General features: G+C 43.4%; 8 protein-coding genes and 1 pseudogene across 12 annotated transcripts in view; 2 read left to right on the top strand and 7 right to left on the bottom strand.

Moving 5' to 3' along the window:
• Positions 1–2,275: 2,275 nt before the first annotated feature.
• Positions 2,276–19,211, bottom strand: LOC120048585 (zinc finger protein 91-like). 3 transcript variants are annotated; one of them, XM_038994671.1, is made up of 2 exons: positions 18,850–19,211; positions 2,276–4,493 (listed from the first exon to the last, which is right to left on the bottom strand). In XM_038994671.1, exons 1-2 carry the CDS (start codon positions 18,980–18,982, stop codon positions 3,088–3,090), a joined length of 1,539 nt encoding a protein of 512 aa, XP_038850599.1. In that variant the 5' UTR covers positions 18,983–19,211; the 3' UTR covers positions 2,276–3,087. The 3 variants fall into 3 exon arrangements, with proteins under 3 accessions (XP_038850599.1, XP_038850597.1, XP_038850598.1); XM_038994669.1 differs by lacking the exon at positions 2,276–4,493 and adding an exon at positions 10,603–16,366; XM_038994670.1 differs by lacking the exon at positions 2,276–4,493 and adding an exon at positions 10,603–16,406 and having other exon boundaries at positions 18,850–18,935.
• Positions 19,212–19,632: 421 nt separating this feature from the next.
• On the bottom strand, positions 19,633–25,797 carry LOC120048584 (zinc finger protein 628-like). Its single transcript, XM_038994667.1, has 2 exons — positions 25,425–25,797; positions 19,633–24,960 (listed from the first exon to the last, which is right to left on the bottom strand). Exon 2 carries the CDS (start codon positions 24,944–24,946, stop codon positions 21,068–21,070), a length of 3,879 nt encoding a protein of 1,292 aa, XP_038850595.1. The 5' UTR covers positions 24,947–24,960; positions 25,425–25,797; the 3' UTR covers positions 19,633–21,067.
• Positions 25,798–26,240: 443 nt separating this feature from the next.
• On the bottom strand, positions 26,241–31,610 carry LOC120047226 (RNA polymerase II degradation factor 1-like). Its single transcript, XM_038992754.1, has 5 exons — positions 31,166–31,610; positions 30,159–30,887; positions 29,563–29,988; positions 28,609–29,436; positions 26,241–26,254 (listed from the first exon to the last, which is right to left on the bottom strand). Exons 2-5 carry the CDS (start codon positions 30,412–30,414, stop codon positions 26,241–26,243), a joined length of 1,524 nt encoding a protein of 507 aa, XP_038848682.1. The 5' UTR covers positions 30,415–30,887; positions 31,166–31,610.
• Positions 31,611–34,188: 2,578 nt separating this feature from the next.
• LOC120048578 lies at positions 34,189–38,387 on the bottom strand (annotated as a pseudogene).
• On the top strand, positions 35,953–36,781 carry LOC120047224 (C-type lectin domain family 9 member A-like). The gene is made up of 2 exons (XM_038992753.1): positions 35,953–35,962; positions 36,096–36,781. The coding sequence occupies exons 1-2, from the start codon at positions 35,953–35,955 to the stop codon at positions 36,689–36,691; spliced, it is 606 nt and encodes a 201-aa protein (XP_038848681.1). The 3' UTR covers positions 36,692–36,781.
• On the top strand, positions 37,935–39,413 carry LOC120048572 (trypsin-3-like). Its single transcript, XM_038994657.1, has 5 exons — positions 37,935–38,058; positions 38,220–38,382; positions 38,502–38,755; positions 38,893–39,029; positions 39,172–39,413. Exons 1-5 carry the CDS (start codon positions 38,019–38,021, stop codon positions 39,319–39,321), a joined length of 744 nt encoding a protein of 247 aa, XP_038850585.1. The 5' UTR covers positions 37,935–38,018; the 3' UTR covers positions 39,322–39,413.
• A 5,019-nt stretch (positions 39,414–44,432) lies between these two features.
• Positions 44,433–47,568, bottom strand: LOC120048569 (zinc finger protein 418-like). The gene is made up of 4 exons (XM_038994655.1): positions 46,804–47,568; positions 46,033–46,620; positions 45,500–45,769; positions 44,433–45,253 (listed from the first exon to the last, which is right to left on the bottom strand). Exons 2-4 carry the CDS (start codon positions 46,331–46,333, stop codon positions 44,991–44,993), a joined length of 834 nt encoding a protein of 277 aa, XP_038850583.1. The 5' UTR covers positions 46,334–46,620; positions 46,804–47,568; the 3' UTR covers positions 44,433–44,990.
• Positions 47,569–47,990: 422 nt separating this feature from the next.
• On the bottom strand, positions 47,991–62,302 carry LOC120048551 (zinc finger protein 135-like). Of its 2 annotated transcripts, none has more exons than XM_038994629.1 (6): positions 62,144–62,302; positions 59,098–61,646; positions 53,866–53,986; positions 53,314–53,488; positions 53,022–53,170; positions 47,991–52,801 (listed from the first exon to the last, which is right to left on the bottom strand). In XM_038994629.1, exon 6 carries the CDS (start codon positions 52,754–52,756, stop codon positions 48,836–48,838), a length of 3,921 nt encoding a protein of 1,306 aa, XP_038850557.1. In that variant the 5' UTR covers positions 52,757–52,801; positions 53,022–53,170; positions 53,314–53,488; positions 53,866–53,986; positions 59,098–61,646; positions 62,144–62,302; the 3' UTR covers positions 47,991–48,835. Both variants share the same exon structure in this region, with proteins under 2 accessions (XP_038850557.1, XP_038850558.1).
• Positions 62,303–65,302: 3,000 nt separating this feature from the next.
• LOC120048554 overlaps positions 65,303–66,131 on the bottom strand; it is a 12,929-nt gene continuing 12,100 nt past the window's right edge. For both annotated transcript variants that reach the window (XM_038994633.1, XM_038994634.1), the window contains one exon: positions 65,303–66,131. This exon is cut by the window's right edge and continues 3,071 nt beyond it. In XM_038994633.1, the coding sequence (XP_038850561.1) occupies positions 66,041–66,131 (91 nt within the window). In that variant the 3' untranslated portion in view covers positions 65,303–66,040.

Raw genomic sequence — 66,131 nt, 5'->3', positions numbered from 1 at the left:
CATCTTTAAAAAACAAAATCTGAGCGGTAGATCTCTGCTTGCTTTTGGACTCAGAAAGCAATATTGACTCAGAAAAGGTTGGTGACCACTGATGTAGTTGGAGCTGAATTCCACAAAGCCTGGTCTCTGCTCAACTCCATTGGAGTTCATCAAACACTTCCTTCACCATGGAGTTGAGTTTAGTCAGCTATGATTTAGTGAGTTTATAAAGCATGACAACATACTTGGTGATAAATGTATGTTTGATTGCTATAGCAATATTCATATTGTAAAATAAATAAGATGAAAACTTAGCATCTGTTCAGCCATACATCAACCAGCAATCAAACATTATTTATCAGACAGGTTCCTCAAAACCAAGAATAGACTGGAGTCATCCAGTGACTGGAGGAATGCACATAAGCCAGTAGATGTCGCCCTTTGCGCCACACAGAGCAGAAAACGTGCCTTATGCGCACACAAATGCAGGGTTGGAGCCTAAAATGGCTGAAATACTTATGGCATACAGTCATTACAATCTGAATCTAGACTATAGTGAGAAGATAATTGTGATGTAAAATCTCATCTATGTAAAGTGCACATACAAAGAGAGGACTCAAAATGCATTTAATACCACATAAGTTACAATTCTATTACAAAAACAGAAATTTAATCCAGAAAAAAAAAATCCTATGCTAAGCATAAAAAACAACAACATACAGCTGAATAGGTTATCAGACTGACAGAAGAGCGAGTGATGTGGTTGTATCGAAGACAAATTCCTGATACATACTAGATTACATGTTAATGGAATCATAGCAACTACTACAGTAGGCTGGATATACAGTACCAGTCAAACGTTCACACCTACTCATTTAAAAAAAATAATAATAATAATTCTACAATGTAGAATAATAGCGAAGACATTAAAACTATGAAATAACATATGGAATCATGTAGTAACCGAAAAAAAAGGTGTTAAACAAATCAAAATGTATTTCATATGAGATTCTTCAAAGTAGCCACCCTTTGCCTTGATGACAGCTTTGCACACTCATTGCATTCTCTCAACCAGCTTCATGAGGTAGTCACCTGGAATGCATTTCAATTAACAGGTGTGCCTTGTTAAAAGTTCATTTGTGGAATTTCTTTCCTTCTTAATGCATTTGAGCCAAATCAGTTGTGTTGTGACAAGGTAGGGGTGGCACACAGAAGATAGCCCTATTTGGTAAAAGACAAAGTCCAAATTATGGCAAGAACAGCTCAAATAAGCAATGACAAAGTACAGTCCATCATTACTTTTAGACATGAAGGTCAGTCAATACGGAAAAAGTGCAGTCGCAAAAACCATCAAGCTCTATGATGAAATTGGCTCTCATGAGGACCGCCACAGGAAAGGAAGACCCAGAGTTGCCTCTGCTGCAGAGGATAAGTTCATTGGAGTTACCAGCCTCAGAAATTGCAGCTCAAATAAATGCTTAACAGAGTTCAAGTAACAGACACATCTCAAATCAACTTTTCAGAGACTGTGTGAATCAGGCCTTCATGGTCAAATTGCTGCAAAGAAACCACTACTAAAGGACAGCAATAAGAAGAAGAGACGTGCTTGGGCCAAGAAATATGAGCAATGGACATTAGACCGGTGGAAATCTGTCCTTTGGTCTGATTAGTCCCAATTTGAGATTTTTGGTTCCAACCGCCATGTCTTTGTGAGATGCAGAGTAGGTGAACGGATGATCTCCGCATGTGTGGTTCCCACCGTGAAGCATGGAGGAGGAGGTGTGATGGTGCTTTGCTGGTGACACTGTCAGTGATTTATTTAGAATCCAAGGCACACTTAACCAACATGGCTACCACAGCATTCTGCAGCGATACGCCATCCAATCTGGTTTGTGTTTAGTGGGACTATCATGTTTTTCAACAGGACAATGACACAACATCTCCAGGCTGACCAAGAAGGAGAGTGATGGAGTGCTTCATCAGATGACCTGGCCTCCACAATCACCTGACCTCAACACAATTGAGATGTTTTGGGATGAGTTAGACCGCAGAGTGAAGGAAAAGCAGCCAACAAGTGCTCAGCATATGTGGGAACTCCAAGACTGTTGGAAAAGCATTCCAGGTGAAGCTGGTTGAGAGAAAAACAAGAGTGCGCAAAGCTGTCATCAAGGCAAAGGTTGGCTATTTTGAACAATCTCAAATATAAAATATATTTTGATTGGTTTAACACTTTTTTGATTACTACATGATTCCATATGTGTTATTTCATAGTTTTGATGTCTTCACTATTATTCTACAATGTAGAAAATAGTAAAAATAAAGAAACCTTGGAATGAGTAGATGTCAAAACTTTTGACTGGTACTATATATATATGAAATAATTCAGACAATGTCTTCCCATTACTGACAAATAAAACACCCAAGTTTACTTCAAAAGAATGCTAGATTCCATAATGAAAAACATGATAGAAATAGACATGATTGAATCAAATTGAAGAAAGCAAGCTGTTTTTAGATTACATTTCAGGGAACCCGGCAACACTAAATCTAATCACAGTTTTATCAAATTACAATTAGCTATATGGTCGGTGTAAATACAAAAATAAAAGATCTCTCGGATTGAAAATGGGTGTGAAAAACTAACCTCAATCTGCCTTGTCTTCTATCAATATTATGTATAGATAAGCACAGTTGAAGAATTTAAATTCTAGAAATCTGAGTCTACAAAAAAATTGGCAATACACCTTTCTTACCAAAAAGGCACAAAAACATTTAGATTGTTTCAAACTAATCTAAATGTAAAGACAAAGTAGCAAGAAAAAAAAAGCTAACTTCCTCATGGCCTTCAACTCATACAACTAAATTCACCCATTCAACCCACACTTCAAAACATTTAAACTCGGGGCCAGAAAAAAAACAGGGCAGAAAAAAGGACAAAAATAAGTCATACTGGTGATCAACAATTGGGAGAGGAATCATTAGGAATTGTCTTCAGTGTTCTTCAATTCAAGGGATCAGCAGTGACTCTACTCTGAAGTAGTAGAAATACATTGAACAGTGCCCAACTCACCACTCTTTTCACAGCTAATCTCACCATGTACTGGGCCGTCATTGTACTGGCAGCTCCCCACTGGCGTGTTTCATATAGTGCAGGTGCAACGCTGACTCTTGATCAAACCCTTCACCACATTCAAAACACTCCCATTCTTTAGGTCTTTTCTGTTGCACCGCCACATGTGCTTCCAATGCTGTCTCTTCTTTCCCCTCTTGCTCCTCCTCCTCCACTCCCGATCCAGAGGAATCAGAGTCGTCAGAGGAATCAGATCCAGAAGAGTCTGATGAATCTGATTTAGACGATCCCGACGACGACTCCTCAGCGCCAGAATCTTCAGAACTAGACTCAGACCCCGACTCTACTGATCCAGATTCCTCCTCACCCACCTCAATATCCTCCTCCTCCTCCTCTTGATGTTCCTGAAGCATATCTATCACCTCCGCCTCCTCTGTGCTACCCATCCCTGTGAACACCAGCCTCTTCATCTCTGTCACCCTTCTCCTCCCAGCAAACAGGTGGTTCCTGGGTCCCAGTGGCGTCTTGCTGGCCCCGAGGTAGACCCCTACGTGCTTCTTCCGATGCGTGATGAGGTTGCCCAGCTGGGAGAAGTTCTTCTTGCAGAGCGTGCATTTGTAGGGCTTGGCGCCGGTGTGAGTATTGTAGTGGTAGCGGAGCTCAGCGGGCACGCGGAAAGACTTTTCACAGAGGTCACACTTGTGGCGCCTCAGGTTGTGGCCCTGCAGGTGTTTGTCCAGAGAGAGCTCATCCCTAAAGCCCTTAGCACAGGCCAGGCACCAGAAGGGCTTCTGCTTGTGCAGGTCCATGTGGATCAAATACGTCTGCAGGGAATTGAAGTTTTTTACACACTGATCGCACTTCAGAGTGGAGGGTTCCATCGACACGGGAGGCCTGTGCACTTTCAAGTGAGTCACCAGAAGGGATGGGCGAGCAAAGACCTTCCCACAGTCCGGGCACTTGTTCTCTGTGGGTTGTTTTTTTTCTTCTTTTTCATGCGTCTTCTGGTGATTTCTAAACGACTCGAGGTAGGAGTAGACCTTCCCACAGATGGAGCATGCGTAGACCCTGTGGGAGCTGCTGAAGACTGGCTTCTCCTCCTCAGACAGCATGGCGACGCGCGGACGAACTGTGACGATCTCTGATGGTCTGACCTGCCAGGAACTGTCAAAGAACTCTTCGTCTTCTTCATCACCTTCCACGTCTACATCACTGTTCTCTTCGTAATCACAATCGTCATAATTTTTCTGCTTTTTCTCAGGTGCTGCCGACTCCACATTGCCATTGCTCCCGTTCATCTCCAGAGATCTCTTAATGCCCTGCCTTCGTTCCTCCTCCTCTGCCATCGCCTCCTCCAGGACATGCTTGCGCAGGTGAGTCTTGAAGGCCTCCCAGCGAGTGAACTGCTGTCCACAGTCCTGACACCTCATACTGGCTAGTTTCACTGTGGAGGAGAGAAAGGGAGCATAAATTAGGACAATATAGTCCCATGATATTCCTGTAATTTTGCTAAACTTTCAACAATTTATTTGAACTTGTTTAAATCCTTTTGTGAAGATAGTTTATCTCAGATTGAATTGCCAAACTATCAGCAGCATCACCGTGGAATTTAGGATGAAGGGGCATATTTTTCACAACCAAGATGTTTACACCTATTGACACATTTTAGCATAGGCACAGCACAACCATATAGTGTTTTAAAAAGGTGCAACATGCAGAAATCGCTCTGCCATTTCCTGGTTGCTAAAATTCTAATAGTTTGTCTAATTTCAGTGTGTGGCAAAATAAGCTATGTATAGTGTATAGAATCATTGTAACATCTAAACCACTGTGAAATACCTTTTCAAGAACCAGAAATATTGTATTTTCAGCTGTTTGAAGCTGGTATACAAAGCCGAAAGTAAGACGCAAAAACAAAGCTTAAGAACAGGAAGCATAGAAATAGCACACAGAACATATCTACCGCCTCTTAGACTTGCTTTCAATGAGAATGACAGCTCTTTAACTCACATTTCTATGTGATTTCGGTCGGGTCTCCCAAAAAGGTGCATATTGCAACTTTAAGTGCACCAGTAAAATTCAAAAACGTACAGTATGTAGTTGTTCTCTCCACTGCTAGGATCAATACGCTCAATCACACTCCTTGTCACCTCAAAATATTCTATATTTAGGCTGATTAATAACTAACATGATTGGATATATACTTAATTAGAATACACTGCAAGACTGATTACATAATACAAACACACACCACTTGGGGGTGTACCCCAACATATAGAGTGAGCTACAAAAGTATTGGGAGTGTGACGCGTTGTTTTGGCTCTCCACTCCAGCACTTTGGACTTGAAATGATAAAGTTTGGAGACACCTTTTCAAATGAGTGGATTTGGCTATTTCAGCCACACCCGTTGCTGACAGGTGTATACAATTGAGCACACAGCCATGCAATCTCCATAGAGTAGACAAACAAACATCGGCAGTAGAATGGCCTTACAGAAGAGCTCAGTGACTTTCAACGTGGCACCGTCATAGGATGCCATCTTTCCAACAAGTCAGTTTGTCAAATTTCTGCCCTGGTCAACTAAGTGCTGTTATTGTGAAGTGCAAACATCTAGGAACCACAACGGCTCAGCTGCGAAGTGGTAGGCCACACAAAATCACAGAAGGGAACCGCAGAGTGCTGAAGCGGGTAAAAATCGTCTGTCGTTGGTTGCGAAACTCACTACCGAGTTCCAAATGGTTCTAAAAGCAACGTCAGCACAATAACTGTTCGCCGGGAGCTTCATGAAATGGGTTTCCATAGCCGAGCAGCTGCACACAAGCCTAAGATCACCATACGCAATGCCAAGCGTCGGCTGGAGTGGTGTAAAGCTTGCCTCCATTGGACTCTGGAGCAGTGGAAACGCGTTCTCTGGAGTGATGAATCCCGCTTCACCATCTGGCAGTCCGACAGACGAATCTGGGTTTGGTGGATGCCAGGCGATTGCTACGTGCCCCAATGCATAGTGCAAACTGTAAAGTTTGGTGGAGGAGGAATAATGGTCTGGGGCTGTTTTTCATGGTTCGGGCTAGGCCCCTTGGTTCCAGTGAAGGGAAATCAACGCTACAGCACACAATGACATTCTAGATAATTCTGTGCTTCCAACTTTGTGGCAACAGTTTGGGGGAAGCCCATTTCCTGTTTCAGCATGACAATTCCCCTGTGCACAAAGCGAGGTCTACACATAGTTTGTTGAGATCGGTGTGGAAGAACTTGACTGGCCTGCACAGAGCCTTGACCTCAACCCCATCGAACACCTTTGGGATGAATTGGAACGTGGACTGCAAGCCAGGCTTAATCGCCCAAAATCAGTGTCTGACCTCACTAATGCTTGTGGCTGAATGGAAGCATGTCCCAACATCTAGTGAAAATCCTTCCCATTAGAGTGGAGGCTGTTATGAATACCCATGATTTTGGAATGAGATGTTCTACGAGCAGGTGTCCACAAGCATTTCACTACACCGGCAATAACATCTGCTAAATATATGTGTATGTGACCAATACAATTTGATGTAGTGTGCAATGCCTGAGGTTAAAGTGCAGACTGCTTTAATTTGAGGGTATTTTCATCCATATCTGGTGAACCATTTAGAAATAACAGCACTTTTTGTACATGGTACCCTAAAATGGGGGGACCAAAAGTATGGAGACACATACAGTACCAGTCAAAAGTTTGGACACACCTACTCATTCAAGGGTTTTTCTTTATTTTTACTATTTTGTAGAATAATAGCAAAGACAACAAAACTATGAAATAACATATGGAATCATGTAGAACCCAAAAAAGTATTAAACAAATCAAAATGTTTTATATTCTTCAAAGTAGCCACCCTTTGCCTTGACAGCTTTGTACACTCTTGGCATTCCCTCAACCAGCTTCATGAGGTAGTTAACCTGGAATGCATTTCAATTAACAGGTGTGCCTTGTTAAAAGTTCATTTGTGGAATTTCTTTCATTCTTTAATGCGTTTGAGCCAATCAGTTGTGTTGTGACAGGGTGGGGGTGGTATACAGAAGATAGCCCTATTTGGTAAAAGACCAAGTCCATATTATGGCAAGAACAGCTCAAATAAGCAAAGAGAAAGGAAAGTCCATAATTACTTTAAGACATGAAGGTCAGTCAAAGCAGAACATTTCAAGAAATGTAAAAGTTTCTTCAAGTGCAGTCGCAAAAACCATCAAGCGCTATGATGAAACTGGCTCTCATGAGGACCGCCACAGGAAAGGGAGACCCAGAGTTACCTTTAATGAACTTATCCTCTGCAGCAGAGTTACCAGTCTCAGAAATTGCAGCCCAAATAAATGCACATCTCAACATCAATTGTTCAGAGGAGACTGCGTGACTCGTTCATGGTCAAATTGCTGCAAGGAAACTACTAAAGGACAGCAATAAGAATTAGAGACTTGCTTGGGCCAAGAAATATGAGCAATGGACATTAGACCGGTGGAAATCTGTCCTTTGGTCTGATTAGTCCCAATTTGAGATTTTTGGTTCCAACCGCCGTGTCTTTGTGAGACGCAGAGTAGGTGAACGGATGATCTCCGCATGTGTGGTTCCCACCGTGAAGCATGGAGGAGGAGGTGTGATGGTGCTTTGCTGGTGACACTGTCAGTGATTTATTTAGAATCCAAGGCACACTTAACCAACATGGCTACCACAGCATTCTGCAGCGAAACGCCATCCCATCTGGTTTGCTCTTAGTGAGAATATAATGTTTTTCAACAGGTCAATGACCCAACACATCTCCAGGTTGTGAAAGGGCTATTTGACCAAGGAGGAGAGTGATGGAGTGCTGCATCAGATGACCTGGCCTCCACAATTACCCAACCTCAACCCAATTGAGATGTTTTGGGATGAGTTGGACTGCAGAGTGAAGGAAACGCAGCCAACAAGTGCTGCATAAGTGGGAACTCCTTCAAGACTGTTGGAAAAGCATTCCAGGTGAAGCTGGTTTAGAGAATGCCAAGAGTGTGCAAAGCTGTCATCAAGGCAAAGGTTGGCTACTTGAATTATCTTATATATAAAGTATATTTGGATTTGTTTAACACTTTTTTGCTTAGTTAATGATTCCATGTGTTATTTCATAGTTTTGATATCTTCCCTATTATTCTACAATGTAGAAAATAGTCTAAATAAAGAAAAACCCTTGAATGAGTAGGTGTCCAAACCTTTGACTGGCACTGTAGGTGTATAACAAAATGTAAGTACTTGGTCCCATATTCCCTTTCACGCAATGACTACATCAAGTTTGTGACTCTACAAATTTGTTGGATGCATTTGCTGTTTGTTTTGGTTGTTTCAGATCATTTTGTGCCCAATAGAAATTAAATGATAAATAATGCATTGTGTCATTTTGGATTCACGTTTACTGTAAATAAGAATGTTTCGAAACACTTCTACATTAACGTGGATTCTTCCATGATTACAGATAATCCTGAATGAATTGTGAATATAGATGAGTGATAAAGTTAGACGCACAAATATCATGCCCCCCAAAACATTCTAACCTCCCCTGTTACTGTAATGGTGAGAGGTTAGCATGTCTTGGGGGTATTACATTTTTTATTTAACTTGGAAAGTCAGTTAAAAACAAATTCTTATTTACAATGACGGCCTACCCCGGCCAAAACCAGACGATGCTGGGACAATTGTGCGCCGCCCTATGGGACTCCCAATCACAGCCGGGTGATATGCGAGTCTAGCTTTCTCGCTCATTACTCATGATTCATTCAGGATTATCCCCCCCAAAAAATTCCTGTCCCAATACTTTTGTAACTGTATGAAAGAAGTGTACCTACTACTGCGTAGGTTATCATTTGAAAGTGTGAAACAATTTAAAAGATGCACTACGCAGAAATCCCCCAGCCATTTCCTGGTTTCTAAACTAGTTCAACTAATTTCAGTTTGTGACAAAACAAGCAAGTTTAGTGTAGAGAATCATTGTAACATCTAAACTGCTGTGAAATATCTTTGCCATAACCAAAAATACTGTATTTTCAGCTGGTGTACAAAACTGAAAGTAAAAGACAAAAACTAAACTTAACGGAAAGCATAGAAATAGCGCACATTAACGTATCTACCGCTTCTTAGACGTGCAAAAATAAAAAATAAATAAAACAGAAATACCTTATTTACATAAGTATTCAGACACTTTGCTATGAGACTTGAAATTGAGCTCAGGTGCATCCTGTCTCCATTGATAATCCTTGAGTCCACCTGTGGTAAATTCAATTGATTGGATATAATTTGGAAAGGCACACACACACACCTGTCTATGTAAGGTCTCACAGTTGACAATGCATGTCAGAGCAAAAAACAGGTAGAGGTCGAAGGAATTCTTCGTAGAGCTCCGAGACAAGATTGTGTTGAGGCACTGATCTGGGGAAGGGTACAAAAAAAGAAAAAACGGCCTTGGTCAGGGAGGTCACCAAGAACCCGATTGTTACTCTAGAGTTCCTCTGTGGAGATGGGAGAATCTTCCAGGACAACCATCTCTGCAGCCCTCCACCAATCAGGCCTTTATGGTAGAGGCCAGATGGAAGCCACGCCTTAGCAAAAACACACATGACAGCCTGCTTGGAGTTTGCCAAAAGGCACCTAAAGGACTCTGTCCATGAGAAACAAGATTCTCTGGTCTGATGAAACCAAGATTGAACTCTTTGGCCTGAATGCCAAGCGACACATGGAGGAAACCTAGCACCATCCCTACGGTGAAACATGGTGGTGGCAGCATCATGCTGTGGGGATGTTTTTCAGCAGCAGGGACTGAGAGAATAGTCAGGATCAAGGGAAAGATGAACAAAGAAAAATACAGAGATCATTGTTGAAAACCTGCTCCAGACCTCAGACTGGAGCGAAGGTTCACCTTCCAACAGGACAATGACCCTAAGCACACAGCCAAGACAATGCAGGAGTGGCTTCGGGACAAGTCTCTGAATGTTCTTGAGAGGCCCAGCCAGAGCCCGGACTTGAACATCTCTGGAGAGACCTAAATATAGCGACGCTCCCCATCCAACCTGAGAGCTTGAGAGGATCTGCAGAGAAGAATGGGAGAAACTCCCCAAATAGAGATGTGCCAAGCTTGTAGCGTCATACCCAAGAAGCCTTGAGGCTGTAATCGCTGCCAAAAGGTGCTTCAACAAAGTACTTAGTAAAGGGTCTGAATACTTATGTAAATGTGATTTCTGTTTTTTATTTTATTTATTATTAATTAGCATTATTATTATGGGGTATTGTGTGTAGATTAATGAGGGAAAAAATGATTTAGTCAATTTTAGGACATGGCTGTAATGTAACAAAATGTGGAAAAAGGGGTCTGAATATTTTCAGAATGCACTATACATATTGCAGCTTTAAGTTTTAACATCTATAATATGTTTCTCAACCATTTCCAATCAACGGTAAACATGACGCGTCATGACTGAAAACCCACTAGAATCTTTTGAGTTAAGCTTCAAGGTCCATTAACACCAGTAACTCAGTCAACACAATGAACCACACAGGAAACTTAACTAGTTTTAACCATTTACTAAAACTCTTCATGTCTGCATTAATAAGACACCAGTAGTAGTTTAAAGGTACAAGGAAAAGGTTACATTGAAATTAGTTATCATAAAGGCAATGACTTCAAAAGATTAGCAATAGTCTAAAAACTTTAAGGTTTCATTTAAATCAACAAGGAACATAACTCCATGAACAAATGCTAAATCTGTTTGTTAAATCAAACTCATTACGATAGATAAATGTTTACACAACACAGGAAAGTAAAAGAAAAGTAACAATCAACTGTTAGTATTTGGGAACTTTGGTAGTGAAATCCAGGAAAACATTCAATTTTCTAATTATAAATTATACAATGTTAGTGTGGTAATATTTTGCAAAAGAAAACAGACAAAAATAGGTACTAATAATACTATAAACATCCATCTTATATAGACAGGTTAAAGCCAGAACTTGGTTAATTTCTCAAAAGAAAGTCAAGTGCATGTTACTGAAAGTGGGTGACTCACGTTCTCCCCTTGCATACTAAGTCAAGCAAAACAAACTTAAATTAGTGCCTACCTTGACAGACAAATCGCTGTACTTTACAGGATGTAATCATTTCTCGGCATGGAGAAACAGCACCATTTTCTAAATGAAACCGCAGTTACCTAACTTTCTCTTTCTCTATAACTACACCAAGAGGACACATTTCAAATCAGTGGAACTGATAAAATGAGTTTTTCTTTAGACATTTTTACATTTATGTACAGATCCAGTGTGAAATAAAGCCTGAGAACGATAAAATAATGATGTCAAGAGCTAAAGAAGCACTTAGTGGATATATTTGAAATAATGTTAACAGCATTCTATAGATATAATTAGAATAGTCAAATTTACCAAGTCTCTTAGACACTTAGTCCTTGAAAATACCCTGGAGAAAAAAAAATGTCCACCTTGGAAATTGAACTTTAGTAGAAAGAGGTGCATAAGTGCATGAAAAAGTACAATTCCACTTCTATTATCTCCTGACTTGTATTAGTTCCATTGTTAATCTAATATGCTCCACGAGCATGTTCAATGTAGTGCTGGTGCAACTCCAACTCTCGACTGAAACGCATTCCACATTCTATGCAAGTAAGGCCATCGGTGTCTCTTGAGGAGACAGCAGTGTAGGGATCTCTCTGCCCTTTGTCATCACCCATACATTCCTGGTGATGATCAATGAGGTCCCGAATCTCACTGAAGGTCTGGGGACAAAGGGAGCAACGGTAGGAGCCATCGCTGTCGTGTTGAGCCTCGTGTTTATGCAGAGCACCTGGAGATAAAAACGCTTTTCCACAGTGCTGGCACTTGTGGCTATTCTGTGGCCGGGAGGGGGGTGTAGGTAGTGGCTTGAGGGATGACTTCGCCTTCAAATCAGGCAGAGGGACATTGAGTTTAGCGGGCCCTGTGCTTACAGAAGCACTGAGTCTGTAACGAAGCTCTGTTGGTAGTCGCCGGCGGACATCGTCGTGCCAGGCCAGGTGCTGTTGCAACTGAGTCTCAGTCCAATATCCACGGCAGCACAGGGCGCAAGAGTGAGGTCGGCTCTTTTCCAAGTCCTTGTGGGCTCTTAATTGCTCTTCAGTTGGGAAAGCTTTTCCACACTTGTCACATTTGAAGAGGCATTTGATTGTCTGCTCATAGAGGCGGGTTGGTGGAGAGGGTTCCTCTTCCACTACTTCTGCCATTCCTGGATTAACTTCCTGCTTGAGCACTCCACAGATCTTCTTGTGATTATAGAGTGCCCCAGAAGAACTGTATCTCTTCCCACAGTCAACGCAAGGGATGGATTTGAAACCCGGTCGACTTTTCTTCCTTCTGCCAACAGCATTCTTACTCTTTGTAACAAAGTGTTCGGTTTTGAGAACAGTGCCTTTGTTTTCTGTAACTAAGTCCTTACTCTCATTAACCAGTTCATTTTCCTTGGTAGCCAAGGTGTTAATGGCAACAGAGTCCCTGCTCTCAGCCAAAGTGCCCTTGCTCTTAACCTTCTTGCCCTGGGAGTGGGCCTGCCATTTGTGGGCACGCAAGCCTCGAACCTTCAAGAAGCTCATATCACAATGAGGACAATGGTGAAGATTTGATTTAAGCTTTGGCTTCTTTAATGGAATGACTTCAGACTGGCTGTGTGACGTGGCAGGTTGCTCCGGGACCTCTTCAATGGACATGGTCATGGACTGGTCCCCCTGAAGATCTGCAGTCTCAATGGGTTTGTTATGCTCACTTTCATAGTGAGCTGCTAAAAGTGAGCCCTTGACAAAAGTTTTGTTACATTCTGGACATGCAAATTCAGCGTGTGAGGGTTTGCGGTTGCCTTCCATGCTGGTGTCAGCTGCAGGCTCTGGTTCGGCTTTGGTCTGACATGGCGGATAATACAACTGGTGTCGACGGAGAACACACAGGTAAAAGAAGCCCTTACCACACTTGTTGCACTGAAAAGGTCCCTCATCCACTGACTTGTGCCCAACAGAATTTGTATTGTCATCTTTTATCAGTGACCCAGCAAACTTCTTATCTGTGTGCCATCGTCTGTGAGTGCCAAGGGCTGCATTGGAGATAAAACGTCTTCCGCATTCTGGACAACAGAATTGGCCTTTAGTTGTTTGCTCTGCCTTTTTGGATTGCTTGGGTTCTTCAGGGCTTGCGGCCACTTTAAATTTCAGCTTTGGTTTTACTTTAGACTTGTGACCCAGAACATGAATCCTTTTATGGAAATTCAGTGCTCCTACAACAGCAAAGCTTCTCTCACACTCTTTACATTTGTATTTCAAATCAGTTGTGTTGATTGTGGCAGCTTTCAAGGTTTGGGACTCACTGTTCTCCTTTTGTTCACCACGTTCCTTCTCAGTAACAGATTTAGTAATTTTCTCAGTGCCCGAGTTGTTTGACCGAGTTGTTTTCACAAGGTCTTTGACAATGCACGTTGTCACCTTCTCTAAACCTCCTTTCACTTTGGCATCCAAGCCTCCAATTGCCCTCGGCTTGCCACATTCTTTTCGATGATACTGCAATGACAGTAAATTGTTGAAAAGAGAAGGGCAGGAGGGACATTTGAGCTTCTTCGCTTTAGGAACTGTGTCATGTTGGGCAACATCCTCCTTGTAGCTTTTACTGACCGTCTTTATCTTGCCACACTGTTTTTGGTGGGTGTGCAATGAGGATTTGTTGCTGAAATGGGAAAGGCATGTTGAACACTTCAGCCCCTCTAGCTCAAGAGCAGATTTAGGCGATGAGGCAGAGTAGTCGGTCTCATAACCATGGCTCTTCATGTGGAATTTAAGTGCCTTGGCTCGTGAAAACAGTTTTCCACAATCAGGGCAGCTGTATGCATTCTTCGTCACTTGTTCTACCTGATGTTGAAAAGACTTGATAGGAGGCGGGACGATTTGAGCATTATGTACAACCTGGTGCCTGAGGAGGCTTGAGAACATGCGAAAAGACTTGCTACAAAGTTCACATCTATGATTCCCATTCTCGTGCTTCCTCATATGAGATTTCATAATGCCTTGGTGACGAAATTTCTTTCCGCATACAGGGCAGGCAACTTTACCACGAACATGTGGAGGGCCATTGACAGAATGTGAAGACACTGTTGGCTCATTCTTCTCCTTTAAATGTGCACACTGAGCTTGATTCTGCTTGTGGTGAGCGTAAGCACCCAAAGACCAGAAGCCCTTCCCACATCGCTCGCAATAATAAACCTTTGGGCCTAATAAAGTCTTTGGATTAAACACTTCACTTTTAGTGTCTGATACTTCATCTTGGGTGGGGGTTTGAGCGTGGCAGCTTTTGCAGTGGTTGTACAAACTACTGGCATTAGAGTAAGTCTTCTCACAATCTGGACATGGATGAGCTTTGCTTTTTGGATGCTGTTGCTGATGAGAGTGTAGAGCAGACATGCGTGAGAAACACTTTCCACACACCTCACATTTGAAGCTATTCTTCTGTAGTCCGGCAAGCTGGTAAAATACACTCTTGTGGGGTTTTCGGCCATCGTGTTTTCGCATGTGATTGTGGTACGTTTTGCGATGTGTCGTGTCAAACCCACAAACATCGCACTTGAAAATATCATTTTCAGGATTCCATAGTTTTTTGCCATCTACTCTGTGCCACAGTTTGTGAGAGCGCAAAGATGCAACACTGGTAAACCAGCGGTAACACTCAGGACAGTTAAATCTTTTAGGTGGGTCTTGTCCCTGAACCTTCTCCGTTTGAGCTCCTTCACCTGCAAATGGCGGAAAGTCAATTTGTATAATTTTCAGATCAATCTCTGGTTTAGACTTAAGTGTACTAGAGATGTACTCCGTTGGACACAACACAGCATCCATCTCCTCTTTTCCATCCTGGTCTGATTCACACAGTAATTCAAGATCAGGGTTGAGTTCTTGTAGTGACTCTTCTTCATCCCTTACAGAGCCATCTGAGGCACTTATACTGATCACCTCTACATTGACATCATCAGTTCCATCAGCCTCTGCATCCCCATCAGTTTCACAGAAACAGGGGTCTCTCTCAGTCACAAGGGTCTGAGAGGTGTCCTGTGGGTAGACAATGGCCCCTAAAGCAAATGTTTCAGTTTCTGTCTTGTTATCTAGTAATAGCTTATGTTGAGGTAGTGGGGGTGTTTGTGTCTGGGATTCTTTCTCAGTCTGTCCAAAAACATCGTTGTGGCAAAGCCGATGGGACTGGAGAGCCGAGGCCCTGGAAAACCGGAGCCCACACTCCTGACACTCAAACGCTTTCTTCTGGAGCTGGCAAACCTGATGAAGGAAAGACTTTGCTGGAGTCTCTTCAGTATGAGCCAAGCGCTGGTGCTTGTAGTAGAATGTGAGCGTTGTGAAGACTTTGCCACACTCCTCACATGGAAACCTTTTGCCACCACTACCACCTCGTTTCATATGATAGCGTTGATGGCAGAGCATGCCGGCGTAAGAACTGAAGGTCTTCTCACACTCACTGCAGTCAAATTTTTTGGGTTTTCTCTTAAGCTTTTCAGGAGAACATTTTTCATTGTGGCTAAATCGTTGGTGTGTTTTCAGGCCAGACTGGGCGCGAAATGTTTTGCCACATGAACACCCAAACATATTTTCCTGTGCCCTATCTGTCTGTTCAGAAGCTTTGTTGCTGTCCTCTGTTGCACTGGCAGGCTCCTCTGCGGGTGGTTGCTTCTCTGCACCCCTTTTGCGGGACTTTGGGATTAGTTTGACCTCATGACAACGGCGGTGAGCATCAAGAGCTGATGAACGGGAGTAACAGCGACCACAAGTTTGACACTCAAAGGACTTCTTTTTCAGGTGTGCCAGCTCATGGAAAACTGATTTGGAAGCTTGCTTGTGTGAGCGTGTATGACTGATGAAAGAGCCCATCGAAGTATAGGATTTACCACAGTCTTCACATTCATAGACATACTGCTTAGCCACCACCAAGCTCTGATCATGAGTTGACTGGGGCCCAGCTGTTGACTGGGCCACAGGAGTTGATTGCAAAACAGGAGTTGACTGCTTGAGGGCTTCATTACGGTGTTTGACCTGGTGTGAGTAAAAACCCCTTGAGTCTGCAAATTTGCGCCCACAAAGAGCGCAACATAGTGTCCGTTGGCCCCCACTCTCTGAAACAAGCAAGCCATCCAACTGGGAGTCAGAGTCCAGGCAGACTATTGGGCCATCATGGGTGTGCTCATGTTGATGCTCCTGGTAGGCCGCCTCCTCCCCAAAGGCTTCTCCACAATCCAGACAGCGGAAAAGCCCATCCCCTAAAAATAGAAAGGGGAAAATGGGAGGTCAGGGCGACTCCTGTTGCCAAAGAAAAGAGAAAAGAAAACCAAACAATAACACAAACAGCACAAATGAATATTTATGTCAGATAATGACTATGTGCCTCCATGTACAATTAGGGCTTGCACAATTATCGTATAATCGTGTAACCAACAATTATGGATGAAGACAGTCATGAAAATTAAAATAACCGTTATAACCATTATTTTTGGTGTGGAAAGAACAGCTGACAGAAGACAGGACAGCTGGCATTTTGTCCATTTCTGCGGTAACATGGACTAGTCACAACGTAATGAAACTTTGTTGCTCCTTGCTGATAAAGCAAGGTGTTGTAGTAATCAAGTCTTGGGTTGCCTAGGCAACACCCCCGCAGCAGCACAGCTCAGGAGTAGAGGAGAAAATGTTTGTCTTAAATTCAAACGATTATAAACGGTTACCATCATCCAAAATTCCATTACTGTCAAAAAGAAACAAGACTTAAGCATATTTTATTACAATGATACATATTATCGGCAAGATACATTTTTTGCAACGGATACAACTTTTGTTTGGATGGACGTATATTTTGACAGAGACATTTTACTTGACAATTATAAACATATTTGCTAAAGTGCATATCACCCTAATGATGGAGAGTCAACTCATTGTGGATAATATACTTTTGAAATGTAATTGTTATAAAAAGACACATGAATGTGTGAAGCAGCCTAATTTAAAAATGTTTTCAACCTAACTTCTGTATTGGGAAAGTTTGATTTAACCTAAATGTTCATCACGCTTTTCAGATCAGTCAAGTTATCCTATTCACTACTGACCTGTGGACAGAGAAAGAATTGGGATCGTATGACTTCCCTTGAGGTGAATGGAGCCAAATTCAGGTCTACTCTATTGAAAACCCATAAAGTTACCTATATCAAACATTTCATCAGGTCTCAAATAGGAGAATCTCACCCAAATATATTGAATAAAATGATCAAAGATTCACCTATTCAGCTCCTAGGACAGAGCCCTTTAAGCCTTATTAATCTTAAACAGTAAACATGTCACCCCCCATGAATGACGCAGCACTTGGGCCAATTAGTGACAATTCAAGCTCAAACAGGACATATGCTTGTTCAAAGTTTGGAATTTCAGCTGATTACTATAGTGCCCCCTTTGGGCCAATCATTTTAATTGTGTAAATGCCACATCTATGGCAAGATGCATCATACACCCAAGTTAAGACAAAATCGTGTGTGACTAAATTAAGTACAAACGCAGACATATCCATAGTCCCCCCTTCCAATTGAAAGGTGGGTAGATGTAGCTCAATATGGCGACCTGAGTATGGGCGAGTGGGTGTGCCGAAAGGAAAGGAGTGGGTGTGTAAAGGAGTGGGTGTGTCGAAAGCACTCTGCTAATAGGTTAGACGGTTTTGATTGAGCGGTGTTTATTCCCTTCCATTTCTTACCACAACTACCATGCATTGATTGAGCTACCATACCGTGAGTACTTCTGTTTTGAAGACAGAGGATTAGTATGAGTCTCATTTCACTGTTTTACACAAATTGTACAGTTTCAGTTATAAAACTGACGATTGTCTTTTTTATTAAAATGACTGATGGCGGGTGTACTGTTTCTTCATGCGTTAGCTACCGCAGGCGACCGGACCATGATATCCAGTAGGACGCTTCCTGAGTATCACGGTCAGGTATCAGGTCGGCAGGCATGTCCATACAACACAGGTGCACTGGTCGCGGGCTTATCGACTCGTCATGCAGCCCAATCAGCAACGCAAAACGGTCTTGAGTTGCAACATACAGTATCTTCCCTATTGGGCAGCAGCTACCCAATATTTAATCGTGGGGGACAATTAGATGGCTCTGGCCTACGGGGAAGTTCCAAAACATTGGGGAGGTGATCACGCTAGTCCAGGGGCGACATCATTAGCCAAACGTTTCATTTTGCAACTAAAACGAGTTTCTAATAGACAAATTGCGGTAGGTCCCGTTTCGTTCGATTCCGCTTAAGGAACGTTTTGCAACAGAATAGGCGTAATAAATATGCCCCAGTATTATTTATCACAATATGACAGCCTATTGGATTTCACGTAACATTGAAGAAACCGTAAGATCAAAGAGTAGACGTTTAACTATTACAGTATTAATGTAATTCGGATGATCGACTATTTACCCGTGCTAGCTAGCAACCCTAAGTAACGTCACCGACTACACGCACAGCTTCTTAGTCACCACTAGTTAGCTACTTTGCTAGCTAAGAAATGTGAACAAGATAAAATGGGACAAATTGACTTATCTGGTCAATGGCTACCTAACTAACTGCACCCGTAGCTATAATCATGTTAGAATAGTTCGCTTACGTTAATTAGCTAACTAGCAAACATGGATTTGAGCATGATGTAGCAATAGTTAACGTTACGTTAGCTATGTTTAGATGATTGTGAAAGGATGGGGTCACTTACCATCGGTACTGTCATCTTTGGCAGACTTGTGGGCGCTGTTTTCGGTCTTCTTGGTTAAATGTTCACTGACATCTTCCGACTCCTGTTCATCTCCTCCCTCGTCTTTGATAGTTACAGCTGAGACATCCTCCATAGCTAACACCCAGCGTGGTGCTTGGTTTGCTGTTACTAGGCCACTGCAACTTGGATCTTCGTTCTTAGTGTTTACCGCCTCTATTACTTAAATTCCCCTGAGTTTTCTCAGAGGGGGGGGCTCGTCTAATGCATGCAAAAATAAAACTCCTTTCACGGAATAAACAATGACATGGAGGCCTCGAATGCTGTTCGGAGCGCCTCTTACTCTTCACCTCCGAACTGTTGCTGCAGTGGTTCCGTCCTAGGAAATTACGACAAATGACAACTTCCTTGCCACAGATCTGGCGCGAGAACATCAGCTAATCATGACGCGTTCAAAACAACTGAGAACTGGGTTCAACAACACAAATGGGAACTCGGAGAAAAACGGTTTTGAACGGTCATCCAACTCGAAATTACAAAACGGGAACTCGGGCCTCTTTCTAGAGCTCCGACTTTCCGACCACTGACGTCATGATTTAACCTCGTTTTCCCAAGTTCTCATTCGTCTTGAAAGCACCATTAGACCCAACCGTTAGTTCTCTACATGCAATGTAACGGATATTAACGCTTTTTTGTTGAAAACATAAATTTGGTAGACTGTTTTAATTATTGCAGGATAATGTCATTATGTTTTATTGAATACAGACGACAATATAAAACATTTTTCCCAATGGTTTTTATTACCAGGTATTTACATATTTAAAACTACTGCTAATGCACAGATGTAGTAAAACGTAAAATATGTTACATTATGTTTTGCCAGAAGATAACGACCCTACCATTACGTTGATTTACACTGAGCAGCACTGGGGTCTGAACACAAGCATGGTTACATTAAGACACCGTGGAGCCGGCGCAAGATATGTACAATGTGGATAAAGGTAACATTTGGAGTATAGTGGCTTATCCCATCCTTGCATAGAGGTACGTTTTCCGACCCATATCTCGCGTCTGCTCCACGGCTTCTTAATATAACCATGATTGCTTTCTGATCCCAGTGCAGCTCAGTGTAAACAAGCGTATCTTCTGGCAACATTGTCATGTTCCTGATACAATATCACAAACCCAACAGGTAAAGTGAGTTATTAGTTTTTCATTTGAATACAATACATTAATTTGTATACTAACCCATGCCACACTGTTTGGATAAAAATGTGTGCTCCTCCCAATAACCCTAATTTCATAACTCTAGCACCAAAACAAGATAAACGTTAACCCAAATGAAGACAGAATAAGAAATGACTCATTATTCCGACCTGACAACTTGAATAACACCCACTACAACATTAAGAGAGAGCAGAAAGAACATGCAGAGTGTTTTGAAACAATAAAAGGCACAAATATGCAGTGCAACACAGGTGAAATCCACTTGTTTGAGGAATACATTTAAATGGTGTAACGAAGACAGAGTGTATGTACACAGAAAGAAAAACTAACAAAGATCCATAAGTTGACATACACACTCAGCGGCCAGTTTAAGGTACACCCATCTAGTACCGCTGACTGTTTTTTGTTTTTCACACCATTCTCAATAAACCCTAGACACGCATCTCTGAAAAACCCAGGAGGCCTGCCATTTCTGAGATACTGTAGCCAGTGCGACTGGCACCAACGATCATACCACGCTCAAAGTCGCTGAGGTCACTTGTTTTGCCCATTCTAACGTTCATTTGAGTAGTAACTGAATGCCTCGATGCCTGCTTTATTTAGCAAGCCACGGCCACGTGACTCACTGTCTATAGGTGCAAAATATTTTTGTGAACGGGCTGGTGTACCTAATAAACTGGGTAAATCCATGGTATGTTTACAACACAGTAAATATGATGGTACTGGCCAAGAAATCCATTACACAGTCATATTTCTAAGTTCTTTGCAGTTTAAGGTAAAGCTGTGAACTCAGAAAACTGACAACTGTGCTTGATAAAGTTAACAAACTATACACTTTGAGAGTATCTGACCCTTTCTTATAGAGTGACAGATCAACAACATGGAGAATGTCCAAAAAGGACACAAAACACAGCTAAATTGCTATAGTTATACAATAAATGTACATTTAAAAACATTTGGAAAAACAGAGTGGTAGATGCACTCTTTGCCAGTGTCAAATCTCTCCCTGTGCATGCTGCATGTAGTGCATTTGCAAGTCTAACTCCCGGGGTAGAGAGCACCCACAGATCATGCACTGGAGAAGGCGGTCTGGGGCATAAGGCAAACGGCCCAGTTTGTGAGGAACAGGCCGTGGGGCTAGCTGAGGTAGCGACAGGGTCTGTGTCATGTGTGGCCTCTCACTCATGACCGCCTGTGGCGTGAAGAAAATGTTTGGGTGTGGAGGCCTTGGTAGAGAGCCGACTGCTACAGAGTGAAGAGGGTGTGAGCCAGGCAAACTAAGTGGAGGGAGCGGAGGGAGAGGAGAGAAGAAAGGAGAGGTCTGATTTATGATGATTTGAGTGCCTGTTACCATTGGCTGCTGCTGCGGGCCAGCTGGAGTGGTTTGGAAACCCCACACAGTGGGTCCCACCCCGTGAGTGAAACGTTGTGGGTCATATTGAATGGAGATGGGAACATTCTGGGTGGATGTGGGTACATTGGTCCAGCTGGAGGATAGATGTTTTTGCTGCTGCTGCTCTAACTCCTGGCTAAGGCCTGATTTGTTTGAGGGGGATCCTTTGAAATCCCATGGACTACCTCCAATCCCATGAGATGGAGGGCTTGAAATTGACATGACAGAGCTGTGGCCCATCTGAGCTGAGGAGGATGTACTGAGTAGAGCTGGAGACCACTGTTTCTGCTGCTCACGCCCACTCCCAGCTTTCTCTGATGAACTAACAGTTGGGGACATTACCAGAGGTGCATTAAAGTCCCAAACTCTAGTGTCCTCTTTTCTAGGAGGTGTGGGTGATTCATTAACAGCTTTCTGCATTGGCACTGAGACGCTCGACCATCTTGGTAGCTTAAGCTCTTGGCCCAGCTTGTTTGATGCGCTCTGGGATGGTGGCACTGATGGAGAGGACCTCAGCCCACCCCACAAAGCAGCCCCATCCATGTAAATGGGGGACCCAGGGAAGTCAAGCTGAACAGAGCTCAGTGTGGGGACTGGTGGTGTAGTGGGTGTGTTACCCCAGCTCATGGGCTTCGGCTGTTGCCTGTGTTGCTCCTGCTCACTCACAGCTAATGGGCTGGGGTTCTGTGGCCCGGCCACTGGGGGTGTTTTGTTACCCAAGGGCATGGTCCCTCCACTTTCTCCTGGAGGAGGGGGTTCTAGGCTCTGAGATGCACTAAGACCAGGCTGTGACGTTGTAGGTGCCTCTGCCCTGCCTGAATTCCTCTGCTGTTGTTGTGGGGGTGGCCGAGGCAGGCCATCTGAGTGCCACTGCTGGGGTTGCTGTGGTGGGGTGGGCCGGGGCTGAGCATCTGGTAACCAGGGCAGCTTTTGCTGGAGTTGGAGCAAGTGTCTGGCAGGCTGCCACTGCTGCTGTGGTACTGGCTGGGGCTGGAGCTGTCCACCTGGTTGCTGCCACTGTAATTGCTGTTGGATCAGCGGAGACTGTAGATGATGCTGAACCTGCTGTTGGCGCAGCTGCGGATGTAGATGTGGCTGTAGCTGTAATTGCACTTGTTGTTGTATCAGTGGAGACTGTGGTACCTGCTGTGGCTGTGTTTGTGGAGATGGCTGCTGTTGGACAGGCGCTGGTTGTCTTTCAGGATCCTGAGACGGTTGAGACTGGTTAGGCAGTGGGACAGGCCTCAGTTCTCCACCTTCCACCCGCCACTGTTGGTGGACTGGTGGAGGCCTTCTCGCAGACGTCTCCCCTGGCTGCTGCATATCCATCTGGGATGAAAACATGGGAGGCTGTGGCTGGGCCGGCCTCCTCTGCCACTCAGGACTCCTAGATATTGGGACTTGATATGGAGGTGTTTGTTGGGGCGTGTCCATACCTGATCGCCCCATTCCACCCGGCCTGGGCCAGCCTGATGCCAGCCTGCCTCCGCTCCGGCCCCTGCTACCCTTGCCTCTTATCCTCATTGCCATTGGAAAAGAGTAAGGCTGACTCGACCCCTGGCGCTTTCGAGCGTGGATTTTCTGATGCACCAGCAGGCTGCCGAGCCAGGGGAATGTCTTGTGGCACTCCTGACAGCGATGGGGCCTTTCGCCTGTGTGGGTGTTCAGATGGTCCCGCAGCAGGTAGGCCAGCCCAAAGCTCTTTTCACAGAGGTGGCACTTGTGGGGCTTTTCGCCGTTGTGTGACAGCAAATGGCGCTGAAGCTGATTCTCGTCGCTGTATCCCTTACGGCACTTTGTGCAGCGGAACGGTTTCTGTGTGTGCAGCCTCTGATGGGTTCTCATGTTCTGCAGGAAAGCAAAGTCCTTGCTGCAGTCTGGGCACTTGTATGGTTTCTCCCCGGTGTGAATGATCATGTGCTGCTGCAGATAGCTGTTGAATCTGAAGGACTTGTTGCACACCCTGCACTGGTAAGGCTTGTCCTTGGAATGAATACGCATGTGCAGCGTTAACACAGAGCGGTGACGGAACAACTTGCCACAGTCTGGACACTTTAAAGGCTTACTACTCATCTCCTCCCTATGCCACCTCCCTGGAACATTGGCAGTGTTAAGTGGAGCAGATCTCCCTACTTCAAGTCCATTACCCTGCCTCTCTACACTGACCCGGGCAGACGCGTGAGTTGTCAGGTGGGCCATCATATTAGACTGGTCAGAGTAGGTGGCAGGGCAGTGGGGACAGGTGTAACGGTTTGTTTCCCAGTCTTTACACGCCCCGTTCTCCATCCTCTCATGCTCCGCTTCATGGATCAGCATGTGAGCCCTCAGGTCAGCTGGTGAAGGAAAGTTCTGAGGACAGAGGGGACAGTTGAATATACGTTTTGGCTCCACCCCGTGGTTTGTGTTCTCCTTGTCTAGTCCCCCGACTGTCTCGTGGCATGACACGTGAGCCTGCAGACTGCCCTGGTCGGGGAAAGTGAGGGGGCAGATAGAGCAGGTGTGAGGGTGCCGTCTATGCTGGCGGCAGTGCGCCTTCATGTTCTGGGCTAAGGCAAACGTTTTGCCACAGTCTGGGCAGCGGAATGGTTTCTGGCCTGTGTGAAGGTATTGGTGCTGTTGCAGGAGGCTGGAATACTTGAAGTGCTTCCCACAGATGTTGCACCGGTGGGGGCCTTGTGTGTCCTCTGTGTGCTTACGACGGTGGTCCTCCATGACAGAGCGGTGCCTGAACACCATGCCACACTCTGGGCATGCGTAGGGCTTGAGGGAGGCATGGGAGCCCTGGTGGTCACGCAGGGAAAATATGTCAGAGAAGCTCTTGTGGCACTCCTGGCAGCGGAAAGGGTGGGAGCTCAGGGAGTGGTTCTGCATGTGGCTGGTGATGGAGATCTTCATGCGGAACTCTTTGCGGCACAGGGGGCAGCGGTACGCCTTATCCGGGGCACAGTTGCAGGTGTGGAGCCTCAGTTTGCTCAGTGATGGGAAAGTCTCTTCACAGTGGTCACACTGGAAGCCTGACCTCTCCTCCTTGTGGACTCCCTGTGGGCTCCTTCTCTTCTTCCGCTCCACAGGCTGTTCAACCTTCTGTTGGTGCTCACTGCGGTGCTTGATGAGGCTGCTGCGGTGATGGAAGGTAAGGCCGCACTCCTTACAGGTGAGTGAGGCCAGTTCATCCTGGTGAGCGTGGAAGTGACGATGGAGGTTGAATGTCTCCCGACGGGTGAACCTCTTCCCACAGTCTTTGCACTCCAAACTACATTTCCTCCGTTTCACTGTTTGGTCCTCTTCTCCTCCTTCTTCTTCTTCCTCCTCCTCTTCTTCCTCCTCCACCCCCTTTCCTCCATTACAATCTTGTTCTTCACCTGTGTCTTTTGATACATCCATCTCCTCGTCAGAATGTGATTTTTCTTTTCCCACATCCTCTGCATCTGAGATATCTTCAGTAATCTTATCCTGATGCACCTCAGGAGTCATCCCCATATCACCATTACGAACTGTAAATACAAAAGAAATACAACATTGCCATTGTGAAGCGTTCATGAGTAAGCATGGATACAAACGTTTTGAGACTAAATATGAAAACAGGCCTACTACACAAATCAATCTCCACACAAATATTATGAATAAAGGAATTTGACGTCGAAGGGTAAGGTCAGTGTACTATTTTGAGTCGCATGTATGATCAATATCCTATTGGATAAACGGTTGGCCAATAACAAAGCTAGCTCACTAAGCGCATGAGACAACTAGCTAGCATCTTGGCAATTAAAGTGAGCAAGAGCACATTTACAGTCAATGCTGCATCCTGCATGTTTCCAGGGATACCCCGTACATTTCAGTCTGTTTTTGCACACGACTGTTTTCCTAAATAGATAGAGGTGAGCTTAGATAGCTCATATTGATAAGGCAGGCTATTCGAAGAAACATAGTCAACGCTAGCTAGCAAACATAAACTTACCGTCGTTTCCATTCTCTTTTGCATCCGTGCCGTCTTCCTCGTCCTCCGTCTCAGACCAATCGAAATGCCGCTGCTTGTTGAAGGAAACATCGGTGTTGTGGGTCTTTTCTTCAGAAGATGTTAAATCTACCAACTCGTTACATATCTCTGATCTATCATTAGCTCGAAGCGCAATGCTGCTTTCAGTCTGGCTAGCAAGCCCATCGGTAACAATACCAGATTCTCTATTTTCATTTGAGTCCTTGGGAATTCTGTCTATTTCAACAGCAAAAGTGTTATCGGGGTCTGTCGATTTATAGTCAAATGATTCACATTTCTGTGCTACGTCCCCCAGCTCATCGTTGGGGTCGCCCTGGCGTCTCTCTGACGAATTCACAGCAGCCATGTTTTACCCATGCAGCACTCTTCCAAAGATGGTTCTCTATGACCCCTCTTCCTCAACGCGAAGGCGAAACGAATTGTATAGTATGTTACTGGCCGCTAGAGTGTGATGGTGTGAAGGCCTGCACTGCATTCTGCAGGTGATATGTTTATCCACTTCAGATTGTCATGAGTATTGAAACGAAAGCAATGCATTTTACATTTCTCCATGAGCATTCACTCACATCAGTCACCAGGTTGCACCATCAGCACTTGTCTGAATAAAGAGCTATTGAAGAGCTGTGATGAGATATAGTTCAGGGTTGCCTTTATTAATCTTTAGTCAATACATGTCTCAGAACAGAGTCAGACCCTAAAACTATATTTAGATATATAAATTGTGCAAAATGGTACACAAATGATTAATTTGTTTACAGATCCCTTGCATTTTATTGTCTACACATCAGACACTGCATGCAAGATAACACATACATCATACTTGTAGATAATGCTTAATAAATTGATAACATCACGAGAAACAAATAATGAAAATCTGAAGCAAAATACATACTGATGCAGATTTTCCTTTAAGAGCTATGCAGGGAAACATTTCCATATCTTAAACATTATAGCCCAATTATAATGATTTATCATCACATGTTAAATACACATTGTATAATACTTTTTTCTAAGATTTGCATGTGTATGTCCAGCCTGTCACACATTGCATGTTTAATATGTATCATAAAATTGGAAGAGCATTGGTATATTACATTTCAATGGTCATTTACTAATATGCTCTAATGATAGATTGCTGCAGACTCCAAAGTGCTTTCTGTCACTGTAATGCTGATTGTCTATCTACAAGATTTGGACAAAACAGAAATTGCTGACATTTCTTGGTTCTATTGCAGCAACTTCCAACCAATACATTATGCTAATATATGTGGATGAGGGCTGAACCTTCAATTAGCCTACTGTGTTTAGTTTGAATAATATATACAGTGCATTCGTAAAGTATTCAGGCCCCTTGACTTTTTGCACATTTTTGTTACGTTACAGCCTTATTCTAAAATGTATTAAATTGTTTTTTTCTTCCATCAATCTACACACAATACCCCATAATGACAAAGCAAAAAAGTTTTTTTTAGAAATGTTTGTAAAAGTATTAAAAATAAAATACAGAAATATCACACTTACATAAGTATTCAGACCATTTACTCAGTACAGAGCACCCTCTACTTACTTTGTTGAAATACCATTGGTCGCGATTACAGCCTCGAGTATTTTTGCGTATGACGCTACAAGCTTGGCACACCTATATTTGGGGAGCTTCTCCCATTGGATGGGGAGCATCACTGCACAGCTATTTTCAGGTCTCTCCAGAGATGTTCGATCAGGTTCAAGTCCAGGCTCTGGCTGGGCCACTCAAGGACATTCAGAGACTTGTCCCAAAGCCACTCCTGCATTGTTTTGGCTGAGTGCTTAGGGTTATTGTCCCTTTGGAAGGTAAACCTTCACCTCAATCGGAGGTCCTGAGTGCTCTGGAGCAGGTTTTCATCAAGGATCTCTCTGTACTTTGATTTGTTAATCTTTCCCTCGATCCTTACTCTCCCAGTCCATGCAGCTGAAAAACATCCCCACAGCATGATGCAGCCACCACCATGCTTCACCTTAGGGATGGTGCCAGGTTTCCTCCAGACGTGACGTTCAGCATTCATACCAAAGAGCTCAATCTTGGTTTCATCAGACCAGAGAATCTTGTTTCTCATGGTCAGAGTCCTTTTAGGTGCCTTTTGGCAAACTCCAAGCAGGCTGTTATGTGCCTTTTACTGAGGAGTGGCTTCCATCTGGTCACTCTACCATAAAGGCCTGATTGGTAGAGGGCTGCAGAGATGGGAGAACCTTCCAGAAGGACAACCATCTCCACAGAAGAACTCTATCAGTGACCATCGGGTTCTTGGTCACCTCCCTGACCAAGGCCCTTCTCCTCCAATAGCCCAGTTTGGCCGGGAGGCCGGCTCTAGGAAGATTTTGGTGGTTCCAAATTTCTTCCATTTAAGAATGATAGAGGCCACTGTGTTCTTAGGGACCTTCAATGCTGCAGAAATGTTTTGGTACCCTTCCCCAGATCTGTGCCTCGACACAGTCCTGTCTCGGAGCTCTACAGACAATTCCTTTGACCTCATGGCTTGGTTTTTGCTCTGACATGCACTGTCAACTGTGGGACCTTAATTTACCACAGTGGACTCCAATCAAGTTGTAGAAACATCTCAAGGATGATCAATGGAAAAAGGATGCACCTGATATCAATTTCAAGTCTCATAGCAAAGAGTCTGAATACTTATGTAAATAAGTTATTTCAGTTTATAAAAATTAAAAATGCAAACATTTCTAAAAACCTGTTTTCGCTTTGTCATTGTGGTGTATTGTGTGTAGATTGATGAGGAAAAACATTAATTGAATACATTTTAGAATAAGGCTGTAACGTAACAAAATGTGGAAAAAGTCAAGGGGTCTGAATACTTTCCACACTCTACATAAGAAATGTACTAAAGAAACATAACTTTTTCAACTTTGGTTGAAATTGGAGGGACACAATTATTTCAAATCAGATTGTATAAGAGAAAATAAATAAAGTACATCAAAGCTTATTTACATCTCTTTATCTAACGCCTTCTTCTTCGTCTATGGTCAACAATTCTCCCCTGCCTTGGCCGTTGGACGGGTCCATTAATGACTGCGGGTGGATCTGGACGGGTGGTACCATCAAGAATATCTGGGGGTGGTGGTACAGGGGCAACTGCTAAAATTGGTTGATTACTTGGACTCTGGGGGTGTTGCTGCTGTGGTTGCTGTGGTAGCAGTTGTAGCTGTTGTTGCTGCTGCACCAGTTGGGGTTGCTGTAGTAACAGTTGTTGCTGTTGTGGTTGTATCTGTTGTTGTTGCTGCTGCTGCACCAGTTGGGGTTGCTGTAGTAACAGTTGTTGCTGTTGTGGTTGTATCTGTTGTTGTTGCTGCTGCGGCTGCTGCTGCTGAATTGGTTGTTGAGGCTGTGGTTGCTGCTGCTGTAACTGTTGTGGTTGCTGCATTATTGATTGTTGTGGCTGTTGTTTTTGGGAATGATGTGGCTGCTGCTGTGGTGGTTGTTGCTGCTGCTGTGCCTCTAGGACTCCCAGCAGCCTTTGCAGGAGAACATTGTTTTGCTGTAGGCTGGTTGCCAGTGCCTCTTGAGAGGCCACTAATGTTCTCATATCACATCTGAATCCCTCCCCAAACTCCCGAAGACTCTGCTCCACCCGATCCCCCAGCTGCAGAGCTGCCTCCCCCACGCCGCGTAGCTCGTCCTCCAGCCATAAGCCGCGAGGAGGGGCCTCCAATGGTCCCTGCTGGGCCCCTAGTGAGGGCTGGGGACTAGGCTGAGGAGTCCCATTGAGGAAAGGGGCGCTGTAGAGGGGAGAGGGAGGCAGCCAGCGTTCCGAGTTAGGGGGAGGTCCTATCCCCAGTCCCAGTCCTAAACCCAGCTTTTCCTCCATACTGCTCTCTGCCCCCTCGCATTCCGCCTCTCCCGCCTCTCCCACCTCCCCTTCCCGCGCTCCACTATCCTCATCCTTCTCAAAGCCATCCCTCTCCGACCCTTCACCTCCACCCACTGCAATAAACAAGAGGATATAGTAGAAAGCAGTGGTTAAAAAGTGCAGTTTTTACATGTATTATCTGAATGTTCCTACAAGGCTTGAATCTAAGGCTTTACCTCATTGTTAGTGTTCAGATTTACCTGGTTCTGTATCAGTTAAGCACGTGAAACTGGCCTTCCCTCTGGTGCTTTGCTTCTGTCTGGCCTGGTGAAGCCTGGGGCTTGCCTGAGCTGACCGTCCCAGCATGGAAGCCCCTCTGTTGGATGGCAGGTAACAAGTGCGGTGCCTAGCGTCTGCCAGCCTGCCTCCATTGCGTCTCTTCAGGTCGTCCCAGCGCTTCTTGACCTCGCGGAGGGTACGAGGGACTCTGGACACAGCGTTGACCCGCTCCAGGATCCCTGCCCAGATCCTCTCTCTCTCCCTGCGCCGGAGCCTCCCAGCAGGACCAAAAAGCTCTCCCTCACACCGCGTCACCTCAGAAACCAGCACCTCCAGCTCTGCACCGCTAAAACGACTCTTCCTCTTTCCTGCACCCCCTGCTGCCAACATAGAGGACATACCTCTGTCTACAGAAAGACAGAGTTGATCTATAGGTGTTTACTATGTGTCATATGAGGTGAAACATAAAAATGTAATAGTTATAACATATTTATCATAACAGTACAGAGCACCACTGCAAGCATTAATATTGAACAGTAGACATGCATTTAATAGCTAAACGTTGGTTAAAGCTTACGCTGTTCCATGGATAGGAGGTCATCTGAGGACATGCCAGGGGTCATGATGTTAGGATGCACCACCACCACGTTGAAGGGGAGTCCACCAGGCAGCCCACTGCTTTGGTCACAGCTGCCTTCCGAGTCCTCATCCTCCCTGGGAAAGCCGTCCTCTGAGACGCCCCCTCCGAAGGGTCCCTCCGGAGACTCCACTTTGATGTGCATGGGAGGCGAGTGCTCGTACAGCAGCCCCCCCTCCTCGTAGTACTCAGTCATGAGTCAAGCCTGGTTTACAGACGGACCAACTGACAGTTCCATTCACACTGCGACAGATGGCCGGCCGTACCACAGCATTGTTGGAGACTTGAGCAATATCTACCTGACAACTAACTAATCTTTCAGTGGGGGCAGCATAAGGCATATGTTCACAGGATACAACTAAGTGGCACACAAAAAAATAGGGGCGCTAGGAGAGCATCTTGTGCAGGGACATACTGAGATCAACATTCACTATAATGTGCATTCGTTTGCATAAGATATTATTCATTCATACCAGGTAGCCTACAGCTAAAGTCCTGGAGCAGACGTTCATCAACTGTAAAATATGGCCAAGAGAGACATGCACTCTCTCTGAAAACTAGAATTTAAATTCCTTTATATTAGTGCAAAAACAACTATATGACAGTACCCATCAACAGAGATATGCAAAAGTGCAGATACACTTGAGTAAATAGAGGATCGAGGGAATTCTACAAAAGAGAGAAATATAATACATGTTACCAAATAGTTTCACAAATTACAAATGATTTACAACATAAGTTTCAACTTGATGATTTCTAGCACCTTTATAATTGCGTTTGTCGCAGCGATGCGCATTTTTTCTGCACCACATCCGCAATGGTTGCGCATTCCGCATATATTACGGGTGATGCTGATATAGTAATGAAGGGCACTGCGCTTCAAATTAGCTAGCTTTAATCTCGAAAATGTCAATACACTTAGTGGGATAAAATCTTATTTTACTCACCTCACGATTATAAGACAAAACAAAGACACATTTGATGCAGTTGTCCTAAACGTAACCCTCCCATCAAGCTTGAAATTGTACACAAACCGTAGAGCGTCGCTGAATATCGACGTCACCATTCCACTGTCACATGTTCCCAGCGCTAGATAAAGGGAATAGGAATATGTGAGGCATTTGCCATAAGGCAAGGGCAAGATGTATGTCAGGAGAAGTGCAGTATAATCATAAGGATACGTATACAGTACTTTGAATGCGGAGGAGGAATGGCGGGCAGAGGAGGTCTAAGAGAGAGAGAGAGGGAGGAAGGGGGTGAGCTTGAGTCGGTTAAAAATGGCGGAAAAGGGGAGATGGTTTGTTAAATAAGAATGTTAGAAAGTGTAAGCAGAGCCAGTTTAAGACCGGAGGAGAAAGGGAAGTTAATGAGGTCGAAGCATCGGAGGTGGTAGGTGTGAAGTTCTCAGAGCCGAGGGTCAGATTAAAGATGAGTCTGTGACTGTAGGAGTGACGTGTTTGTTAAAAGTGGACCCTTGCCTTTTGGGGATCCATTTGTGGTTTCAGGGTGGGTGAAAACAGAGTTTGGTGCTGTGGAATTGGTGAGGGTAACCAGAAGTGGTCTGTGATAATTGTTCTCCACATTAAGTGAATGGAGGCAAGAAATGTGAATTGTTTTGCTCTCAAGGAAGGGGTGCCATTGAAAGGAGTGATTACTGGGGTAGCAGTGAATGTAAAAGTTGACCAACTGAAGGGGAAGATTCCCAGTATTTGTGATGGTTGTCGTTTGGTGCGACGCAGACAGGGTGGAGGGAGTAGTGAAACATTAGTCATTGTCTGTTCTTTTGAGTTTTGATGCTGTCTTTGCCCGACAAAGTGATGTTAGGATACATTATCCTGTACGAGCTTTTGTGCCGAATACATTACTTTATTACAGGTGTCAAGCTCATGTGGCAGCAGTGTGTAGGAGGAAGGTTCCTAGGTGTGTGGGGTTTTGCTAAGCTTAGCGTGCTAAAATAACTATAAACTAGAAGGATTTTGCATTAATTAAAGTTTATGCTACTGACTCATGTAGGCCTGACATTTGTCTTTGTTCTCAGGAGAAACAGTTCTCATAGCCTAACCATGAGGCCACAGCCTGAAATGTGTGTGTATGCAACAATGTACAAGATAACAATGTACTAAGATATGAACAATAATGTGTGTGTGTGTGTGTGGCAAGAAGGGCTCTGTTCTGTGTGACCGAAACTGTGCTAATCTTAGAGAGGCACAGGAGGGGTGTAGAGGGAGGGGGGTGAATCAGGAGACTGCTGACTGTGGTGTACAATAGACAATAACAGATAAACTATACACACGAAGAACATCTGTGAGGTTCTGAGTTATGCACTATAACCCCATACTATAACACACGTGATTGAATATTAGCAACTGTATATGTGATTGAATACTCAACGTGATTGAATATTAGCAAACTGTTGGCCTGGGCGCCTGGGTGTCTGTGTGTGTGTGCTGGAAGTAACAGTTAGCCCCAGATAAGAGTGCTGGGAAGCTGTAGTTAGCCTTGAGTGAGAACAGTGGGCATTGTATACAGGTGCAAATAGCTCAGACAATGTTGCAGAACTGTCTGACCTCAGTCTCTGGGGTGAGGGAGCGTAATCTACACAGCAACAGCGACGGGACACCAGAGAGCGCAAAGGGGCTGGGACCAGCTTATGCGCCAACACCAACGATAGGCTGGGTGAGTCTAAACCACGCCCAGTCTCTACTCTGACAGGCCGGCTCGGAAGTGGGAACTATCTCTGTCATGAGTATAATATACTATCTTTGTCAGGAACAAATCAGTTCTCTGTCTTATCCTGCGTGATGAAACATTGAACCCGTATATACGGAAATTGCATTTGCCATTTATTAACTTTTGAATTAAACAATTATTTTAACCAAGTTCAGGTGTGCTATTGTTCCTATCTCAGTTGAACCTTCGCAGCCTTAACAGGTGTGAGAAGTGTGCAGAAGGGCATGTGACAAAGGAATGTGTAGTATTGTGTAAAGTAGTGGTGTCTATGGGGCTGGGGATTAGAAATGTCCCATGCGAGAGAGGCAGGTTGAGGTTTCCAGGGTTAGAGTAGTGCAGAAGTTGTCATGCTGAGGCAGGGAAGAAAGTAGAGGAAGATGGGTCAAGGGGAGGGATCCTGAGAGGAGTGGTGTCAGTAGTAGATCTGTACCAGTACAGAGGGATAAACCAACAAGTGATGTTTCAGTAAGATTGGATTTATAGCAATGGTTATTAACTGTACTGCAGGGATTGAACGTAAATCACAGAATTGAGGTTGTGGTGGCAACTGCAGAGAGGTATTTGGGATTGTGAGACTTGACACCAGAGTTACAGGGTGTGTTAAGTGGTGGTGTCCCATCCTTTCAGGTTGTTGGCCTGAGGTAGGACTAAATAGATTTAAATTGTGGAGTATGGTGGTGTTATTTGAGTGTAGCGTTATCTGGTAGGGTATTTTATTTTTTCAAGCAAAGTATAAGGGAGTTGTACTCCAGTCTAGTAAGTGGCGGTAATGCAACATTTTTTTGGATGCCAACCGCGTTAAACCTCATCGAAGAGGCATTTGCCATTTGAAGTTCACCAATTTAAGTCAGCAGACAAACGAACAGAAACCTTTATTAATTAACTGTCTTAGCTGAATAGCTACACATTTAGGTTAATTGTATGCATATTGTCAAAATATTCTACTTCATTTAAAATGTTTTCTGCACTTTATTGAACCAGGTAGGCCAGTTGAGAACAAGTTCTCATTTACAACTGCGACCTGGCCAAGATAAAGCAAAGCAGTGTGACAAAAACACAGAGTTACACATGGAATAAACAAACGTACAGTCAATAACACAATAGAAAAATCTATATACAGTGTGTGCAAATGTAGTTAGGCAATACATAGGCCATAGTGGCAGCTGAAAGACTACATTTGTGTAAGTTCCATTAATTAACCTATGAAGAGATGAACAAAAGTATGTTCTACTCATGTCTATTGCAGTTGCAAGTTCAAATTTTATTTGAAGTCATATTTCCACAGACAGAAGTTCATTCTCATGTCATCGAGTTTCCAGGAAACGGCTTACCAGCGCATTTTAGCATGGAGAGGAAACTGATAGGACAGTGCACAATCAGCATTGAACAGATTTAGCTGTTGTCTGCAACTCTTGCTTTACAAGTTACACATAATAAGCACTAGCCAGATACCTGTTTCATACCTTCCTAAAAGCATATATTGCACTTTAAAAGAATGGTTATTTTCTCATACCAGTTATCATGGGTTTCTGTCTTAGAGAACATGTCTCTTCCAGTCTAAATCAATTAGTTGGAAGACATGGTGCTGCTGATCCAGGAGTTGTAGACACCAGGCTTGTTCCTCTGGGCACAGCTGTAACCTCAGGACACAGCACCCTGCAGCTGCCAACCACGGGGCCACTGGAGTCTCCCTGACAGAATGAAGATGGGGCATCTTTCAATATTGGTTGAAGCTGGTTAATCACAACAGATGAGCGCTTTTAACAAATCAAATGAAAAGGACAACAGTAGTAAGGTGTGCTATGAATTCAACTCTGCTTACCTGGCAAGAGTCCTTGCCTCCCTCCATGAATCCAGCGCAGAACATGTTGGAGGTGATCTGTCCAGGGTAGGTGCTGTTGCAGCTGCTGCTGCTCAGGATGGGGAGATCCAGGCAGAACAGTGGGTTGGGGTAGAAGGCTAGTATATCAAACATTCTCCCTTTGGTTCTGAGTGGTCAGTGATATAACTTGTCATTTGTTTTGATAAACAACAAATACCAAAAGTATTTATGGGCATATTGTTGATGCTACTCACAGCCCCTGCTGGGTAGGTTGCCCCAGCCAGCGGGTGCCAGAGCTGGCACAGCTGCAGGGCATGATCACGGTGCACATGTAGCTGTTCAGGGAGGCGGGCTTTCTCAGCTTGACGTCGTTGTCCAGGTTGCGGCTGTTGTAACTGGGGTGCATGATGAACTGCTCAGTGCCCTCGTTGACGACAATGTTGTGTGGTCACCTAGACACACCTGAATGTGGCTGGGGAGAGAGGGTTAATCAGATATACAGTTATGTCGAACATACTGTAGATGGCTTTGGTAAATGTTTTTGAAGAAAGTTTCATCAGTCACGACTTGTAGCAGTGAGCAGCAGACACCACCCATGTGCTGGAGATCAGGGAGCCACCACAGAAGTGGTACCCAGACTGCAGAGATGCCTGGTAGGATGCAGAGTTCTTTCTGCACATACCCTCCAACAATCTTGTCATCCTTATCGTCAAATGGGGGCAGCGACTGAAATACAGAAAGAATCAGTGTGAAATTGCATGGAAATACAACTCATGCAAACAGAACGGTACACGTGTTCAGTAAATATTCAGAGTATTATCACAGGATGGACACCAATGCGAACTTAAACAATTTCTCTCAACGAGTAAAGCAAGGACTTACATGCAACAGCAAACAGAGCCAGGAGAATACCGTACTTCATGATTGTGTTTTTTAGCTGCAACACAGGACTCAATCATGAAGACAAACTGTTATATACCCACTTCACCGGCCACATTATCTGATCTTCTCAAGGATTTGCACTTCTGTGAACAGTAGGCCTATATCTGACGCTCAGACATTACTCTACCTGGGAAAGAATTATGTCCACCTGAAGTGACACAAGCATCTCCATTTTTCTTATTCTTATTTTCATACACACAACTTAGGTGGCAGCTTAGTTGTATATTTTCTAACACTTGCATGGTGGGTGGTTCCGTTGTCGTTTCCTTTCTCGCGGGTGTCTTCCTGTTCCCTAGGGTCTTAACACCAGTACAGTGCAGTCACAGAGCAGCACAGAGACACATTAGAATACAGTGTATGTTATAGTTGAATTGGAACGACAGAGGAAAATAACATGATGTCTGAGTGTATCATTGACAGCAAAAAATGCATTAAAAAGGAGGAACAAGACTGTGGTGATTCTGATGAGTGGACTACGGTCATATTTGTCAGTGCAGAGACCCTGAAAGGGCATGATTCTGGTACCAAGATAGAAGACACCACACCAAAGAGTAGACCTGGAGAAAGTAACTACGGCTCTGAGGGCTCGATGGGGAGACGCTCCAGAGTTGCTGCAGCGTGTCTGGGCCTGCTGTGCCTTCTCCTACTGGCTGGGATCATGGTGCTGTTTGTCTACTATAATGTAGTCACTGTCAGTTTGGAGGAGAGGTTGTTAGTTTATAGAACCAGCAACAACAACCTGACTGAACAAAGAGACGAGCTACAGGTCCAAAACAAAAACCTGGATAAAGAAAAGGCCGATCTAAAGAGAAGGTACAATATGTTGAATCAAACCTGCCTTGAAGAATGGAAGAAGTTTGGTTCCAGCTTGTACTACATCTCTGACAGGACTGAATCCTGGGATGAGAGCAGACAGAACTGTCTAAAGAGAGGAGCAGACCTGGTGATCATAAACAACAGAGCAGACAGAACTGTCTAAAGAGAGGAGCAGACCTGGTGATCATAAACAACAGAGCAGAACAGGAATTCATCTGTACATTTAAAAGGTTTTTCTGGATTGGTCTGACTGACAGAGAGACAAAGGGGACTTGGAAATGGGTGGACGGGACACTAATGACCACAGGGTTCTGGTCTCCTGGTGAGCCAAATGGTGCCTCTATCGACTCTACTGAGGACTGTGCTGAGGTTAACACCTTCAATGACCAAGAGAAAAACTGGAATGATCTCAGGTGTCGTGAACAGCGGCGCTGGATTTGCGAGAAATTGGCTGATCAGTAGCTCAACCTGGTACATGCCTCAGATAAACACGCACAAACACACCTACATCTCACACACCACCTGTAAGACCGAAACAATTCCCCATGACATCATCTCAATGAGCAAACAGTACCAACTGTTCTTGTCCAGACTAAACATCTATTCTATGTGTTAACATTGTACCAAACATATCAACTTTGTTATGTTTCTTTTTGTCATATCTGCCATGTTTTTCCTGTAATATACCAAGAAAAATTCCTAATGTATAATAGAGCATTACATTATTCTATTTCAATTAAATACATTCTAAAAAATGATTTCCTGCCTTTCATGAATTTATATGCAATCAAATACATTCTGAAAATGTACAAATGATGAGTGACATTCTGCTGTATTTCTAACACCATCTATGATACTGTACAGCATCTATAGGTATTTCTGAGGTCAATAAAACATATCACTAGATTACAACAATTGGATATCATGATCATATGATGAATGTTGTTATACAATCCATGTTGTTATACTGTTTGTTTTATAGCTATTTTTATATCAAAGAAACAGGATCAGTAACAAACAGCCTATATTGATAAATTAAGCCGAGGAACCCTTAGAGACACTCTCCTTTCTGACCAATACTCAAACCAGTTGCAAAATGCCAGGCTTACTTCAAATGCAAGGTCATGGAACTCCACCTTGTGGCCTCATAGTGAATCTATTTTGGAGAAAGTATGTGACACAAAACCAAGCACTGTGTATGAATACACATTTCTATATTCCTTCAATGAGTCAAAAAATGGGGCAAATGTCTATTCATTTTAACAGTATAGGAATTTACATAGGGATGTAAGGTAATGCCGTTAAGCACACATCCTCAGTTGAGGAGCCTCGTTAGCCATATGTCCGTTCACACGCAAGTTACTGTTTGACAGGTACCAATGGAAATGTATACATGTATGCCCTTGAGACTGACCAATGGCAGAGGACAGAGTGGGTTTATAAGAGGGCTCTGACAGTGGCTCAGTACCGAGGCAAAAACGGACACAACCATGAAGGTCATTATTCTTCTCGCTCTGTTCGCTGTGGCATGTGAGTACCGGTTTATTCAACAGGAAATAATATGTGGGCCAAAAGATTGGAGACTGCATGAAAATACAACTCTGGATGAAGCTATAACTATACACTGCTTGAAACGTTTGGTACATTTGACCTTTTTCTTTACAACGATTTCTCCTTTACATCCCACTCAGTCGCTGCCCCCATTGACGATGAGGATGACAAGATTGTTGGAGGGTATGAGTGCAGAAAGAACTCTGCATCCTACCAGGCATCACTGCAGTCTGGCTACCACTTCTGTGGTGGCTCCCTGATCTCCAGCACATGGGTGGTGTCTGCTGCTCACTGCTACAAGTCGTAAGTGACTGGTGAAACGTTCTTCAAAAACATTTACCAAAGCCATCTACAGTATGTTCGACATGAAACTGTATTTGTCTGAGTACATCTGATTAACCCTCCCCTCACTCTCTCCCCAGCCGCATCCAGGTGCGTCTGGGTGAGCACAACATTGCCGTCAACGAGGGCACTGAGCAGTTCATCGACTCAGTGAAGGTCATCATACACCCCAGTTACAACAGCCGCAGCCTGGACAACGACATCATGCTGATCAAGCTGAGCAAGCCCGCCTCCCTGAACAGCTATGTGAGCACTGTGGCTCTGCCCTCCAGCTGTGCCAGCTCTGGCACTCGCTGTCTGGTCTCTGGCTGGGGCAACCTATCCGGCAGCAGCAGTGAGTAGCATTAACAATATGCCCACAAAGACTTTTGGTATTCATTGTTTCTCAAACTGATGATAAATTATATCACTGACCACTCAGAACCAAAGAGAGAATGACTGAGAGACTAATCCTCTTCTGCCCGTCTCTAGTCAACTACCCCGACACTCTGAGGTGCCTGGATCTCCCCATCCTGAGCAGCAGCAGCTGCAACAGCGCCTATCCTGGACAGATCACCTCCAACATGTTCTGTGCTGGCTTCATGGAGGGAGGCAAGGACTCTTGCCAGGTAAGCAGAGTTGAAGCACTTCCACTGAATTAATGAAAATACGATTCCAGAATTTCCAAAAACCATCCTTCAACCTAGATTGACTGATACCCTGAAACAAATCTGCTCACCTTTCATTTCTGTCTCCCCATCGCTCTATTAGGGAGACTCCGGTGGCCCCGTGGTGTGCAATGGTCAGCTGCAGGGTGTTGTGTCCTGGGGTTACGGCTGTGCCCAGAAGAACAAGCCTGGTGTCTACACCAAGGTCTGCAACTACAAATCCTGGATCAGCAGCACCATGTCCTCCAACTAATTGATCTAGACTGGAGGAGACATCTTCTCTAAGACAGAAATCCATGATAACAACAACTGTCATGAGAAAATAAATTATATTTTACTTTTAAACACTGTCTTCGGTTATTTTTTCACTAACTGGTTGGATTCTGCATGTTCTACAGGAACATACACTATATATGCAAAAGTATGTGGACACCCCTTCAAATTAGTGGATTTGGGCTATTTCAGCCACGCCTGTTGCCGAGAGGTGTATAAAATCGAGCACACAGCCATGCAATCTCCATAGACAAACATTGGCAGTAGAATGGCCTTGCTGAAGAGCACAGTGACTTTTAAGGTGGCACCGTCATAGGATGCCACCTTTCCAACAAGGCAGTTCATCAAATTTCTAGGAGCAACAACCGATCAGCCACGAAGTGGTAGGCCACACAAGCTCGGGACAGCCGAGTGCTGAAGTGCGTAGCGTGTAACAATTGTCTGTCCTCGGTTGCAACTAGGGCTGTGGGGTTCATGAAATTGTGATTCTCAAGCAAATATCTGTCGGTCTCACAGTAATTGACCGTTAATTAACATAAATACATTGAGCATCTCCTGGCTTCCACACATGGCCTACAAGCCACTGATGCAGACCTTTGGAACATCTACATTTTAAAAAGTCTAATAAATCCATTTAATATAGCCTACACCATCATAATAAATCCATTATTTATTTTAGACAGGTATAAAGAAACATGATATGAAGAAAATGTAGTCTATTTCAGAAGAACAGAATAGCATTTTTCTTATGTTAGGCCCTGATCTGGCTGTGGGCTACACTAGTTCATTTAGCAGACAAGATTTGCTTCGAATTCCGTAGCATTATTTATAGTATGAAGAATACAATTGGACATAGCTGAATAAAATAGAAAATATATTTTCTCCAAACAATGAGGGACTGCGCACATGCAGCTATTCTGTGTTGAGCGGTTAACAAAGAAACAGGTACTCCTATATGCTTAATTTAAAGTGATATAAATAACTTTAGTTGTGATACAAATGTTGGGCTATATATTTAGATTTTAACATATTCTAAGGCTGCGTGATGCAACTCTAATGATGATTTGAAAAAAGTTGCACGAAAGGCATGAGCTCTGCTTTGTTTTTTGCATAGGCTATACACACTTCATCAGTCTCTGATTCACAATTTGAAGAGCCTTGAATTTCCCGGCTGCATCCCCTTTGTATGGCCGTAATGCCCTCTAAAAAATCCATGCTTTTTGCGGCCAGTGACTGTTGTTCCCTTGGGCTGAATACAATAATTATAATTCCCTTCCCCGGCTGCGTGCCGAAGCACCTCTCACTCACGTGATTGGGTCTTTGTCACATGCTACAAGTGAAGACAAACACAATTGCACGCATCCTTATCCAATTCCGAGGCGTATATTGAAGATATTGGAAGAACTGTCCACATTTACTTTTCGTCAGCCAACAAGATGAGTAGGCCTAACGAACTACTATCCGCCATAGTACAAAAGTTGACCTATTCTATTCTGTGCGAGAAATAAATATTCCAAACAGTCTGGGACAGTTGTGGGATGCGATAGATCCCAAATTAATACAACCACTAGCATAAAAAAAACTGTTTCAAGCAATGAGCCTGACGAAACAGATTAGAACATTTAGCTTAAAAAGGTTGATAAATTGTTAGGCTATTCTTCACATTATAAGCCCAGCAATGAGCAAATGGCAAAAGGCAATAAGCACAAATGTTCCATTAGCAGGAAAACACCAATTCTCAAAAGTGACCACAAATGAAAATATGCATTTAATGCTTTTATTTATGAAGGTGCATTTTTTATGGTGAAAATTACCTTCCCCAAACTTGAAACTCACGCGCTGCATATGTATGCCAGTTAGGCTCTACACCTGTAGTAAAGCGGATTAATGTGCTTCATTTTAAGAAGTTACTTGGCCACTTTAGTTGTGATACAAACCTTATCAAAGCATATAGGCCAGGCTACATGAGGTGTGCAACTATGATTTGAAAAAGTTGCAAAATAAACATGTGCTGTTTGCGTTAAAATGGGCATCATTAAGTGATAGGCTGATATTGTCACCAATCACACTATTCTTGATTTAATCTTGTCTTTACATACAGTGCCTTCGGAAAGTATTCAGACCCCTTGACTTTTTCCACATTTTGTTAAGTTACAGCCTTATTCTAAAAATGATTAAATATTTTTTTCCCCTCATCCACACACAATACCCCATAATGACAAAGCAAAAACAGGTTTTTAGAAATGTTTGCTAATTTATACAAAATAAAAAAACTGAAATATCACATTGACATAAGTATTCCGACCCTTTACTCAGTACTTTGTTGAAGCACCTTTGGCAGCGATTACAGCATTGAGTCTTCTTGGGTATGATGCTACAAAAGCTTGGCACACCTGTATTTGGGGAGTTTCTCCCATTCTTCTCTGCAGATCCTCTTAAGCTCTGTCAGGTTGGATGGGTAGGGTTGCGGCACAGCTATTTTCAGGTCTCTCCAAAGATGTTTGATCGGGTTCAAGTCCGGGCTCTGGCTGGGCCACTCAAGGACATTCAGAGACTTGACCCGAAGCCACTCCTGTGTTGTCTTGCCTGTGTGCTTAGGGTCGTTGTCCTGTTGGAAGGTGAACCTTTGCCCCAGTCTGAGGTCCTGAGCGCTCTGGAGCAGGTTTTCATCAAGGATCTCTCTGTACTTTGCTCCGTTCATCTTTGCCTCGATCCTGACTAGTCTCCCAGTCCCTGCCACTGAAAAACATCCCCACAGCATGATGCAGCCACCACCATGCTTCACAGTAGGGATGGTGCCAGGTTTCCTCCAGACATGGCGCTCGGCATTCATACCAAAGAGCTCAATCTTGGTTTCATCAGACCAGAGAATCTTGTTTCTCATGGTCTGAGAGTCTTTAGCTGCCTTTTGGCAAACTCCAAGCGGGCTCTCATGTGCATTTTACTGAGGAGTGGCTTCTGTCTGGCCACTCTACCATAAAGGCCTGATTGGTGGAGTGCTGCAGAGATGGTTGTCCTTCTGGAAGATTCTCCCATCTCCACAGAGGAACTCTACAGCTCTGTCAGAGTTCTTGGTCACCTCCCTGACCAAGGCCCTTCTCCACCAATTGCTCAGTTTGGCCAGGTGGCCAGCTTTAGGAAGTCTTGGTGGTTCCAAACATCTTCCTTTTAAGAATAATGGAGGCCACTGTGTTCTTGGGGACCTTCAATGCTGCAGACATTTTTTGGTACCCTTCCCCATGTCTGTGCCTCGACACAAACCTGTCTCAATTCCTTCGACCTCATGTCTTGGTTTTTGCTCTGACATGCACTGTCAACTGTGGGACATTATAAAGACAGGTGTGTGCCTTTCAAAATCATGTCCAATCAACTGAATTTACCACAGGTGGATTCCAAACAAGTTGTAGAAACATCTCAAGGATGATCAATGGAAACAGGATGCACTCAAGCTCAATTTCGAATGTCATAGCAAAGGGTCTGAATACTTATGTAAATAAGTATTTTTATATTTTGCAAAAACTCTAAAAACCTGTTTTCACTTTGTCATTTTGGGGTATTCTGTGTAGATTGATGAGGAGCATTTTAAAAAATCCATTATAGAATAAGTCTGTAATGTTACAAAATGTGGAAAAAGTCAAGGGGTCTGAATACTTTCCTGTATACTAAATAACATATGTGTGAAATGTATTTTGATTTATAATACACCATTATCATGCAACTGTCTCGAAACAGGGTTCGCAGAAAAAAATACATGTAATCTATGCACTTAAATAGTGAATGGAGGACGCTTTTCTCGTGGTTCATTTTCATTCCAGCCAGATAGGCTATACTCCTGTTTTAAAGAGAAGCAATGTGCTTAATATTAGGAAAGTTGAGAAATAGTTAGTAAACCTAGCCTATTGAAAGCTGATGGGATCCTCCTATTTTTAATAGAGGCCATCATTCTGTTTTCTCAATTGCATAGCCTATAGAAATGTTGCACAACATGAGCTCATGGGCTCTCATTAAGTGTTTGATTAGATTTTTGATTACATTTGCATTAATGTCAGAGTGATAGAAGGTCAATAGAGTGCCAGGCAGTTAGCAAGTTTGGTATGCTACTAATGACCATCAGCAGCATCAGAGCTTGGAGAAGCCTAATTACCGTGACTAAATGGTCACGTGGAATTTGACTGCCCTCATGACACGTGACCTCCAGTGTGCCGGTAAAACACTACCGAGTTCCAAACTGCCTCTGGAAGCAACGTCAGCACAAGAACTGTTCATTGAGAGCTTCATGACATGGGTTTCCATGGCCGAGCAGCCTAAGATCACCATGTACAATGCCAAGCTTCAGTTGGAGAGGTGTAAAGCTTGCCGCCATTGGATTTGGAGCAGTGGAAACCCGTTCTCTGGAGTGATGAGTCACGCTTCACCATCTGGCAGTCCGATGAATGAATCTGGGTTTGGCGGATGCCAGGAGAACGCTACCTGCCCCAATGCATAGTGCCAAAGGTAAAGTTTGGTGGAGGAGAAATAATGGTTGTTCATGGTTTGTGCTAAGCCCCTTAGTTCAAGTGAAGGGAAATCCTACAGCATACAATGACATTCTTGACGATTCAGTGCTTCCAACTTTGTGGCAACAGTTTGGGGAAGGCCCTTTCCTGTTTCAGCATTACAATGCCACCGTCCACAAAGCGAGGTCCATACAGAAATGGTTTGTTGAGATCGGTGTGGAAGAACTTGACAGGCCTGCATAGAGCCTTGACCTCAACCCCATCGAACACTTTTAGGATGAATTGGAACTCAGACTGCGAGCCAGGCCTAATCGCTCAACATCAGTGCCCGACCTCACTAATGCTCGTGGCTGAATGGAAGCAAGTACCCACAGCAATGTTCAAACATCTAATGGAAAGCCTTCCCAAAAGAGTGGAGGCTGTTATAGCAGCAAAGGGGGGACCAATTCCATATTAGCAGGTGTTCACATACTTTTGTTAATGTAGTTTACATGACGTAGTACAGACATTATTGCTATCAAAATTATCAAAAGCTGGTTAGGTCTGTTTTCATCTTTAATCATGGTACAGGATAAAACATTTTTTTTATGTGAATCTCTAATAAATATGGTCAGGCTTTTATTTTGAAAACTACTCCATTTTGACACGGTGCTTTTCAAGTTGTTAGGGCCGGGACGATACCAGTATCGTGACAAGGAAACAAAACACGAAGTGGATTTAACTTCTTTGGGGAAACAGCCTTGAAGTTGGAAACAAACATCATTATGTTTTTATCCAGAATCACATGTATTTATTTTCAAAGCTATAGCTTGGAAAATAAAAGGACCAAAGTGTCTGGTCTGCTTCATGTTTTAATTTTTGCCATGGAAAAAATATTGCGATACTGGTATCATCACAGCCCTAGAAGAGATATTAATTCAAAATATATTTTGTGAGGATTCTGTTGGTGTTGGAGAAAGTTGACATAAGGGTTGACACTAAGGCCTACAATGAAATGATATTTGATTTATCCTAAGTGACACGTCATTTCTTCATTAAACAACTTGGTAAATAGTTAGTCAAGGCCCTCCTGGAAAACACTCCTATATATATCACTCCAACTTGCCTCTTGTCCTCTTCATCTTGGTATCTATGCTCCCAGAACCATCCTCTCTCAGCTGGCGTGTGCCTCGGTGCAGTGTTTGGTCAGGGTGCTTTCCTGTATGAATCTCTCTCCACAGGAGGAGCAGCGATAGGGTCGTAGTTGACCCCTGGCAGGTCTAGAAGTCAGGTAGGCATTCCCTGGTGAAGTAGGTGTCGACAGGGATGGGGGGTGCTTGGCCGTCATGTGACGTTCCCAGGTTCGAGGGTCATTGAAGATGATATGACAGTGCTCACAGCTCATTGGACCAGCTCTGTTTTTTTCATTGTCCATACCTGAAATACCAAGCCGACACAGTGAAAGATCTGTCGATGTGTCCTTGAGCAAGACAGTTGACCCTTATTTGCTCCAGGGGCACCGTACTACTATGGCTGACCCTGTAAAATAACTGCACCTATTCGGTGTGTGACAATAGAAACATTGTAATATTTTTTATAAAACACAGAAAATAAAGAATTATAAAATGTGAAAACTGAAAGAAATAATAAGTACATAGACTGTATTAATAAAATTCTATATACCCTCAGCCTCTCCTCCGTCTGTGCTTTCTTGGACAGAGTCTTCTGGTCCAGTGGGGGGCAGACTCCACTTGCTGTGGGTGCGTTGGTGAGCTGAGAGCAGACAGGAGGAGGGGAATGTACGGTCGCAGACACAGCAGGCAAACACTGTGCGACCTCTGAGATGTCTCTCATACTCTACTGGGTGCTTGAAGCGTAAATGCCTCTCTTCTGTCTCTGCATCCTGAAAGGTCATGAAACACTGGTGGCACTGAGTAGACTGGGGAGGCTGGGCTACAGGAAGAGAAAGCAATTAGACAGGGTCAGGAGAATCAGTGGATACACAAGTGATGTGGTAATTTGCTGCAAAGAGGAAAGATTGTCAAATACAGGTAAAAACTGATTCATTGAAAAGAGAAAATAACAAGATGCATATCATATCTAGAACAGAATAATCGGATTCAAGACACAAGTTCACAGAATTCCAAGTACCTTGCAAATGAGAGGTGAATCCATAGCCTAAACAAGAGGAAATATTAATAAAGAACCAGCCTTACCTGAAACTCTGGTTGAATCATTAGAGATTACTGCAGTGCTTCCCTCCTCTTCCTCTCTCACTGCCCTGTCCTCATCTTTCCAATTCCTCTCCTCTCCGTGCTGTCTCTCCCGGTGTTTTCTGAGTGCCATCAGGTTTCGGAAGCTCTGGCTGCAGTCATGGCACTGCTGTCGTTCAGCCACAGTCCTGCGGCGGCGGGAGTGTGAGCGCTTGTGGGAGACCAGCTTGCGCAGGCTCTTGAGCGTCCGTCCACAGACCCCACAGACGTACTGGGACTGGCCCATGTGACTGCGCTTGTGCATGATGAAGGCTGTGGGGCGGAGGAAGCGGTCGCCACACACTGGGCACTGGAACTCCAGTTTGACCTTGTGGCCGTGGGCGACCCCGTCCTCCCCCGCGATGCCAGTACAAGTGTCCCGTTAGCTGCCAGGAGGAACTGAAGCAGCGCTGACACAGTCTGCAGCACCAACTGGAGTCTGACCCAGAGACATCCTCAGTCTCAACAGTAGACCAGCACCTCTCTTCAGTCTTTCCCTTCCTCCTCCTTCTTCCAGGGTGTCTGTTTCCTCAGGGAGTTGGTCGCCTGGAGCTGGAGTTGAAGCGCGACCGTGATTTAGTGGGATAGCAGGAGCGAAGGAAGAAAATGTGTTGAGAATCAAGGTTGAAAATAAGAGACTAATATATTGTATCGTGTTGTAAAATTATCAATACTACAATTCTGTTTCTGTGCAAGTGTTGGCTTGCAGGCTCCTAAACACTTATTTGGACCCACCTGTAGTGCCTTGTTCTAGGCCCTCTTCTTGCTCCTGTTTGATGAGCGTGTCAGATGACAGTGGACCATTGGACATCTGCTCCATATGGTCTTCTTCCTCTTGTTTAACGATGACCATCAGCATGTCACCATCCAATGTCCCTCCTTTACCACATACTGTCTCCATCCTATTGTATTCTTTGAGATTAGTAGGCACATCAATAGGGTATGATCAAAAAGAAATGGCTTGAACATTTGGTCCGTATTATAAACAGTCTGTCAGCTGTAGAACCATACTCTGGTCACCGATCAGACTACTTTTCCAGCATGGTTAAATAACATATGTGTAATTTCTTCAGTTTATAGCCTTCGCAGTAAAGATAACATATTTTGGTCAAAACAGAACACCTTCACGCAGGATAACTCGGTGACTAATTGGTGCAAGATTTCATGGATAGAATAGGGCTATGACCGTCAATAACCTCAAATTCTGTCGCCTACCTTGCTTGCTCCTCAATATTCAATGGATCCTCTGTCCCTTGCGGTTTATTGCAAGGGTGTAAAATATTTCAAAGATACCGGTAAACTACATCTCTTGCTTGCAGTAGAATACACATATTTGCATTATAACTAAATGATATGCATCTTTTTCATGTTTGATGTCAACCGGTGCGCATCCGATGATAGGATTGTGAAGAACATTTTTTTCACCCCAATGTTTTGACCGTGGCGTGACTGATTTACTGCCGCCCATTTGGATCACACCCCATTGTCGTCTGTAACCGTAATAAACTATTAGCGGCGCCTCCCCATTATAATAACGCTTTGTTACAATTTTACACTATACATAAGGGCGCAAAAAAAGTGGAATTCCTAAATAGTAATTACATTTAGTAACAATTGAAATTAGCCTCACACATGTTCTTAAAATTAAAATGTAGTCCATAAAACATCAATCTGAATTCAAAGTTAGTCTTGCAAAATGTTGAACCTTTCATTGACTCCCTAATCATTTGGGGAAAATTAGTTTGTTCTCCACAGTGAGCAAACTACAAAACCATTCAATAGTTCCATGAGAGCAGTGCCTTCAAAAGGGCATTCGACAACAAAATCATTTGAACCAGCAAGTGAATCCCACATGACGTGTCCTGTATGCCTACATATGTACTTGTGCGAGGCTATATGTCTGCAATTAAATAAGCACAACATTAGAAAGGTGGCTTTTATTTTTGTCTGACACATTAATAACTGAGTGAAACTAGAAAGTAAAATATACAGTATGTAAACAGCTGTCAGTTCATCAGCAACAGAACAGGAACTGCTTTTCTAAACAAAATAACTTTCTGTAAACATGAGGGAATGTAGGCCTATTAGGTAAAACGACTAGAGTACTGGCAGTGAAAATATTATTTTTTGCATAAGTTACAAATTAACACAACCACAGAATAAATGACTAACATGCAAAACATGAGGTTTATAATTTTCTTTTAAATAAATGGACAGAATTAAAATAGATGTTAATCACTTGTATTGGTAGACTAAATTACATAAATCATCAGCTGAGAATCAGAGTCTGACAGGAAGAGGTTAACAATGACATTAGGAGGTATGACAATGTTCCATGATCAAGCATTGCAATTTACACTCAAACTACCATTGAAAAATAGATTGCAGGCCATGATCTGTCCTCGTCTCAAAACCTGCTAAAATTACTGAAGTGTATAAAAGCACTGACCATCTTTTCAGATTAAGGGACACCCGCCAATGAAAAATAAAATACTGTCAATTTAAAATTGATCATAGTGTAAGTAATTCAAATAACAACCAAAAGTAATCAGCTTCCTTCATGTCCAACAAGCAACCAGAGTAACATCTCCATTCAACAGAATATTCACTCAAACACATCAATACAACAACTTCTTATGTGTTAAAAATGCCACTTTTGTTGGTTGACGTACGAGTCATTTCTAAACTGATAGAGGTAAACCTCTGAGAAAGAGATGGGGGGGATAACGTGCCTTTGTGATAGAAAAAGGTTCCTCATTTTCACTTCTTACACCTCTCCCCTGGCATGCTGCAAATAATGCTCATAGAGTTGTGAGACAGCAGGAAACTGAACACCACACTCCGCACAATCCAAACCCCCCATTGTCGCCTTGTCCTCCTTGGATCTAGCAGCACGTTTAGTCGCATTCCCATAAATTCTACTCCGCTTCCTGTTTACATTCCCATCTTTTCTGTCAGGGTATGGAATGGTCTCTACCTGTGAGTACAGTGGTGATAGAGGGCTTGTGAGCGGCTGGGTGGAGTCATATGACCGGAGGCCTGGTTGGAAACCTGGGTGTTGCATTGGGGGAGGCACGGGTATAAGGGGTGACAATGAATGTAGTAGGTCTGAATGATTGGAAAAGTAATGAAGGAGATGTGAACCTCGTGGGTGGTTTGCTTGAAGAGGCGGAGAAGGGTAGTAGGTATGGTGGAGTTCCTGGGAGTGTGTTACGCCACTGTTCATGTGAGGGTCAAATCCATTCATGTTGGAAGGTACATCATGTTCATGTGTCGAGGGAGAGTAATCATAGCAGTCGTCCTGTATCCACATACTGTGGTCAGCTGGTGAGGAATGGCAAAGCTGATGATTGAAAAGCAAATCTAGTGTCCTGAAGCTGGCGTTACACTCCTCACATTGATAAGGCAGGCACTGCTGCTTGTCAAGTCCTTGGAGGGTTTTGTTTGGTCTCTCATCGATCCACTGGTACTCCGGGTGTTCTCGCAGCATGTGCTGCTTGTAGGGCCCAACGAAGCGGAAACCTTGGCGACACTTTGGACATGAGAACCGTCCTAGTTTCTGTCTGTGGACTCGCTGGTGAAGCCAAAGCTTTTTCCAGCTTTCCAGGGTCTTTCCACAGCAGTCACAGGTGTAGCTCTGACTGTGGGCATGAGTTAGCATGTGGGCTCGGAGTCTCCCTGTGTGTCTGAAAAGTCTTCCACAACGTGGGCATAAGTACTTCCTCGGGTCAGATTTACGATCTAGACTATTCAACTTTGATACAAGGGGGGTGAGATTATTTGTGGGTATAATGCATGTTTGGAAGGGGCGCAGAGTTGTAGCAATAGCTTTATTGGCATGTGTTTGTGAAGACTGATGATCACTTGATTTTTGCTGTGGGGTAGGTTCACAGTTCAGCAACGAGACAGAGGAAGCTGAACTCTGTCCAGGGTTCTGAAATGGTTGACTATCAGCAGCTGCAGGAAATACTAATTGGGTGACTGGTGAATGACTCTTGACTGGTGAATGACTCTTGACACTTGGTTGCTGCGATCTTTGCTGATTAGGGGCTCTAGGTTTCCAAATCCTAAATTCAGATTTGGATGTCATCTTCTCCCCCCTAACTTTGGTGCAATATTGGTGGTGCTCTTCAAATTCTGACATCACACTAAACAGCTGGTCACAGAATAAACAGCGAAAGAGCTTCACACCAGCATGGGTTTTCAGGTGGGTTTTGTACTGACGCCTCTGAACAAATCTCTCTTCGCAGATGTGGCATGTAAAAGATATGAAAGGCTTTTTCCGGCCATCTCTGTCATTACTCTCCCTCAGACCCTTGCAGGGATGTTTTTTTGCAGACGACAACTGAGTGAAACTCTTCCCACACCGTGTGCAGTTGTAAGGCTTAATGGACCAGTGGGTCACCTCATGAATACGAATTGATGAGCGATTACTAAAGGCTTTCCCACATACTTTACAGATATATGGTTTTTCCCCAGTGTGCATACGTATATGAACCTGCAGACCAGACCAAAAGGGAAATACTTTCCCACAAATGTGGCATTTGAGTATCCCCCCCTTACCCCTTTTTCTCCTTTCTTTCAGAGAAACAAGGGGTGTATGAATGGCCTCATTTCTGTTATCCTTCGTTTTACTCCCAGACTCAGAGTCCTGGTTCGGGTTCTGCGAGTGCCACTTGCAATGAGCAAGCAATTCCTTTGAATTACTGAACTTCATTTTGCAATAAGGACACTTCAGAGGCCGACAGCGCTTGTTATGTTTCTTGATATGACTTTTTAAGTTAGATAGCTGGGCAAAGTCTTGGTCACAATCAATGCACTTAAAAGGCCTTTCGCCTGTATGAGTGCGTAGATGGACGGTATATACAGACACAAAATCAAAATGGCGACCGCAGTACTCACATGTTTTCCCTGTGCCTTTTGGTCTCCCTTTTGGTCTCCCCCTAGCCTTCAGGTCACAACTGCTTGTTGGGTTATATTCAGTTTCATCACCTACACCATCTTTCTCTTCCTTGATTTTTTCCCTTGTGAATTCTTCACCTTGTACGACATTTGATTTTAAAAAGGACTCATGCGACATAGTTTCTAATATGTTTACATCAGTGATGATAGGATTTTGGTGACTCTCAGGCAAATCTTTAAATCCTTCATCTGTTGACTTACTTCCATTTGAAAAGCTGTCATTTGTGTTACCCTCATACTCCCAAGCTAACTCGCCACAGTCCATCTCCTCTCCAACATCACCATTGCCTTCATCGGCCTGCTTTGACATGGTGTCTGGATCTCCCTGTGAGGTCACACGTTGGAGTCTACCTCTATCATCAATGCACCTTTTCCTCTTTCCTTTTTTGTATTTAGTTTTTCCAAAAACAAACCGGGATCGCTTTCTGGGAGCAGTGCCAGCAGTTTCTCTGCGTTTGTCGACTTTGAGTGGCTTTTTGAACTCAGTGCCATCACAACTAGTATTACAGGGCTCAACCTTCACACTGGTGTCAGTGTGGCATTGAAAAGACATGAGACAATTTGACTGTGCCAGGGAATTAAAATCACCCAGCTCTATTTCAATATCCTCACACTTCACATTAGAGATCATGTCAGCAGTCCCACCTCTCTGAGAATCAACGCGACTAAGTGACACAGACACATGCCTTGCAATATAATCTAGTGAACGCTCAGTCTCAATCTTCTGATGTTGTGGTGGAATATCCTGGGAATTCACAGATGCTGTAATAGAACATGATTTTCTCTGTGATTTTCTCTGTGCTAACGCAAACTGCCTCACGAGTGTTGTTTTCTTTGGTGGCCGTCCTACTCTGTGTTTAGGCTCAACAGGAGCTTCCTCAGGCTGAGCACCAATGTTTCCTCTCTTTTCCTCTTCAAATAGCATCTCATCAGGTTCCTTTTTAATTGCCATTTTTTCTTCTGTTACATGGGATTGTTGCACTGAAATAGTGTTCATGGTTTTTCCTGGTCGTTTCTTAGTCGACCCCTTTGGTCGTCCCCTTTTCCTTTTTGGTTCCAAGGGTGAGATAGCCACAGGGCTGGATTCAGCTGGTTGATGGTTTTGGGGGGACGAGTCAAGAACAGACACCGCTGTATTGCTTGGTTCACGGTTTAGAGGTATTGCTTTTGTTTCAATAACTCTGAGAGACGTGTCATCCCTGTTTTCTACACAGTTTGTAGTAAAAGAAATGTCATTCGCTCTGTCAAACATTGTTTCACTCCAATCCTTTGATTCTGCAGTGCTCAGATGAGAAGAACTCTCCTCTGTTTGTAGCACAGTATGCCGCATCTTTGCCTTCTTGTGAGGGCGACCACGTTTCCTAACAACGTCTACCGCTGCTGGCCTTGTTACACCCACCAGCTCTTTTGTGATACAGTTCAATGTTTGCTCACTCCCAGTAAGTGATAAATGCACTTCAGGATTGGCACTTTCACATTGAGTTTTAGCATGACCAGTAGCATGTGAATTAACATGCATTTTCTCCATGTTTGCCTGCATCTTTGTGCTCTTTCTTCTGTGATTAATGCCACCAGAGTTTACCTCTCCGGGATTAGGAAGGACAGCCAAAACAGGGGTACCTGGTAGTGACCGTGTGTCAGAGGGTTCAGCTACCACTTTGTTCTGTTGGCTTCTACTTTCTCTCTGTAGTTGGGGTCTTTGTAAGGGCTCCTTCATAGGTGGCATGTTATGGCAGTTGTCTACCTCCTTGCTGATCTTCTCTTCAGATGGCTGTAAAAAAAATGAATATATATATATATATAAAAAAAAGAGGATATAACACGTTAATGGTTTCCTTTTGCGCCGGTCTTAGTTTTCATAATCAAATATAGAGAAACAGACAAACGCAGCACATATCGCACAAATATATGGGTATATTGTATCAGATACACAGTTCAGGACATGAAAATACTCTGAGGGGGACACATTAGAACAGTAGCGTCTCCATTACCAGTATCAGCAGTTACCGGTTTCTCGTTAGTCAGGGCAGACAAAGGTTCAGGAAGGTTGCTATGGGCAGCAGATAAGGCTGACTGTTTCCTCATCATTGACTCCTCTACTGAAGGAAATTGTACTTCCCATGTCAGTCAGTCTCTTGCTCTGTGTTTTCACATAGGGAAGAGGTGAATTCTCATTAAAACTAGATTCAGGGTGGAGTTTTTCTAGCCTCTGTGATACTAGTAACACGATGCTACTATTTCCAACATACATGAGTGACTTTCTTATGCTATTTTAATACTTACTGTCTTTACTTTTAGGCAGGCTCTCTGGCAGGACTGATGAGGAAAATGTAAATGTTCAACGTAGATCCTCCAATAGCAGCCCAGGCAAAAACGATCATCCAGCTTTTGTTCAAACCACGCGTCTCCTCTTCCACCACAATCTAGCCAGGGAACCCCCACTACCGTCTCCAGGTAACTTAACAAAAGAAACAGCGCTTTGAGCCACGTGATTCTACATCATAACATCGAAAACTGTCTTGGTTTATCGAACAGTCATTTTATATTTTGAGTTAACTTCCCCTTTGCACGCAGAAATGTTAGTCAGTCTTTCTGGGGCCCCTGGCAACAATGGCCAAGAAAACCCCTTCTATAGATTGGACAAGACAGGGATGGGGCTGTGCTACTGACTTGAAATCATAAAATAAACAATGTAACAACCATACCACTGGTATCACTACATTTTGCATCTGTATTTTTCACACCAGATTTAGCAGCCTGTGCAACATTTTATCCCCATGCTGTCATTCAAATTGTCTCACCAAAAAACAGCCCACATGCATCTCACATACTCACACACTGATGAAGTGTTGTTCTGTTGGGTTTGAATGTTCCAACTTGTGTCTTCCATGCCTTGAATCAAATTGATAGGTTGTAGGCACCACAACCCATAGAGGCTGTCTGACATCCAGATGATCTAATCAAAGTGAAAAGAACAAGCTACAGGAATTCCCAAATCAAATCTATTCCTCTTGTCACTGTAGGCAGCTAGCTACAGTGCCCTCAGAAAGTATTTATACCCCTTGACTTTAACATTTTGTTCCATTACAGCCGGAATTCAAAATATATATTTTTCTCACCCTTCTACACACAATACCCCATAATGACAAAGTGAAAACATGTTTATAAAAATGTTTTCACATTTATTGAAAATGAAATACTGAAATATCTAATAATTTACTTAAGTATTCACACGCCTGAGTCAATACATATTAGAATCACATTTGGAAGCGATTACAGCTGTGAGTCTTTCTGGGTAAGTCTCTGAGACATGTGACAAACTCATTTTATGGAGGGCCAAGCGTCTGCAGGTTCACACTCTTTCCTTGATTGATGAATTAAGGTCACAGATTTGTAAGGAGCTCCCCTCACCTGGATGTCTAGGTCTTAATTGAAAGTAAAAAACAAAAACCAGCAGGCACTTGGACTGCCATGTGAATGAGCTTGACTCACCTGCTCGAAGAACTTTGCACAGCTGGATTGTACAATATTTACACATTCTTTAAAAAAAATATTCAAGCTCTGACAAGTTGACTGTTGATCATTGTTAGACAGTCATTTAAAAAAGTCTTGCCATAAATGTTGAAGCTGATTTAAGTCAAAACTGTAACTAGGCCAATCAGGAACATTCAATGTCATCTTAGTAAGCAACTCCTGTGTATATTTTGCCTTGTGTTTTAGGTTATTGTCCTGCTGAAAGATTAATTTGTCTCCCAGTGTCTGTTGGAAAGCAGAGTGAACCAGGTTTTCCTCTAGAATTTTGCCTGTGCTTAGCTCTATTCTGTTTATTTTTATTAACAAAAAAAACTATAGTCCTTGCCGGTGACAAGCATTCACATAACATGATGCAGTTACCGCCATGTTTGAAAATATGAAGAGTGGTACTCTGTGATGTGTTGGATTTGCCCCAAACATAACGCATTGTTCAGGACATAAAGTTAATTTCTTATCCAAATTTTTTGCAGTTTTACTTTAGTGTCTTATTACAAACAAGATGCATGTTTGGAATATATTCTGTACAAGCTTCCTTCTTTTCACTATCATATATGTTAGTATTGTGGAGTAATTTACAATGTTGATCGATCCTCAGATTTCTCCAATCACAGCCATTATACTCTAACCGTTTTAATGTCACCATTGGCCTCGTGTTGAAATCTCTGAGCAGTTTCCTTCCTCTCTGGCAACTGAGTTAGGAAGAACGCCTGTATCTTTGTAGTGACTAGGTGTATTGATACACCATCCAGTGTAATTTGTTCTGAAAGAACTGCAAAATCTGGACCCCTACAAATCAGCTGGGCTACACAATCTGGACCCTCTCTTTCAAAAATTATCCGCCGCAATTGTTGCAACCCCTATTACTAGCCCGTACAACCTCTTTCGTATCATCTGAGATCCCTAAAGATTGGAAAGCTGCCACGGTCATCCCCCTCTTCAAAGAGGGAGACACTAGACCCAAACTGTTACCGACCTATATATATCCTGCCCTGCTTTTCTAAAGTCATCGAAAGTCAAGTTAAACAGATCATCGACCATTTCGAATCCCCCCCGTACCTTCTCTGCTATGCAATCTGGTTTCCGAGCGGGTCATAGATGCACCTCAGCCACACTCAAGGTCCTAAACGATATCATAACCGCCATCGATAAAAGACAATACTGTCCAGCAGTCTTCATCGACCTGGCCAAGGCTTTCGACTGTCAATCACCGCATTCTTATCAGCAGACTCAATAGCCTTGGTTTCTCAAATGACTGGCTCGCCTGGTTCACCAACTACTTCTCAGATAGGGTTCAGTGTGTCAAATCAGAGGGCCTGTTGTCCGGACCTCTGGCAGTCTCTATGGAAGTGCCACAGGGTTCAATTCTCGGGCCGACTCTTTTCTCTGTATACATCAATGATGTCGCTCTTGCTGCTGGTGATTCTCTTATCCACCTCTACGCAGACGACACCATTCTGTATACTTCTGGCCTTTCTTTGGACACTGTTAAGAAACCTCCAGACAAGCTTCAATGCCATACAACACTCCTTCCGTGGCCTCCAACTGCTCTTAAATGCAAGTAAAACTAAATGCATGCTCTTCAACCAATCGCTGCCCGCACCTGCCCGCCCGTCTAGCATCACTACTCTGGACGGTTCTGACTTAGAATATGTGGACAACTACAAATACCTAGGTGTCTGGTTAGACTGCAAACTCTCTTTCCAGACTCACATTCAGCACCTCCAATCCAAAATTAAATCTAGAATCGGCTTCCTATTCCGCAACAAAGCATCCTTCACCTACAGTGGGGCAAAAAAGTATTTAGTCAGCCACCAATTGTGCAAGTTCTCCCACTTAAAAAGATGAGAGGCCTGTAATTTTCATCATAGGTACACTTCAACTATGACAGACAAAATGAGACAAAAAAATCCACAAAATCACATTGTAGGATGTTTAATGCAATTATTAGGAAATGGAAGACATACAAGACCACTGATAATCTCCCTCGATCTGGGGCTCCACGCAAGATCTCACCCCGTGGGGTCAAAATTATCACAAGAACGGTGAGCAAAAATCCCAGAACCACACGGGGGGACCTAGTGAATGACCTGCAGAGAGCTGGGACCAAAGTAACAAAGCCTACCATCAGTAACACACTACGCCGCCAGGGACTCAAATCCTGCAGTGCCAGACGTGTCCCCCTGCTTAAGCCAGTACATGTCCAGGCCCGTCTGAAGTTTGCTAGAGAGCATTTGGATGATCCAGAAGAAGATTGGGAGAATGTCAGATGAAACCAAAATAGAACTTTTTGGTAAAAACTCAACTCGTCGTGTTTGGAGGACAAAGAATGCTGAGTTGCATCCAAAGAACACCATACCTACTGTGAAGCATGGGGGTGGAAACATCATGCTTTGGGGCTGTTTTTCTGCAAAGGGACCAGGACGACTGATCCGTGTAAAGGAAAGAATGAATGGGGCCATGTATCGTGAGATTTTGAGTGAAAACCTCCTTCCATCAGCAAGGGCATTGAAGATGAAACGTGGCTGGGTCTTTCAGCATGACAATGATCCCAAACACACCGCCAGGGCAACGAAGGAGTGGCTTCGTAAGAAGCATTTCAAGGTCCTGGAGTGGCCTAGCCAGTCTCCAGATCTCAACCCCATAGAAAATCTTTGGAGGGAGTTGAAAGTCCGTGTTGCCCAGCAACAGCCCCAAAACATCACTGCTCTAGAGGAGATCTGCATGGAGGAATGGGCCAAAATACCAGCAACAGCGTGTGAAAACCTTGTGAAGACTTACAGAAAACGTTTGACCTCTGTCATTGCCAGCAAAGGGTATATAACAAAGTATTGAGAAACTTTTGTTATTGCCCAAATACCTATTTTCCACCATAATTTGCAAATAAATTCATTAAAAATCCTACAATGTGATTTTCTGGATTTTTTTCCCTCATTTTGTCTGTCATAGTTGAAGTGTGATGATGAAAATTACAGGCCTCTCTCATCTTTTTAAGTGGGAGAACTTGCACAATTGGTGGCTGACTAAATACTTTTTTGCCCCACTGTATGCTGCCAAACATACCCTCATAAAACTGACTATCCTACCGATCCTTGATGTCATTTACAAAATAGCCTCCAACACTCTACTCAGCAAACTGGATGTAGTCTATCACAGTGCCATCTGTTTTGTCACCAAAGCCCCATATACTAACCACCACTGCGACCTGTATGCTCTCGTTGGCTGGCCCCTCGCTTCATATTCGTCACCAAACCCACTGGCTCCAGGTCATCTATAAAGTCTTTGCTAGGTAACGCCCCGCCTTTTCTCAGCTCACTGGTCACCATAGCAACATGCGCTCTAGAAGTTATAGATCACTGGTCATCCCCAAAGCCAAGTCCTACTTTGGCCGCCTAACCTTCCAGTTCTCTGCTGCCAATCACTGGAACGAATTGCAAGTCACTGAAGCTGGAGACTTATATTTCCCTCTCTAACTTTAAGCATCAGCTGTCAGAGCAGCTTACCGATCATTGCACCTGTACACAGCCCATCTGTAAATAGCCCACCCAACTACCTCATCCCCATATTGTTATTTATCTTTTTGCTCCTTTGCACCCCAGTATCTCTACTTACATCTTCTTCTGCACTATCCATCACTCCAGTGTTTAATTGCTAAATTGTAATTATTTTGCCACTATGGCCTGTTTATTGCCTTACCTCCCTAATCTTACATTTGCACACACTGTATATAGAGTTTTCTATTGTGTTATTGACTGTAAGTTAGTTTAACCCATGTGTAACTCTGTGTTGTTTGTGTTGTACTGCTTTGCTTTATCTTGGCCAGGTCACAGTTGTAAATGAGAACTTGTTCTCAACTGGCCTACCTGGTTAAATAAAGGTGAAATAAAATAAAAGTAATTAATAACTTCACCATGTTCAAAGGGATATTCAATGTCCGCCTTTTTATTTTATACCCATCTACCAATAGCTGCCCTTATTTGCTTAGTATTGGAAAACCTCCCTGGTCTTTGTGGTTGAAACGGTGTTTGTAATTCACAACTCGACTGAGGGACCTTACAGATAATTTTGTGTGTGGGGTACAGATGAGGTAGTCATTCAAAAATTAAGTTAAACATTATTTCACAGAGCGAGTCCATGCAACCTATGTGACTTATTCACATTTTAACTCTTGAACTTATTTAGGCTTTCCATAATGAGGTTGAATACTTGACTCAAGACATTTCAGCTTTTCATTTTTTATTCATTTCTAATAACATAATTCCACTTTGACAGTATGGACTATTGTGCATAGGTCTGTGACAAAATCTCAATTTAATCAATTTTAAATGTAGGCCATAACATAAAAATGTGGAAAAAGTCAGGGGTGTGAATACTTTCTGAAGGCACTGTATGTAGCTGTGTCAACTAACGTTAGCTATAGCGAAATTCTGCAGGTAGGCCGACATGTTGGAAAACATGCTCTAACTCCAGTTAGCTAGCTAAAGAAACATGCACGCAATAGCAAGATAGGTTAATGTAAGACTCGCAGTTACTCACCCAAAAATGTGTTAGTGCAAACTTGTCCTCGAACCACCAGTTAGATAGCTGTCGACATGATGAAAGCTACTGGCTAGCTAATGTCAACATACCGTGTAGTCCAAACCCGACAAATATCAATATTTATACACAATGCATTGCACATAACATTTATGTTTTCGCCAACGTTCAGATACAGTGGTGTGTGCCATAATTTTAAATGTTAGCTTATTGTATTCGTGATTCAATTGTTTTTTCTCCTCACTCAACATCCGGTAGGCCGGAAATGGCGTCGCGGTGCCGGCCTACCTCATCAAAGGTGGACAACCGGTGTAAAAGAATAAAAGTTTCCCAAAAAACTTAGTGCAGTGCGTATAAAATTCTCAGGAGATAGAAAAATATTCTGAAGACAACACCTATTTTTGTGTGTTATGTGCATTCACAAGTGACAAACTATGTTTGAGTGCTATCCCAAGCAATCAGTGAATACATGATCTGCATTTCCATCATGCTCTCTTGGCAGAGGCTATAAAACATACCCTGACTTGTAAAACAACTAACCAAAATCTAAATCTTAACCCTACCTCTAACCGTAACCCAATTTTAAGTATCTCTGGAGAAAAAAATGTTTTGCAGGTCAGGAATGTCCGTATAGCCTTTTCCAGCTATCACTTATGGCTGCAGCTATTGCTTCGGTCCCTGAAATACGAAAAACACACAGATTATTACACCTTAGTTGCTACAAAGGAAAGGGAGAGAGCGGAAACAAAACAATATTTTATTACAAGACCACAGAAATGGCTAAAAAGAACCAACATGTTCTTGTGATATGGCCAATGCGGCTTATACCAAATTTTCAGTAAAGCTACTGTAAAAAAAAAACTACTGCATTTTCAAATGACAAACTTTCATACAATGTTTGTGGTTATCTGAACCATACAGACTGATTTGATACTGCATATGTAACATTTTCAATATCATTTGACAAACACACACACAAAAAAAAAAAACCTAGGCTACTGACAGATTAGTTGTAAATTGAGTAGTTAGATTAGAGTTAAACTGGTACCTTACAAAACGGGCCCATACCCATAACCCATAGAAGATGTTTGTCTGTTGCAAATGCAGAGGGTTCACATTGGGAATGCTTTTTGCACTGTTCATGTCTGTAGTACTGGGAGGGAAGAGGTTAATTGTTGGTATGACAGCTGACTTGGTTTGGTGAAGGAACTTTTATGCCGCATTCACGTGCTAGTCAGAACTAGGAAACACGGACATTTCCAATTTACTAACTGGTTGTTATACATGTGCCGTGTTCAACCAGTCAGCAAGTCGGAAATTTCAGAGTTTCCTAGTTCCGACTAGCACGAAAACGCATCCTCAATCACAAAACAGTCATCGTCTGAAACCTCCGTTTTTACAGAAATGGCAGACAACCCGGTGCCCCTATCCGGGCCTACTGCCTTGTGGTCGTATACAGTTACATTCGCTGAAGTTTGAATGTTGAACGCCAGCTCCTTGTCACCATTCCTTCGAGGAAAGGAGTATGGGTTGGTCCCCCCCTCCCCTTTTCTGTGACCATTGAGCTGTTTGCCAGACGTCAGACCCAGTTCCTGCGCAAAAAATGACTCTGCCATTGTGCAACGGTGCCTCTCAAGCAGCTTGACAGTTTGGAAGGGCTCCTGACAAACTCTACACTTCAAGTATTTTGTTCCAGAAGTCCCTGGAACGGGCTGCTGTGAGACCATATGCATCCCTAGCTGCAGCTCCCCATTGAACGGGTCAGGACAGTGCTGACGCTGGACAACCTTCTTAGCCTTCCCCGCAGGCTGTTTCCTGTTACTCAGCACTGTGGCAGTGGTAAATCTGGTTGCAGGAGTTGCCCGATATGAGCCACACTGGTGGTGGCCAGGCTGTGGTGACTTGTTGTTGCTGAGCAGGAGAACCCCGCACCGCAGGCAGCCATGGACTTTATTTCTTGCATGAGTGTTGTGGTGCCATACCAGTAAGTCTTTTGTTGCAAAGCCCAGTTCACAGTAGGCACACCTGTAGGGCTTTGTCCTTCCAAACTTGCGCAGGGTCTCCACCAACACAACTGGCTGGAATTGGTGCCAGAGGTCCGTTGTTGGGGCACTTTGACCAGGTGGAGGCTTTGTGGCTCGTGGCATAGGGGCCGATAGCATCGGAGTCAGTCCAGGCTTAGCCCAGCTTCCCTGCCCCGCCGTCAATACCAGCCTCGAAAGCTGTTCCTTGTACTCTCTCTCCCTCTGATATTGTTCCTTCTTTATGGTGCTATAATTAATTACAGTGTGGCCTGGTTCATGTAACCCGCTGTGGTCCATCATATCAACATACATGGAGAACTCTGTTCCACAGGAGCAGATGTAACCAGCCGCAGGACAAAAGTGGTCATGAAATGAGGTTTGGTCTGGAAAGATCATTTCACAACTAAAGCAAAATGGGGGTCCACCATCACCAAGCCCCCTTTCCCCTTTTACATTGTTCCGCTTTTGCATCTTGACCGGTCCTCGATGCGATGATTCATGTAGAATAGGGCCTCTCTGGAGTGTCTGAGGTAACGAAAGGATAATTGTTTAGAAAGCCTGTTCAACTGTACTTATGACAAATTATATATCAACAGGGAAGTATTGCATAAAAAGCGGGGCACATAATTAAGCAACACAACATTAGGTAGCTGTAGGGCGTGCTAGCATTTAGACTTAAATAACTAACTTGTTAAGTAGTGTGATATTGATAATTACACTATGTAGCTAGCTAACACCTTGGTCGTAAATCACTATGAAACGTCGTCACCCCAAGCCCGACGCTGGCCCACATTTGGGGGTCTTTGTTTCTTGGACCAGCGGGGTGTTCAAAAGCTTACACCCAATTTGCAAACTAAAACTTAATAATACATCGACACAAGTAATTATATTTGACATATATACCTATCTATGTTGCTAGCTAGCTATCCAGCCTAGGAAATGTTTGTTAATATAGCTAGCTAACTAAAGTCAGCTATCCATCCCCAAAACATAGCTAGTCTAGCTAACGTTAGCAGCATTACCTTACACCGGCGTGTCACTGCTGTCCACGTTCATATTACTGCCATTGATATAAAATTCGAACATTTGTAACTTTGCTATAATATTGCTACGTAGCTTTATTCATATTTCATATCCTTATCGGCTGAATTTTGGGACACGGCAGCGAGGTGGAAAATACAACTTACTTCGTTTCGTTGGCGGGTAAACGTCCAGATGCAATGTAACACTGCCGCCTGTCGGGTTGGAGTATGCAAGTTGATTAGTTGAGTCAAAGATGAAGAGGCGAAGCGAGAGGGATTACTCCGCCCAAAATCTGTCCACAGAACATTAATTATAAAGCAAGGGAGAAGTTTTTGTATGGGGTCAATGAGTGTCGAATTTAGTCAAGATAAAATTAATATCTGTTTTGATACGTGAGGTTGACTTGATCTAATAGAAGTTTCGTAATGCTTAGGTTGTAAAAAGTGTAACGACATAAGTGAGACGCACAGGACATCCCGGCAACTGTGGAGTTATCCCTAGTGAAATGTGAGACTATGTATATTTATGAAGCCAGCATAACATCTCAATCTCAATTGAAAACAGACGGTTGACGTCAACAACCCTAGTTGAATATTCAAAATTATATTAAAATGACGAGTTGTATCCACCAATCCAAAGATAATAGGCGGGAGCTTGACATCCCGCTGTTCCACTCTGTGGACAACGAATCTCATTGTTAGGGTAGAGACAAGTATCGTGTAATTATATCCAGTATCTCTGGTTGAGTCTGGTAATGTGTGAATGAGGGGAGCTAGCCTAGTACAAACCTAGTTTACATTCCGTTTCGCTACCCAGAATGTAAATTCGTGAGATCAGGATGGCTTGTACGCTAGGAAGAAGGCAAATGCTCAAATTATCCACATATTCATTATCAGACATGTATTCCTAAAAACAACTTTTTAAGCCTTAATGGTTAACCAGTCAGTCCCCCTGTGACCCATTTACATTTCACCAAATGAAGATTCTGTAAATAGTATATAGCCTTTACCTCTTACATCATTCGTGGCACACAAAAACTGACATTAGCCCCCTAGAGTCGATTGACGCACCGTTGCATTAATCTAAAAAACTTTTAATAAAAAATCCCCATCAAAAGTCAGTTTAAACTAGAGATGTTTTTTTGTTGTTGCATTGGATGCATCTCAATCCACCGCATCCCCCAGTGTCGCACTTCCGCATCTGCAGTGAAATAGCTTGAGTACCGTTTGTCAGACCATGAGACAACCCGAAAACAGGTCTACTCACAAAAACTTCTGTAGTCTTAACGGTTTGACCGAAACAACTATTATGACCACTTTTTGGAAAGGGGATACTCTCACAAACTGTCACGATCGTCAATGGGTGAGAGAGAGGACCAAGGCGCAGCGTGTGCAAAATACATTCTCTTTTATTTCGAGAAGGGAAAAACACGCAACGAACACTATAACAAAACGAAACTGGCTGTCTTAAATATGGCTCCCAATCAGAGACAATTAATGACATCTGTCTCTGAGAACCATTCAGGCAACCATAGACACAGCTAGACACCTACACTAAACACAAACCCATCTACTCTACTTAACCCCCTAAACCATACAACCACCCTAGACAATACAAAAACACATACCTTCCCCATGTCACACCCTGACCTAACTAAAATAATAAAGGAAACAAAGAATACTAAGGCCAGGGCGTGACACAAACACAAGTGTCGAGACTCGTCTGAAGTCGGTAAGGTCGACGTGTACACTTTGTATGGTAGCATTCGAACCGTTTGGGTGACAAACTAATAGGACCCCACATAACTTAAAGCATTTTTTGCTCTTCATGTACCAAATACATTTAACATTCAACAGGTTTCCATTGCATTCTTAACTTGTGTGGCATGTTTTCTTTTATCGACATTTGAACATTTTACCAAGACATTTGCTGTTTCCATCAGGCCTGTCGTGAGTATATTTCTGCATCAGGTAATTCATACACATAAAATGGTTGGAAACCTGGTTAGTGACAACAATCAACTGAAATCTTTCATCTCGGAATGGGGCTTTATTAAAACAAGGAGCAACACACACTACATGCTATTTCCTATACATTTCTGTTTTGATGGAAGTGTTCAAATATATACACACAAAAGTATGTGGACAGCCCTTCAAATTATTGGATTCGGCTATTTCAGCCACACTCGCTGCTGACAAGCGCATAAAATCAAGCACACAGCCATGCAATCTCCATAGACAAACACTGACAGTAGAATGGCCTTACTGAACAGCTCAGTGACTTTGAAAGTAGTACCGTCATAAGATGCCACTTTTCCAACAAGTCAGTTCATCAAATGTCTGCCGTTAGAGCCGCCCTGGTCAACTGTAAGTGCTTTTATGTGAAGTGGAAACATCTAGCTCACAGAACGGAACCACCGAGTGCTGAAGCGTGTAAAAATCGTCTGTCCTCGGTTGCAACACTCACTACCAAGCTTCCAGAGACAGTTTGGAACAACATCAGCACAAGAACTGTTAGTCGGGAGCTTCATGAAATTAGGTTCAATGGCCGAGCAGCCGCACACAAGCCTAAGATCACCATGAGCAATGCCAAGAATCGGCTGAAGTGGTGTAAAGCTCGCCGCCATTGAAGCAGTGGAAACGTGCTCTCTGGAGTGTTGAATCACGCTTAACCATCTGGCAGTCCGAAAGACGAATCAGGGTTTGGTGGATGCCAGGAGATTGCTACGTGCCCCAATGCATAGTGCCAACTGTAAAGTTTGGTGGAGGAGGAATAATGGTCTGGGGCTGTTTTTCATGGTTGGGGTTAGGCCCCTTAGTTCCAGTGAAGGGAAATCGTAACGTTACAGCATACAATGACATTCTTGACGATTCTGTGCTTTAACTTTGTGGCAACAGCTTGGGGAAGGCCCTTTCCTGTTTCAGCAAAAACAATTCCCCTGTGCACAAAGTGAGGTCCATACAGAAATGGTTTGTCGAGATTGGTGTAGAAGAACTTGACTGCACAGAGCCTTGACCTCAACCCCATCGACCACCTTTGGGATAAATGGGAACACCGACTGTGAGCCAGGCCTTATCACCCAACATCAGTGCCCGACCTCACTAATGCTCGTGGCTGAATGGAAGCAAGTCCCCTCAGCAACGTTCCAACATCTACATGAAAGCCTTCCCAGAAGAGTGGATTCTGTTATAGCAGCAAAGGGGGCAACTCCATATTAATGCCCATGATTTGGGAATGAGGAGTTCGACGAGCAGGTGTGCACATACTTTGTAGTGTATATTCACTTACAAATTGTTTTCTCCCAAATGCACTGATAGCTACCACACTAAGATATAACCATCAATGTTTTTTCACAACCTAAAATAGCACTTGAACAATAAGTGGTACATTTCAATAATGGCTGAAGAGGAGTTAAAGGGATACTTCAGGATTTTGGCAATGAAGCCCTTAAATTTATTTCCCAGAGTCAGATTAACATGTCGATACCATTTTTATGTCTCTCCATGCAGTTTGAAGGAAGTTGCTAACTAGCATTAGCGCAATGATGAAGTCTACAGTAACTACCTCGAAATTCCTTCATAGTGGGGAAGTAGATAAAGGGCTTCATTGCCAAAATCCCAAAGTATCCCTTTAAGAACAAGCTAAGAACATCATTGCATTTTACAGCACAATACAACAGTTTACAACTATGGCCATGAAAATAGGTTCAAGTGAGCAAGAAAAGTCTACTGATAGACAGTGAAAATAGAATCAAAGTAGAATAGTACAATAATGATTATATATGGTTACACAAGACAATTAATCCCTCAAATCAATAACAGATCTTGCAAAAACATTTTGCTAAAATCATTGTTCATATATGTTCTGTTGGATTATGATGTTCAGAGTATTCATTCTCATTGTGTAACCTGCGCTGTGTCTCCAGACAAAATGCAATGGACCTTTCTGCGGTGGTCTTTCAGTGACCGTAGGCTGGGATAGAGGCGC

This window comes from Salvelinus namaycush, chromosome 5 (genome assembly GCF_016432855.1).
Source record: "Salvelinus namaycush isolate Seneca chromosome 5, SaNama_1.0, whole genome shotgun sequence".
NCBI classification, from domain to species: domain Eukaryota; kingdom Metazoa; phylum Chordata; class Actinopteri; order Salmoniformes; family Salmonidae; genus Salvelinus; species Salvelinus namaycush.
The sequence above is the reverse complement of the archived record's forward strand: the minus strand, read 5'-3'. Positions and strand labels throughout refer to the sequence as shown.

What these genes read in the sequence shown, in the direction of transcription:
- LOC120048585 (XM_038994669.1), bottom strand. Translation starts at nt 18,982, where the DNA reads ATGGAGGATGTCTCAGCTGTAACTATCAAAGACGAGGGAGGAGATGAA. An exon ending in CAAAGATGACAGTACCGATG is followed by an intron (nt 16,367 to 18,849) that starts GTAAGTGACCCC and finishes TTCTATTTTTAG; the next exon opens with GGGATGGGCTTTTCCGCTGT.
- LOC120048584 (XM_038994667.1), bottom strand. Translation starts at nt 24,946, where the DNA reads ATGGGGATGACTCCTGAGGTGCATCAGGATAAGATTACTGAAGATATC.
- LOC120047226 (XM_038992754.1), bottom strand. Translation starts at nt 30,414, where the DNA reads ATGACTGAGTACTACGAGGAGGGGGGGCTGCTGTACGAGCACTCGCCT. An exon ending in CCTCCTATCCATGGAACAGC is followed by an intron (nt 29,989 to 30,158) that starts GTAAGCTTTAAC and finishes GTCTTTCTGTAG; the next exon opens with ACAGAGGTATGTCCTCTATG. An exon ending in CTTAACTGATACAGAACCAG is followed by an intron (nt 29,437 to 29,562) that starts GTAAATCTGAAC and finishes TGTTTATTGCAG; the next exon opens with TGGGTGGAGGTGAAGGGTCG.
- LOC120048572 (XM_038994657.1), top strand. Translation starts at nt 38,019, where the DNA reads ATGAAGGTCATTATTCTTCTCGCTCTGTTCGCTGTGGCAT. An exon ending in CGCTCTGTTCGCTGTGGCAT is followed by an intron (nt 38,059 to 38,219) that starts GTGAGTACCGGT and finishes CATCCCACTCAG; the next exon opens with TCGCTGCCCCCATTGACGAT. An exon ending in CAACCTATCCGGCAGCAGCA is followed by an intron (nt 38,756 to 38,892) that starts GTGAGTAGCATT and finishes GCCCGTCTCTAG; the next exon opens with TCAACTACCCCGACACTCTG.
- LOC120048569 (XM_038994655.1), bottom strand. Translation starts at nt 46,333, where the DNA reads ATGCACAAGCGCAGTCACATGGGCCAGTCCCAGTACGTCTGTGGGGTC. An exon ending in TGATTCAACCAGAGTTTCAG is followed by an intron (nt 45,770 to 46,032) that starts GTAAGGCTGGTT and finishes CTCTTCCTGTAG; the next exon opens with CCCAGCCTCCCCAGTCTACT. An exon ending in AGACGGAGGAGAGGCTGAGG is followed by an intron (nt 45,254 to 45,499) that starts GTATATAGAATT and finishes TTGGTATTTCAG; the next exon opens with GTATGGACAATGAAAAAAAC.
- LOC120048551 (XM_038994629.1), bottom strand. Translation starts at nt 52,756, where the DNA reads ATGCCACCTATGAAGGAGCCCTTACAAAGACCCCAACTACAGAGAGAA.